General features: G+C 34.4%; 4 protein-coding genes and 2 non-coding genes across 9 annotated transcripts in view; 1 reads left to right on the top strand and 5 right to left on the bottom strand.

The window, feature by feature from the left end:
* Positions 1 to 1,378, bottom strand: part of LOC109805054 (putative CoA ligase CCL5) — a 4,552-nt gene extending 3,174 nt beyond the window's left edge. The window contains exons 1-2 of one of the 2 annotated variants that reach the window (XM_083059936.1): positions 1,259 to 1,378; positions 1,027 to 1,137 (exon numbers count right to left, since the gene is read on the bottom strand). The gene's annotated coding sequence lies outside the window, so the exon portion shown is untranslated. Of the gene's footprint in view, positions 1 to 1,026 lie in introns of both variants that reach the window. The other variant, XM_083059937.1, reaches the window with a different exon arrangement.
* A 12,868-nt stretch (positions 1,379 to 14,246) lies between these two features.
* On the top strand, positions 14,247 to 19,785 carry LOC109805341 (lactate/malate dehydrogenase family protein). Its single transcript, XM_020367384.3, has 14 exons — positions 14,247 to 14,636; positions 14,721 to 14,811; positions 15,902 to 15,988; positions 16,586 to 16,670; positions 17,090 to 17,271; positions 17,358 to 17,428; positions 17,505 to 17,595; positions 17,688 to 17,762; positions 17,849 to 17,950; positions 18,043 to 18,165; positions 18,300 to 18,368; positions 18,452 to 18,520; positions 19,355 to 19,408; positions 19,506 to 19,785. Exons 1-14 carry the CDS (start codon positions 14,479 to 14,481, stop codon positions 19,557 to 19,559), a joined length of 1,311 nt encoding a protein of 436 aa, XP_020222973.1. The 5' UTR covers positions 14,247 to 14,478; the 3' UTR covers positions 19,560 to 19,785.
* Positions 18,993 to 19,065, bottom strand: TRNAF-GAA (transfer RNA phenylalanine (anticodon GAA)). The gene has a single exon. It is a non-coding gene; the product is annotated as a tRNA-Phe (tRNA).
* TRNAG-GCC (transfer RNA glycine (anticodon GCC)) lies at positions 19,075 to 19,145 on the bottom strand. The gene has a single exon. It is a non-coding gene; the product is annotated as a tRNA-Gly (tRNA).
* Positions 19,786 to 23,305: 3,520 nt separating the features above from the next.
* LOC109805025 (NAC domain-containing protein 78) lies at positions 23,306 to 26,407 on the bottom strand. The gene is made up of 6 exons (XM_020366953.3): positions 26,114 to 26,407; positions 25,761 to 26,038; positions 25,397 to 25,639; positions 24,340 to 24,867; positions 24,141 to 24,252; positions 23,306 to 24,005 (listed from the first exon to the last, which is right to left on the bottom strand). Exons 1-6 carry the CDS (start codon positions 26,262 to 26,264, stop codon positions 23,614 to 23,616), a joined length of 1,704 nt encoding a protein of 567 aa, XP_020222542.2. The 5' UTR covers positions 26,265 to 26,407; the 3' UTR covers positions 23,306 to 23,613.
* Positions 26,408 to 45,326: 18,919 nt separating this feature from the next.
* Positions 45,327 to 55,456, bottom strand: LOC109805026 (NAC domain containing protein 50). 3 transcript variants are annotated; one of them, XR_014427923.1, is made up of 5 exons: positions 55,006 to 55,456; positions 54,513 to 54,802; positions 53,997 to 54,206; positions 48,293 to 48,413; positions 46,051 to 46,188 (listed from the first exon to the last, which is right to left on the bottom strand). XR_014427923.1 is itself a non-coding variant. In XM_020366954.3 (4 exons), the coding sequence occupies exons 1-4, from the start codon at positions 55,220 to 55,222 to the stop codon at positions 45,538 to 45,540; spliced, it is 1,368 nt and encodes a 455-aa protein (XP_020222543.2). In that variant the 5' UTR covers positions 55,223 to 55,437; the 3' UTR covers positions 45,327 to 45,537. The 3 variants fall into 3 exon arrangements, 2 of the variants coding, with proteins under 2 accessions (XP_020222543.2, XP_020222544.1); XM_020366954.3 differs by lacking the exon at positions 48,293 to 48,413 and having other exon boundaries at positions 45,327 to 46,188; positions 55,006 to 55,437; XM_020366955.3 differs by lacking the exons at positions 48,293 to 48,413; positions 53,997 to 54,206 and having other exon boundaries at positions 45,327 to 46,188; positions 55,006 to 55,441.
* Between the last annotated feature and the right edge of the window lie 16,633 nt (positions 55,457 to 72,089).

Below are 72,089 nucleotides of genomic sequence, written 5' to 3'. Positions count from 1 at the left end.
TTGACGAACGTTATTATTGAAGCCTTAAATTAGTTTATTGTGATTGTATTTATAACTTGATCACAAGAGTTATAGACATTTTTCTTCAACCCCTCCTTTACTATATACACGTTTTATAAAAGAAAAACATTTTTCTAAGACAGTGATTATGGTATTTTTCCTAACCTCTAGAGCCTGGCACCGTCCACGGACTTGGGCAAGTTTTACTTTTTAATACTTTAAAGAGAAAAAAATACTTATATGTTTTTCTCACAATTATTATGCTTGTGAAAATACCGGTTCAAAAATTTAAAAAATAAAATAAATCAAACCTAAACTGGTAAATTGGTATATTATATATTAAATTATTCCCAACACTATTCCCCATAGCTTAATAGGCCAACTGGGTCTCTATCTAATGACAAACCATTTAACTGGAACTTATAGATTTCAACTTTTTTAAGTGAAAGTAAAATAAATAATTTTAATAACGGTTATATTTATAATTTAGTGTTTTCATTAATAACTAAAATTACTTATTTTATTTTTAAAACGAGTTGTTTTAGAACAATGGAATTTGCCCACTACATAAGAACAATAAGTATATGAATATCTATACATATTTAAGAATTTAAAAGTTAATATCGTGTAATCTTAACATCATATAATATTAACGTCAAATAATATAACTTTATTATTAAATTAAAATATTTATAAAATTAAAATGGTTTTGCAAATAATCTATCAAATTATCAAGTTTATTATGTATTTTTTTTAGCATCATATGGGTTTGTATTATAATCTTTATTAATCGTAGTTTCACTTTCACACTGTTACGTGTGAGATGGATTGAACAAAGTAGCCAGTATGTACGATTGGTGCATGTGATTGGAATTGGTACAATTAACACGTACATTCAAACAAAGCAGAAGTACATATAAATATAACAATATAAGGAGAGGAAGAAAATATAAATACCTTGGTCCCAATTCCCAAACCCAAATGGTTGAAACTATACAAAACAATAATGGGTATAAATATAAATACCTTGCTACTTTGCGATCAAATTCTTTGGACCACACCACTCTTTCCTCTTCAAATTCTTCAAGTCCTCTTCAATCACAAAACTCCAATAATGGAGGGGAAATTTTTGAAGCTCTACAAGAATTATTGTGAGAAGGGAAAATGAAATATACAAGTCCTAGAACAAGATCTCTCCACTTACTCACAAATAAATGGAACCCTCGAAAGTGTGAGAATTAGGAGATGGGTTTCATACCTTGTACTCACCAATGGGCAGTGCCATTGCAATTAGGTACATGAACAGCACAACCCTGATTTCTCCATTATCCATACATTTACACTACTCTACATCATCTATATATCCATAAACAAAATAGATTACAATCACAAATATTAATCTAGTATTTAATGTTATTAATATAGCATTTATATAAACATAAATAAATAGTTTTATCCCTTATAAGTTATCAATTATTATATTTATTAAATATAGTATATAATTAAACATAATGATAATATATTTATTAAAAAGACAAAACTTAGGTATCATTAGTATTATTCTCTGATTAAAATTAAAGTTTTACATCGATTATATATATTTATATATAATATTAATCTTATTAATATATATTTATGTATCCATTTCTAATTGGAGAATAACATTAAAAATATCTATAATAAAGTACTTAAATTTTGTTTTTATCAAAATTAACAAGTTTCACACAAATATATACAAATTCTAACTTTATTGTTATTATTGTACATACCAAAATATTATATTTTATAATTTAATAAATGTAATGCATGTTTATTAAATATATGATTTTTCATATAAATGTAGGAGTAATTGAGTAAATCACATTTTTCTCCTAAAAAAATCATATAAAAAATATTACGTTGTTCTCTGTTACAATAAAAAAAAATCACATTCAAATATGTGATATTTTATCTCTTTAAATTTTTTATTAAGTTTTTTAGTTTTTTTTAAAAAATATTATTAAAACATCACTAATACTCCTCAAAGATACAAATAGTAAATAATTCTCATCCTTGTATTAAAATATCTCATAATCACATTCAAATATGTGATATTTTATTTCTTTAAATTTTTTATTAAGTTTCTTAGTTTTTGTTAAAAAAATATTATTAAAACATCACTAATACTCCTCAAAGATACAAATAGTACATAATTCTCATCCTTGTATTAAAATATGTCATATCTTTCCTGGATGTACAAAAACTTAAGTTTGAACTCTACTATTATCATTATTATTATAATTCTTATCGATAAAAAAAATAAAAATATTATGCACTTTACTTGTATGTTTATAAGTTTAGATATATTTTTAGTTTATTTCTTTAAAATTTTAAATCAATGTTTTTAGTCCTTTTATTTTGTGATTTTCATTATGTGTTTATCAAAAGGTTAAGTAATAATTTTGGAGAATCTACAACTGTCTATGATATATTATCTAAAAATAATTATCAGGCATCAACTGTTTTTAGATTTTATTGGATGAAAATTAATATATATATATATATATATATATATATATATATTATAAGTCATATATCTATTTTTATAAATTTAAAATATAATTTATATATTTAAATTTGATATTTATTTATATATAATTTATTATAAATTTAATTATATATAATAAGCATTTCTATACATAATACATTATAAATATCATAAAATACTAGTTAAGAGAAAGGAAGGATAACAAAGAGTTTGATTAGTTCACAAGAAAAATTAATTAAATAAATGAAATATAAAAAAATTATTTAGATAATTTACTTAATATAACTAATAAATTATAAATTACCTTCTCTTTCTAAAATATAAGAGAAAGATTTTTTTGAATCAAATCACTTGACTTAATAATTGTAAGACTTATATAATACTTTCAACTTTAATTTGTGGTAGTATTAAAATAATGATGAGTTAGCAAAAAATTACATTATGTAAATGCAAATTAGTTTATGGATAGAATGTAACGACTCGGCTGGTCACTACACTCCCAATCACAACGCACCAGAAACACTAGACAGAATAGAACGAGTATATAAATATAGGATTTAGAATATAAATATATACAAATGTTCCAATCCGGCTAGAGTTAGGGTGTACAATTCAAAAATACATCCAAAGCCACTGTATCAAGCGGCTGAAACAAACAAAAACATCAAAAGGAGTCAGCTCTGCCTGCCAGCTACAGACTCACCATTAGCCACCACCTATCCCTGCTCTGCTCCCATACATAGTATGATCATCGTAGTCCAACCACATGGAAGCAACAAAAGGGTAAGCTAGCATAAAAAGGAACAACATATAGGAAGATTTAAGTAATATGAACATCTACAACTATCAATACATCATCAACATACATTCCATCGATTTTACAGCATAATCATCAATAAGCATTGTTAAGTCTCAATTTTACCTCTTTTTGGATGAGACTTATTGAACAAATTCCACTCATCCTTTGAACCATTGCAATATAATTGTTCTCTTTTTGGTTCATTTTGTGTGCAGATATAACTAACCCAAATTCAGCTAACAATACCTTAATACACCTCATTTTTTGTGCAGGTATTGAGCTAGTGACTTGAGGATTGAAGACTCTTAGGATTGGAAACCTAAGAAGCTAAGGAGCAGAGAAGAGGTTCTGCGCCGGGCTCAATATAACCTGCGCTGGGCGTGACAAAAACAGAGTATTTCATCTCTGCCAGTTATATTGCGCCGGGCGCAAAAGGAATTAAGCCGGGCGCAAAAGGAATTGCGCCGGGCTTGTGTTGAGACAGAGAGTGCTTGACTTCTCTAGAAGAACTTGCGCCGGGCGCGAAGAATTGTGCGTCGGGCGCGGAACCCTAATCTGATCTCCCAGGCTCGTATTTGAAGCCATTTTCGGGGATCTTTCTCTCCATTCTCACATTGGGCGCCTCCAGGAGCTGCGGAAGGGATTCCCAGGGCTTGGGATCGTCCGTGTGCGGATCTTTCCTTCGGTTCTTCACTTCCTCTTCCATCTCTATTTTGTATTTGCCCTCTTTGTTGAGTGGTTTCACCCATTTTGTGGGGTTAGATGTAACCAACGTACTCTATTGTAATCTTTACGGTTTTAATGATATATATACATGTTGTTTTATTCGTTGTTGTGTTTGTTTCTATTCTTAATACTTGCTTTGGATTGATCACCCTTTGCATGATTTAAGGTTCCATGGGTATTGGAAAATAACCTTTGAAACTAGTTCTGAAACATATGCCTAGTGGTGATTGTATCTAGGGATAGAGCTTGACCCATTAGTAGTCTTAAACCCTAGCCCGTAATGCGGGTGTAGATATTGGGTACTCAAGGGATTGATATTCAATATCCGCATCTAGGCTCTTTCTCTAAGGGATTAGGTTTGAGTAAACTTATAGGTTGACTAAGCAATGAATTCAACAAGAGATTAAGGATACATTAGTGTTACGTTTGGTGAAATCTGACCCCCACAACCTCACAATACCACAATACCATTCCTTACCTTTTCCACTCACAAAACAATATTTATTTACAGCTTTCATTCCAATAGTCACAACTTTGCATTCACTGCACAAACTATGAAATTGGAATTATTCTTTAGTCACGAATAGTCAATAAATGCTTATATTACCTTCTAATCCCTGTGGATACGATATTTTTACTACTTGAACGGCCGGTATACTTGCCGTGTTTGAGACCGTTGATAGAATTAAACGAATTTACAAATATTAACAAAAGTGTTTCAACGGAATTCTCAACAAGCATATAATGCGTCGTCACGCATATCAAGTCGGAGATCTCCTACAACAACTCAGCCTTTCGGCCTACATCAACTCAGTCTTACGGCCTACAACAACTCAGCCTTGCGGCCTACATCAACTCAGCCTTGCGGCCTACATCAACTCAGCCTTACGGCCTACATCAACTCAGTCTTACGGCCTACAACAACTCAGCCTTGCGGCCTATATCAACTCAGCCTTGCGGCCTACATCATCAAGCAGCGTTAACCACCAGTCATCACATTATAATCAACAACTTCTACTTAAACTCAACATAAACAACCTCTAACATCCATTAGTGAAATCACATCTCCACGCCCGGCGTACTCGTGGTTGCGCCCAGCGTGGTACAACCAGAGAGCACCAGGGCTAACGCGCCCAACGCAAACATGCCCGCGCCCGGCGGGACTCAGCCAGAGAGCCCAAGGCTTACATGCGCCTGGCGCAATACCAATTGCGCCCAGCGCAGACCAGACAGAGACTCCAAAGAGTCCCATGCGCCCAACGTGCCCAAACCCGCACCCGGCGCGGGGTTGGCAGAGACCTCCCTTGGTCTCGTGCCCAGCGCAATTCAAATTGCGCCCAGCGCCCACAAGGCAGAGACTCCCAATGAGTCTCACGCCCAACGCGACAAGGATCGCGCTCAGCGCCATACCAGAAGTACAAAATCAAGTCACAACCGATATCGCGCCTGGCGCGGTTCGAGTCCCGCCTGACGTGGGCCATCCAGAAGCTAACATCCTCAAGCCTGCCCGGCGCATACATCTTTGCGCCTGGCGGCTTGCCTAAATGCTGCCCTCGGGTGGCCACGTGCCCGGCGCAAAGAACTGCGCTAAGCGCGAACTCAGCAGCAGACCTCCTTATTTTCAAAAATCTCATCAGAACCTGCAAAACAACCAGGAAATTCCACATGCAATCCATTCCAGATATCACATTTCCATCAAACATCTCAAAAATACCACCTTTTTCAACATGCAACAACAAATCAAGAAATCCCCAAATTTTTCCTCAAATCCCCGAATAACCCCGAAAACACTTTCTTCGAATTTCAGCCAAGAATCAGTTATTCACAGTCATCTAATGAGTACTAAGACTCAATTTTCAACGCAAAATGCACAAAAGTCTAGCTTCCCTTACCTCGGTTCAACAGCTCCGAGCTCCGGGAAGAGGAGGACGAAAGAGAGAACGAAAATGGCTTGAACGAATGAGAAAGGAGAAGGAAGAAATCCGCACACCCCAGCTAGCAATCCAACTACTCAGCACCTAAGCTCACCCAAGAAGGAAGAATCAACAAATGAGTAGGAAGAGTTTGAGGAAGAATGAGTGAATGAGAGAATGTGAATGAAAATGAGTATGGGGGAAGAGGGGAAAAATAAGAGCGGGTCTCACAACCTCCCCAACAATAAGAGTTTTCGTCCTCGAAAACAGACTTACTTGGGAAAAGGAATGGATATCGCTCCTTGCACTGCTGCTCCACTTCCTAAGTAGCCTCACCGGTAGTTGCATCCCACAGTACCTTCACCAGAGCAATGGACTTGCCCCTCAACTCCTTCAACTTATGATCCACTACAGCTACCGGCAACTTCTCAAACGTCAGATTTTCCTTCACCTGCACGTCATCCAGCTCCACCACATGACTCGGGTCATGAACGTACTTCCTCAGCTGGGAGACATGAAACACATCGTGTAGGTTTGAAAGAGACGGTGGCAAGGCCAACCGATAAGCAACCGGACCCACACATTGTATGATCTGATAGGGACCCACGAACCTCGGTGTCAACTTCCTTGCTTTCAATGCTCTACCCACACCAGAAGTCAGAGTCACCTTCAGAAACACATGCTCCCCTTCGACAAAACTCCAAAGGCTTCCGCCTCTTGTCAGCATACGACTTCTGCCTACTCTGAGCAGTCTTCATCCTTTCCTAAATCATCTTCACTTTCTCAGTGGTCTGTAAGATTAGCTCCGGACCTACCACCACTGACTCACCATCCTGATACCAGCACAGAGGAGTCCTACATCTTATGCCATACAACGCTTCAAATGGTGCCATCACAATGCTTGCATGAAAATTGTTGTTGTAGGTGAACTCAACCAACGGTAGAACCTCCTCCCAGCTACCCAAGTGGTCTAACACACAAGCCCTAAGCAGATCCTCCAAGGACTGGATTGTCCTTTCTGACTGACCATCCATCTGTGGATGATAAGCAGAGCTCAACTTCAACTTCGTGCCTAAGGCTTGGTGTAGACTCTGCCAAAATCTGGAAGTGAACCTTGGATCTCGGTCGGAAATAATACTGGAAGGCACTTCGTGCAGCCGTACTATCTCCCTCACATACAACTGTGTCAGCTTCTCCAAGGACCACTTGATGTTGATAGGCAAGAAATGCGCACACTTGGTCAACCGATCTACAATCACCCAGATAGCATCACTATTCCTAGCTGACCTAGGCAACCCAACAATGAAATCCATAGTAATGCTATCCCACTTCCATTCTGGAATCTCCATCTGCTGCATCAACCCACTCAGCTTCTGATGCTCAACCTTCGCCTTCTGACAGGTCAGATAGGCCGCCACATACTCAGCTATCTCCCTCTTCATACCAGACCACCAGAAAGTCTTCTTGAGGTCCTGATACATCTTGGTCATACCCGGATGTATGCTAAGTCTACTTTTGTGGCCTTCCTCCAACACAGCTCTCTTCAGCTCAGCATCCTGAGGTAAGCAAATTTTGCCCTTGAACCTCAAGATTCCATCTCCGCCCAACTCAAAACCCACGGCCTTCTCGATACCCAGCAAACCAAGAAGCTTAACCAACTCAACATCTTGCAACTGCTTGAGTCCAACCTGCCTCAAGAACTCATTAGTTATGGTAATTGCCCCACAACTAATGTGATCCTGAGCTAACTCCACACAGAGATTCAAATCCCTGAACTCCTCCACCAACTTCAATTCCTTCACCATCATACCAGACATGTGGATGGATTTCCTACTCAACGCATCCGCCACAACATTGGCCTTGCCAGGATGATACATCAACTGAAAATCATAGTCCTTCAGAAACTCCATCCACCTCCTCTACCTCATGTTCAGCTCCTTCTGATCAAACAGATACTTCAAACTCTTGTGATCACTGAAGACGCTGAACTGAGCACCATACAGATAATGTCGCCATATCTTCAAGGCAAAAACAACAGCTGCCAACTCCAAGTCATGAGTGAGATAATTCCTCTCATGATTCTTCAGTTGCCTTGAAGCATAGGCCACCACTTTCCCGTGTTGCATCAACACACAACCAAGACCCTGGTGAGAGGCATCACAGTACACATCAAAAGATTCACCAGAATCCGGCAACACCAACACAGGAGAAGTAGTCAACCTCCTCTTCAACTCCTCAAAACTCCGCTCACAGGCGTCTGTCCAAATGAACGGCTGCTCCTTCCTCGTCAACTAGGTTAGAAGCGCTACTATCTTGGAGAATCCCTCAATAAACCATCGATAGTAACCCGCCAAACCCACAAAGCTCCGAATGTCAGTGACAGTCCTCGGAAGCTCTCACTGTAACACCGACTCCACCTTAGCCGGATCAACTGCAATCCCCTCAGCTGAAATCACGTGGCCCAAGAACTTCACTTCATCCAACCAAAATTCACATTTTGAAAGCTTAGCATACAGCTGCTTTGCCTTCAAAATCTCTAGCACTAACCTCAAGTGTTCTTCATGCTCTTCCCGGGTCCTTGAATAAATCAAGATATCATCAATGAATACCACCACAAATTTATCCAAGAACAGCCAGAAGATCCTGTTCATGCAATCCATGAACACTGCAAGGGCGTTGGTCACACCAAACGGCATCACGACATACTCGTAGTGACCATACCTAGTCCTGAAAGCAGTCTTCGGTATGTCACTCTCCTTCACCCTAATTTGGTGATAGCCCGACCTCAAGTCAATCTTCGAGAAAACGGATGCTCCCCTAAGCTGATCCATTAAGTCATTTATCTGTGGCAGTGGACATTTGTTCTTAATAGTCAACTTATTCAACTGCAGGTAATCTACACAAAGTCGACTACCTCCATCCTTCTTCTTCACCAACAACACAGGAGCACCCCACGGCGAAACGCTCGGCCGCACCAACTACTTCTCCAATAGGTCCTCCAACTGACCCTTCAACTCAACTAACTCAGCAGGAGCCATCCTATAGGGAGCCACCGACACTGGCCCCGCACCTGGAACCAGATCAATGCTAAACTCCATCTCCCTAACAGGAGGCAACCCAGGCACTTCATTAGGAAACACTTCAGCAAAGTCTCTCACCACATCTATCTCAGAAATAACCCTCTCAGTCTCCACACTCATCATAGCAAGCAGAAGGCAGCACTCCGCTCCATCCCTCAGCATTGATTCAGCTTGTCCAGCTAAAACCAACAACTCATCCTCTTCCTGTGGAAAGATCAACCGCCTATTGGCACAATCTATAAGGATACGATTGGCAGATAACCAATACATCCCTAAGATTATGTCAATATCAACCAAAGGCAAACAAATCAAGTTTACCTTGTACTTCTTCCCACTCACAACAATAGGGCAGCCAACACACAGCTTAGAAGCAACTACTGAAGCAGAAGCGGGCGTCGACACTAGCAGTCTCAACCCTAAGTCACACAGGCACTCCCAACATAGCAACACAGACATAGGAAATAAAAGAATGGGAAGCCCCAGAATCAAACAAAAGCATCACATCCTTACCAGCAGCGTTGCCCTTCCCCTTCACTAGGTCAGAAGAAGTCGAAGCCTCAGCACCCGTCAAAGTGAACACCCTACCAGCTGTAGTGGGTCTGTCACCCCTCTGAGTCTCAGTCCTCTGCACACTACTCCTCTGAGTATCAGCTCTCTGCGCATCACTCCTCTGAGTACTCCTCTCCAGTCTACTCCTGGTGGGACAATTGAAAGACACATGGCCCATCTGCTGACATCTGAAACATCTGCTCTCAGTGTGTGGACAATCCCTGATCAAATGGGATCCACCACACCTGTAACACCTAAGGGCAAGACCTCCACTCTGTCCTCCTCCTCTGGTAGTCTCAGCAGGTTGCCTGATGACAGGACCCCCTTGCTGTGGCTGGGGCTTATCATACGGCTTCCTCTGACTTCCACCTCCCCTCTTGGACCCAGCTGGTCCCTCAGTAGCTCTGATCACACGGTTACCCCCTTCCAACCTCTCCACAATCTTCGCCTTCTCTACAAAGGCCGGAAACTCGGTGATGGCCATAGGCACCACCACCTTCTTCAACTCATACTTCATACTCTCAACAAACTTTCTGCACTTCCAGGCCTCAGAAATAGCCTGTGAATAAAAATGAGCCAAGTGCTCGAACCTCATCGCATACTCCGATACAGATAGCCCTCCCTGGTGTAACCGCATGAACTCCGCCTCCTTGGCGTGCCTCACGCTCTCCGGGAAATACTTTTCCATGAACACTATCCTAAAGCACTCCCAGTCAACTGTAACTCCTCTCGCCACAAGCACCTGATAAGTGCCCCTCCACCAATGTTCGGCCTCTCCCATAAGCATATACACAACATATGCCAACCTCTTCTCAGGAGAACATCCCAGTACGGCAAAAATCTTCTCCAACTCACATATCCAGCGGTCAGCTGCCTCTGGATATGCATCTCCCGCAAACTGTGGAGGATGACACTTCCGGAACTCAGCTAGGTCCCGGCTCTCCTGTGACCCCGTGGGCCTTGCTGCACCAGCTGCAGCTCTTTCAGCTTCCATCCGAGCAAAATAAGCATTTTGTTGCTGCATAGCCATAGCCATCATCTCTATGGCACGGGCTATTTGTTCGTTGGTTCTAGTCATCGTCTACAAAAATAACAACATCTTCAGTATACTACCACTCAACCAATCAATAATTAACAACACAACAATTCATCACATCAATCAACACAGCAAACAACACAACAAGACAGTACAACACAGAGTTAACACAACAAAAGCCTAAAGGAACCACCCCCAAAGAGTGTCCACTAGACTCGAACTGCTCTGATACCACTAAAGTGTAATGACCCGACTGGTCACTACACTCCCAACCACAACGTACCGGAAACACTAGACAGAATAGAACGAGTATATAAATATAGGATCTAGAATATAAATATATACAAATGTCCCAATCCGACTAGAGTTAGGGTGTACAATTCAAAAATACATCCAAAGCAACTGTATCAAGCGGCTGAAACAAACAAAAACATCAAAAGGAGTCAGCTCCGCCTGCCAGCTACAGACTCACCATTAGCCACCACCTATCCCTGCTCTACTCCCATACATAGTATGATCATCACAGTCCAACCACATGGAAGCAACAAAAGGGTAAGCTAGCATAAAAAGGAACAACATATAGGAAGATTTAAGTAATATGAACATCTACAACTATCAATACATCATCAACATACATTCCATCGATTTTACAGCATAATCATCAATAAGCATATAATGTGTCGTCACGCATATCAACTCGGAGATCTCCTACAACAACTCAGCCTTTCGGCCTACATCAACTCAGCCTTACGGCCTACAACAACTCAGCCTTGCGGCCTACATCAACTCAGCCTTGCGGCCTACATCATCAAATATCAACATACAGCACAACAAAACTTTACAGCTCAACATATCATCAAGCAGCGTTAACCACCAGTCATCACATTATAATCAAAAACTGCTACTTAAACTCAACATAAACAACCTCTAACATCCATTAGTGAAATCACATCTCCGCGCCCGGCGCACTCGTGGTTGCGCCCAGCGTGGTACAACCAGAGAGCACCAGGGCTAATGCGCCTAGCACAAACATGCCCGCGCCCGGTGGGACTCAGCCCGAGAGCCCAAGGCTTACATGCGCCTGGCGCAATACCAATTACGCCTAGCGCAGACCAGGCAGAGACTCCAAAGAGTCCCATGCGCCCAACGTGCCCAAACCCGCGCCCGACGCGGGGTAGGCAGAGACCTCCATTGGTCTCGCGCCCAGCGCAATTCAAATTGCGCCCAACGCCCACAAGGTAGAGACTCCCAAGGAGTCTCATGCCCAACGCGACAAGGATCGTGCTCAACGTCATACCAGAAGTACAAAATCAAGTCACAACCGATATCGCGCCTAGCGTGGTTCGAGTCCCGCCCGGCGTGGACCATCCAGAGGCTAACATCCTCAAGCCCGCCCGACGCATACATCTTTGCGCCCGACGGCTTGCCTAAATGCTGCCCTCGAGTGGCCACGCGCCCGGCGCGAAGAATTGCGCTAAGCGCGAACTTAGCAGCAGACCTCCCTATTTTCAAAAATCTCATCAGAACCTGCAAAACAACCAGGAAATTCCACATGCAATCCATTCCAGATATCACATTTCCATCAAACATCTCAAAAATACCACCTTTTTCAACATGCAACAACAAATCAAGAAATCCCCAAATTTTTCCTCAAATCCCCGAATAACCCCGAAAACACTTCCTTTGAATTTCAGCCAAGAAGCAGTTATTCACAGTCATCCATTGAGTACTAAGACTCAATTTTCAACTCAAAATGCACAAAAGTCTAGCTTCCCTTACCTCGGTTCAACAGCTCCGAGCTCCGGGAAGAGGAGGACGAAAGAGAGAACGAAAATGGCTTGAACGAATGAGAAAGGAGAAGGAAGAAATCCGCACACCCCAGCTAGCAATCCAACTACTCAGCACCTAAGCTCACCCAAGAAGGAAGAATCAGCAAATGAGTAGGAAGAGTTTGAGGAAGAATGAGTGAATGAGAGAATGGGAATGAAAATGAGTATGGGGGAAGAGGGAAAAAATAAGAGCGGGTCTCACATAGAACATGTTCATGAACTATTTTTTTAAAACAAACTCTCAAAATCCTTCTCACATATGCAAAATCAGAAAAATGAGGGATTTTAATATTTTTTGTTTTGTTTTTAATTTGTTCTTTATTTTCAAAATTTTACATTAAAAAGTGAAAACAAAAGCAAAAAAAAAGATATTTTACTGTTTCGTATATGAACTTCAAAAAAAAAAAGTATTTTCTTAAACCAACTTCTAATGTGACAAAATTAAAAACATCTCACCTTCCTCCTCCATTGAAGAGTTGGGTTTACAAATCTTAATTAACTACTTGATCATTCCTTAAAACGTTAACGTTATCCCAAAGGTCATATTTATCCAAATACAAAACATATAAATTTGTCATCCACTTTAAATTTGGTATCACTGTTGGCATTGATTCATCTACACACGATATTATCCTTTTAATAAGCTGCAATATTGCTATTCAACTGAATAATATGTAACATAAAATTAATAGGCTAAATTACTTTTTCTCTCTCTGTCTCTCTGTTTATTTTATTTTTTTTTATTACTAAAAAGTATAATTAATTTCTTAATTTTTAAAATTCAATCAATGTAATATTTTCGTCCAATTAACATTAACGTTATCAGTGGCTTTGAACACGTTTAACAAATTTTAACAGTTAATGGTGTTATTATTAATTGGATGAAAATAACAATATGGAATTTATTTTTAAAATTAAGGGATCAAATTAAATTTTTTAATAATATAAAAACTAAATTAAACAAATTAAATAAAGAGGGAAAAAAATCAAAACATGTTGAAAACACCCTAATCTCGATGAAAAGTACTAATATCAATTACAAAATAATAAGACCTTAAATCCTACAAAGCATAGACGCACAACACGAAAAGCAAGTTATTGGGCAACAAATAAACATCATTTAGAATAACATTAAGATACCCTACGTTTAACGGAGAAGAGTGATGTATCTTGTAAATTAATTTTTAAACCCTTCTAGTTTTTTCTAAAAAAATATATCGTTAGGACTTAGGATCTCATAAAAATTTTGCCATTTTTCTTCGTTGTTAGAAGTGGTCTTAATAACAAGTGCCTTGTATTTTTCCTAACTATGCTAAATATTTATTTATGATAAAAAAAATACATTTTTACGATATTTAAATATTTCATATTTTAAAGCAATAGTATAAGAATTGTTTATTGAATTAATATACTTATACATAATAATATTATAGCAGATAAAGTGTGAAGTGACATGGATCAACCTTGTCCTATCTCAGCGTGCTTAGCAATATCCGGTTTTTTACCGGTCCACCGGTTTATCCTTATCTAGATATAGTAATATTTTGATTATGAAAATAACATATCATAATCATAAATATCGAATTCCACAGTAGATCATAGTGCTGGTGCTCCAATGACTAATAATTGCAGAAAGGGCATATATCCTTCACGTGACATTATGCAAACGGGTACCACCAAATATATAATATTTAAATACGCAGCTAACATAAGAGGCTTATCTAATTAAACTTAGATCCTAAACTTTTCATTAATCCATGATTACATAAACTAATTTGTAGAAAACATGTATCCAATCGAAATTAAGGAGATGAATTGTCGATAGGCGAAGGTTGACATGTGTCGTGTCCATGGCCTTATACTGCGATTCAAATCATCCTTTTGTTCCTCTCCCCTCCATTTTTACCTTCCACTTTGCAACCTCTCAACCAAACGTTATCTTTCTACGCATACCCTTTACTTCTAAATTCTTGCTTTTTCTTTTCTTCCATAGGCAGTGATAGTGCCTTCTGTGCTGCCATGGCTGTCACACAGTTCAACCCCACTTCCCAAAAACCTCACTTTCGCTCATCTCAGCTCTCCTTTCTATCAAGGTCTCTCCCTAGACACCGCCACTGTGCTTTTCCAGGGGTTCACAGAACTCAACGTGCTAGGATTTCTTGCTCTGTTGCGCCAAAGTGAGTAACTTTATTGTTTTCGTTCAACATTTTCTGTTTTCAGCTACTTGGGTCTGATTCAATTTTCCTCTTTTCGATTACCAGTGAAGTGCAGGTGCCAGCTGTGAAAACCGAGGATCCCAAGAGTAAGCCTGATTGCTATGGTGTCTTCTGCCTTACGTATGATTTGAGGGCTGTGAGTATCCCTTCCCCTCTCTTCTGTATGTGTATCTGTTGTTTTAAGTTCAAATTGTGGGTTTTGTTCATGGTTCTGTGAGTGAGTGACTTCCCCACTACTGAAATATTATTCTTTGTCTTCCACAACAAAACTATGCCTTTCAGAGATGTCAAAATGCAGAGTTTAATCAATGTTTACCTTCACTGCTATTTGATCGTATTGTTTTTGACAGTTAGTCTTCAATCGTATGTAATTTTAGATCAGTAATGCTGGAGAAATCTATAAGGCAATATAAGAAATGTCTTATATTGGTTGTCGGAACCATTTAGGAACAGAAACCAGAAACAAATTGGAGTTGTGTCCATGAAACTGTCCTCCATGTTATAGGAATTCGTACAGCTACCTCGGTCCTTTTAATTTTGTCAAGATACAAGGTGCCACCACTCACCATCTAAGAATTAGAACATTTGTTTCATTTGGTGTTCTTTTTTATAAATTCAACATTGTTCTACCTAATGTAACGACAAAGTATGTACCGTCAGTTATTGTCTTTGATAGCATGATGTAACTGGAATTGAATAGCAATGCTTCTTTGCTGTAGTGATACTGCCATTTATGAAAATTGTTGGGGCTATTCTTGATATTTTTAACTTACTGTGAAGTATGCATTATCTTGTAAATCGGTCAATCTTTTTTTCTTTCCAATTTTCCATTTTTATATACAATTTCATTTCAATTAAATATATATATATATATATATATATATATATATATATATATATATATATATATATATATACACACACACACAAATAACATGAACAATTAATTAAATTTGAGGACATTAAAGTAATAATATATTGATGTTATTTCTAATGAAATATGTTGGGCACCAGCCTAATGGAGACATTTGTGTGTGTATAAACTCATGTTCTTCTTCTTATTCTAACAACATGGGACTTTGATTGTGTCCCAATAATATATTTAAAAGAGGGGAGAGGATAAACATGTGTGCATGCGAGTCTAATGGCTCTTTGATGTTATCACACAGTTAAAATTGTCATTCTACGCTATGTCTCGTTGAAATATTTGGCCAATGTTTTTGCAGGAAGAAGAGACAAGATCCTGGAAGAAATTAATTAACATTGCAGTCTCAGGTGCTGCGGGAATGATTGCAAATCATCTACTTTTCAAGGTGAATGTATTTTGGATTTAAAAAAGAATTGTGTCAGTGAAGCACATTAGAAGTTCAACTTATCTATTAACTTAATTTATTTTCAAGTGGCTTTTTTATTATATCAGTACCCTCAGATTAGGTTTATTATTGTCATTGAAACGGTAATAAGTGCATAACACAATTTCTTCTTATCTGGTTGATGTTGCTGAATATGTTGGTTGTGGAGCCTTCTAAAAACTGGAATTTTTCTTTTTGTAACTATTGATTGTGGAATTTATTGTAATAACTGATAACCACATATATGGATCAACACTGCTGTGCATTCTTGACCGTAATCATGCATCACTTTGAGTTAGAATTTACTTATGTTTCTCTATTTCAATTGAAACTCACTACTATCTACAAATTTTGAACATTTTTCGGAAGCACCACATTCTTCTATCTTTGTTGTTAAATATAATTGAATTTAGCATGAAAGATAAATTGAATATTTGGTGATTTTTCAAGAAGACAGTTATTTTGCATGTACTTTGAGATTTATTTTATGAGACCTACTACCTTTAATGATCAAGCTATTTCATTCCACTCTAGAACCTGAGTTGATTTATTTGTCAGATTGCATCTGGTGAAGTTTTTGGTCCAAATCAACCTGTTGCTCTGAAATTATTGGGATCAGAAAGGTCAATCCAAGCTCTTGAAGGTAAATTTGGCATCTGTTTTTGATTGCAAATGAGAATAATTAGTTGTACATCTTCCACCTGTTGTTAGAAAAGCTAACCCATCTATGAATAGTTTAAATTCCCAAAATTTCCTTTTGTTTTGCATTTCAAAATTATAACATACAAAACATGGAAAAAAATCGTACAATTATGATATTTGAGGGAATAAAATTGTTCAATTAAAATTTGAGAGATTAAAATCACACAACAATAATACTTGAGCAACTAATATTACTCAATTAAAATTTGGAGGGCTAAAATCACAAGATTACGATACTTAAGGGACAACAATGCATTTAAGCCTTTTTTTTATTATGCTTTTAACTGAAACAAGATACACCTAAATGTTGACTAATATAAGTACATATAACACATACTGATGTTCTAATTCAACATGCAGGTGTTGCAATGGAACTGGAGGACTCTTTGTTTCCTTTGTTGAGGGAAGTAAGTATTGGTATTGATCCTTATGAGGTGTTCCAAGATGCAGAATGGGCTTTGCTAATAGGTGCAAAGCCTCGAGGTCCTGGAATGGAGCGAGCAGACTTGTTAGACATAAATGGGCAGATTTATGCAGAGCAGGTAAAATGATATTCAAATTTAAGCATAGTTATTGCTTTCTGCTAAAGTCCAGTTAATTATGACGTCATAAACCTTTTGTACAACAGGGAAAAGCATTAAATGCTGTGGCATCCCGCAATGTCAAAGTTATAGTAGTGGGAAACCCTTGCAATACAAAGTAAGCTTGGCCTTTTATGTGTAAACTTGGAGTTGCATGTTGTGCCTGTTTATGCTTATTGTGTATTTAAATGCAGTGCATTAATATGCTTGAAGAACGCTCCTAACATTCCTGCAAAAAATTTCCATGCTTTAACTCGCTTAGATGAGAACAGGGCAAAATGTCAGGTAACAAAGTTTAAAAACTTCACCTTTTGAAATTGTTCTACAAAAGAAAAATAACAACTATTTTCTCTACATTGTCTCGATGAAATGCACAGTTAGCCCTCAAGGCAGGTGTCTTCTACGATAAAGTGTCAAATGTGACGATATGGGGCAACCACTCAACTACTCAGGTCATTGAAGGATCATTACCAGAATAATGTGCATGAACTAAATTTCTTTAACTATGTTTTATGATACGGTGTTATCTTGTTAATAGGTCCCTGACTTCCTAAATGCTAGAATTGATGGTTTGCCGGTCAAAGAAGTGGTTAGGGATCACAAGTGGTTGGAGGAAGAGTTCACTGAAAAGGTTCAAAAGGTAAAATTTGTAATTAGCATCCATAGCTAAATACATGGTATAAAAGATATGTAGTTTGTGCTATACGTGACAAGTACTTGTTTGATTGTCAGAGAGGTGGTGCGCTTATTCAAAAATGGGGAAGATCATCAGCTGCATCAACTTCTGTGTCAATTGTTGATGCCATACGATCTTTAATAACTCCTACTCCTGAGGGTGATTGGTTTTCTTCTGGTGTAAGTTGATATCAGTTGAATGATCTCATGTATTTACTTGTTAAAGAATTAGATGAGTTTTTATTTGATGCCTTTTTATTCTCTTATTTTTTGAGTTACTATTTCAATCACTAACTCTGCAATTGTAACACTAGGTATATACCGATGGAAATCCTTATGGAATAACTGAGGGTATTGTTTTCAGTATGCCATGTCGATCAAAGGTGAGTTTGCTCACTGTGTTCATTTTATTTAATTTCTAAAAAGTTCTTTTGTTCCTCCTATGACTAAAGTTTTTATCCATTAGGGTGATGGTGATTATGAACTTGTCAAAGATGTTATATTTGATGACTACCTCCGAAAGCGAATAGCTAAGGTAAATATGAAAGTTCATACATTTTATAGTTATACAACAACTTCAAATCTGGTAAAGACTGAAAAAGTTCTTTTTATCATTATATACAGTATAATTATTTTTCAAGCATATCAAATAAATGTTGTTATGATTATTAAATTTGCATTGTGTACCAGGACCAGGTGCCTGATTTATATAAAAAAAAAAAAACCTTATAAATGCAGTTTAACTTTTATCGACAGAGCCTAAGTTATTAAAATCTTGTGATACATGATATAAATCATATAATCTGATACAATTTAGCTACATATTGAATTGTATCGTTAGATGAATCTCAATTGACTTTGAATTTTACAATACATTAATCAATCGGTGCAATTTCGCATCGATGAATCACACAATTCCACTATTTTATTTGTGAGTCACTGAGAAATTATAATAAAGGCAGAGTGTGTGGGGAAGAAAAAAGAGGAAAATGGAAAAATGAAAAAAATGCGGTGAGCGTGGATCGAACACGCGACCTTCAGATCTTCAGTCTGACGCTCTCCCAACTGAGCTATCCCCGCATTTAACTATGCACCAGCCGGGAATCGAACCCGGGTCTGTACCGTGGCAGGGTACTATTCTACCACTAGACCACTGGTGCTTCTTGCTCCTTCATGTTTAAGAACCTATTTAATTATCTTGGCCGAATCAAATTTTAAAATTGGCCTATTGCTCATTGAACATTATATATCATCTATGTGATATATTTAAAACTATTTTTCATAGTCTGAATCGTAATATTCGATACAAATTATTATTCATGATTTGAATACCTTAGCCTGAGCCAATGTGAATCTTACTATTTTGCAGACAGAAGCTGAGTTATTGGCTGAGAAGAGATGTGTGGCTCACCTAACAGGCGAGGTAAACATCATATCATATCATGATCATGATCATGATCATGATCACCGTACCATATTTAGTTACTTATGCTGATATTCATTATGTTAACTTGTCATAGGGAATTGCTGTTTGTGATCTACCTGGTGATACCATGCTTCCAGGAGAAATGTAACAATCCAATCTCCTTAATGCCAAAGCAGATATAAGATATTGAAATGGGTCCTTTGTACCAGTGTTGAAAGGTACTAGTTAAAGAATCAATAAATAAAATGTTATTTTGTTGAAAATCATGGTAGGTGAATGTTATATTTTCTCATTTTTGATTCCTTAACAAGTGTCTTTACCATATCATGTAACATTCTCTTATTGATAATAAGATCACACTAATTGATGTAGAACTATGATGCACTGATACGATACGCGTATCGGATACGACATGTATCCGATACAACAATATGATTATTTTAAAATATATAGGATACGATACTTGTAAGATACGTGTCATCATATATATCAATGTTCATACAATATAATAATTGTGTATTTGTAATTTTGATCAAAATTCATAAACATTAAATATATAATTGCTATTTTGCAAATTCAAATTAAAAACATACTTATCATACATTACTAAAAATAAATAAATTATAAATCATTTCATCATAAATTACTTTTTATATTTACAAATAAAAATAATATTACTTATTTCATTCCTTTCTTAAAATTATCTATATAGAAGATAATTTTCATTTACAGTTTATCAAGGACTAATATTTCTATGTTTCTATATTAAATATGTTTATATATTTTATTTAGCTGTAATGAATATTTCATAATTTTTCAAAAATTTAAATATTTTATTAATACGTATCACTAATAAGTATCGGTGAAATATCTGAGAGTATTGAAATTGAATAAAAATTTTATAATATTTTTAAAGGTTAGGATACTTCATTGACACGTATCGAAGTATCAAAGAGTATCGTATCGGATATGTATCAGATAAGGATACGTAAAATAAATTGAAGTATCGGTGTCTTATAGATGGAGAATAATGGTGGATATGGGATATGATGCAGTAATAATAAAAGTTTGAAAACATTCATTTGATTTTGAAACTTCCAGGGCCGAAGCTCCTCAATTATGTAAAAGTAATTTCAACTTATGTCTTGAATTCAACGTGCTTAACAATACGTTGCAAACCAAATGCTCATCCCTTACATTGCATGCTGAATTTGTGTTTTATCCAAACATATCATATTTATTTTAAAAAAGGTGTTAAGAGTAATGTTGTAACTTTAACCAAATGTCTCAAGAATAGGTAAAGAATCCAGCACAAGCACAGTAAAACTTTTATTTTGTGCCATAAGCATAATTAAAGTAGTACGAAAAAACGTAGACGGTTGTCTTCACTCTTCTACGCTCCAACAGCTGCAAAGGACAAAAAAGAAAGAAAGAAAAGGATGAAAGTCAAACATGAAAGCATTGTGTGCATCAAATTCAAAAGAAAACGACTAGACAAAAACGATGGGTGGATGGATCCATGTCCAAGCATATGCACAGCACAAATTCATTAATAAATATGGAAGTATTATTTTTGTTTTTATTATTCTAATAGAATTTCTTGTAAATGTTTATAATCATCCATAAGAATAAAACAACATTGAATATTTTCTTAAATTATTGTATTGGTTTACTTTAACTTATTATATTTATCTAACAGGGTCCAAAATCTTAGAAATGGTTAAAGAGGTTGAAAATGAAAAGTGAGGATAAGTTAAATAATTAACTGAAAAAAATACGTTAAAACAAAATAAAATAATAAAATACAATGCCGACAAAGATAAAATTAGAGTAAAAAAAATCTGCAATACTTTATTTTTTGTCTTGACTGATAATTATTTTTTAACATAAATTCAGTATTTTTTCTTAAAATAACACAAAAATAATTAAATGTACCAAAAATAAAAATTAAGTTGTTAAAACCAAAACATATTTTTTGTTACGTTGTCTATTTCAAAAATTGAAGATAAATATTTTAGATTATTAAATTTATACCACAAAAAATTGTTTACATAATTCAACAATTAGGTTGTGTTTAACTAAGTTTTCTGAAATCTTGCTTAGGAATTTAGTAGATCAATTGTGTATTTACTATTTATGTTATTATATAATGATTAGCCAATGAATAGAAGAAGAAAAAAAAACAACTATTTTACTCAACAAAAGACCTAAAAAGTAAAACTTCATAAAACTAATTAAGAAACCTTTTAAAAAAATTGATTCTAAAACATTACTTTTATAGGAATTTATCCTTGCTGACACTAACCTGCACTAATATGTAATATTTATAGGAAAATAAAATAAGCAAAGATAAAATAATGAATTTTTAAAATAAATTGAAAATAACTTATACTCGATTATTTTAAAAGTTCTCCCACGTAAGCCAAGCCAGATATAAATGTAAAAAAGAAAAATTATTTAAAATAAAATTAAAAAAAATCTTTTTAATAAACAAAAAATCTAAAAGGGAGAACTTTTCAAAAAGCTAATTAAGAAACTGTTACTTGAAAGAAAGAAAAACAGTCAAAACAATACTTTTACAAAGGACTTACTTATCATCATGTCATGAATCTGCATTAATATATAATATTCCTCCGAGTACAAGACTAAATTAATTTAACAATTTATTAAAAATAATTATAAGAAAATAAAATAGAGAATATATAATAGTTAATTTTTAATAAAGTAAAATATATCAATTATTTTAAAAATTCTCATAACATGTTGATAGATAATTACAACTTCAGAAATAGAATTTCGATAGGAAGTACTACTTTATTTCTATAAAACTAGGTGAACTACTTTATTTTTATAAAAATGGATCCAATAAAAAAAAAATTATACTTGATCAAACCAAAAAATAAAAACTATAAACCTTTGCAAATTAAAGATTAAACACCATTTCAATTAGAAACTACACATAAACTAAAAGTGGATACCTCAAATCTTAATCCTAAACGTTAGACTTTTGATATATTATATTATAATCAAAATGAGATTCCATCTTTCCGGTAACTTTTTACACATTTAATTTCTTAAATTTTTTTCAATCATAACATCAATCCTTTTACCAATTTTCATCTACCAAGTATTGTCAAATTACTGTTTTATATTAAAAATGCCCATAAATTAAAATGGTTAAATTATTATCTATTTAAAATCCACTGAAAAAAAAAGTTAAATTTTCTTCCTTTTAGAACCAAACCTCACTTTACAAATTCCTTCATTTTTTATTTTCTCAAAATTTATACTTACAAATCTTGCAAATAATTTCTAATACCCATCTTTTAAATTCTCTCTTATAACTAGCCCATTAAATTCCCATTCACTTTGTTAACATGAATTTAAAAATTTTATATAAACACCATGATTAATATTAATAATTAAAAGATGAAAAACTATATTTTAATACAAAATTATTTAAACAAATTAAAATCAAACATTAATCATACTCACAATAGAGATTAAGAATACAATAAATCCTAAAAATTAAATTGAATTAAGCTTCAATTATCATGGATGACGAATAGAGATTAAGAATACTCCTAATAAATTATTTGTCAAATTAGACCTCAAGCCAGAGTCCGAAACAGACCAGAGTTTTCACAACCTCGTCGTCTTAAAATTTATCATGAAAAAACTCACTCCTGTTCTCGTAAATTGAAAACCAAATATAATTTTCTCATATGTTACATTTTAACAAAACAAAATGACGTTCAATTTTTACACCTATCTCATCATAAACATGAAATAAATCCCCACCCATTTAATAACAGAAAACTATTTTAACACAAAATTGAACATAAACTGTTGAAAGAGAGAATCCACTCTAATGACAGACAGGACAAGACCAAGTGAACCAAAATACATGATCAATTTAATAAACAACGGTCAGCCTCTATCAGTCAGAACTCTGCATCTATTACTATTGAAAGTATGTAACAATAATCTATATCACGAATCGTATCCAAGACAGTATTACTCTATCTGCTGGCACTCTTAAAAAGATGCATACGAAGAATGTATAAATCAGTATGACTAAGGTACCATAAAAACAAATCTACAAAGTCACGGGATCCTAGTCATTCAATGAGTGCCATCAAACACTAAACAATACTTAACTGACTCCAGCTTATTCTCTAGTAGCCAAACCATATTTGTAGTCATTTACCAGTATACATGATGCTTCCAATCTTGCAACTTAGTGAAAGAATAAGAACTGAGAAGCCCGTCAAGAAAATCCAGCCATGCGACAACACAAATGCGGTCTTGCTAGAGACCAAGCCAGAATCCACATCCGGTTGAGAAAACCCAGTAGATACTACGGTGTTAAACCCTCCATTTTTGCCCATTGTCCAATCCATCGCATTGCCTCTAAAAGTAACGTTGGTTATGCTGATCATACCTGTAGTTATATGAGCAGGACTGGAAGACTGAGCTGCAGGATGAAGCCCAAGAGCAATCTCCTTAGCAGGAAACTCCAAAGCATGTGCAGGAGCAGCAGGTATGTTGGCCAACCATCCATAGGCCTGCTCAACAAATGAATTTGTACTTCCTGCCAAACAATAATTGAGAACAAAATAAAAGTCAGAATGGATAGCCTACTAGTTTACAGGCTATATTGCACACAGGAGAACACATCAAAAGAACACCTTGAGAAACTAGGATGCAAAGTGAACAGGAATCTTACCTGGTACTAATTTCTCCTGTTTATTCTGCACTGAAGACGCTTCATTGCTAGTTTTTGCTTCAGAATAAAGTTTACTTACAACATCATTATCAGTGTTTTCTCCCTCCACATTCTGTCAATTACACAAAACTGTTCAATATACAGCAATAATACAAATAAACAACGCAAATATGACTGTAAAAATAGAGTCCACTATAACCTGCTGAGTGAAGAGTGGTCCTTGATTGGGAATAGAGTTTTCACTCTCAGAAATCTGAGAATCAAAAGATATATACTTGCAAATATCATCATCAGGTAATGCAAGATATTCATCTAGCATAGCATCCCCAGAAGGATCGTCCTTGATAGGATCACCCTCATTCACAACTGCAAGATCATTGGTTTCCAAGAATGAACCCTCATCAAGCAACGGAAGCTTCTCCATGGCATCCATGTATAATAGATCCAGATCCATATCATTCCCTGGATCATTGAAATTCAGAAGATTCTCAAAATTGCTTGGCTCACCACTGTGTTCATCTTTCACTGAATCTGTGACCACAACATGTTGCTCAGTCATATCAAGAGGCTGGCCATTTTCAGGCACAGAAATTCCAAAAGTGCTTGCCAATGGCTCCTGATCCTTGGTGGATACTTGGGAATGTTCAACTTGGGTACTACACTCCCCGTAATGATAGTTCCACGACGGAAAAGTAACAGTCCCAATTATATCACTAAAATCAAGCTCCTGCATATGGAAGACATTTTTAATTAGAGAACTGAATATGCCAGGCCATTCAGCGAAAACCAGCTTAGAGCCACCCATACATGTTTGAAGAAGAAATCACATAAAGAAAAAAGCAGACATCTATGATCTATGATTGATGAGAAAACAGCCATAACAAGGACAAAACCAGAGGCAGGACTACATATTCATGAACGATGATCGTGATGACAAATCAATAAATCTGCATGCACAAAATGCTCACTCAACAGTCAACGATCAAAAAAGGAAAAACATACCAATTTTAAAAAGTAGCGATTCCCAAACACAATTACGTAAAGGACAACATGAACGGCATTAGAGTTAACAGCAACCTAAATAATGGCCCCACAATATCAAGATAGTAAGGCACCTGCGCAGAATACGAGAAGAAAATAACTACAAAGGACACCACACCACAACAGCACACAAGACAAGGTGAAAACATATCCAACTCCAATATATCAAACCCCATCATTTGGAATGGAATACAATGAAATGAATACACACATACCCTGTCAAGGTCGTCGGTTTCAACATAAGCCCCAGCATCGAAAACCCCATCATCGGCAACCGGCAAGGGAGCCACAGGCACGACATTCTCAGCAACATTCTCAGCACTCTGCAAAGGAACCACCTTCTTCTCCTCCTCGACTTCCTCATCCCACTCCTTCTCGTCCAAGGGAGCACCATACTTGGCCCCGTTCTTGGGCCCCGCACCACTCTTCTCGAAAATCCTACACAGCACAAACATATCCTTCTCCCCGAAACAAACAAAACCTCACCCCGACTTAGTACAACATTCAACAGAACACAACACCAAACGAAACCCTAAACACAACACAAACAGAAATGGAAGGAGAGAAATAGAAAACTACCTGCACAGTCCCAGCACGTGCCAATTCTTCCTCGAGAAGCTTATACTCGTGCATGACCCAATTGGTCCGACGGCCATGCGGGGCCCGGCCGATGTGGTAAACAAGGGTTTTCTTCATTCCGACGGTTCGGTCGCCCTGGTTGACGGCGCGGTCTTTCCCGGTGGTCTTCCAGTAGCCCTTCTCGGTGGCGCGGTTGGTCCGGGAACCGTTACCGTACTTGCGGTCGAGGATGCTGAAGAAGTACCATTCCAAGTCCTTGGTCTTGAGCTTCGACATGGCTGAAACACAGACGCACTTTCAGTTTTGAAACCCTAACGCTAAGGGAAAGAACAGAAAGGGGGGGATATGCTAACAGGGAAGGTCCCAGGGCTCGAGCTTGTAGACGTCGACGACGGCGATGTGGTCGTAGCGGGAGAGGTTTCCGGTGATCTTGCGCTTGAGGTAGAAGACGACGAGCTCTTCGTCGGTGGGGTGGAATCGAAAGCCGGGACCGAGGCGCGCCATGGATTGAATTGGAGAGAAAGAGAGAAATGGGGGTTAGGGTTTGGGTTTGGGTGGAATTGAGAAATGGTATGGTGATGAGTAACAGTGGAAGAAGATTCTAGATTTCTAGTAGGGAGGTTGAAAGTTGAATGAATGAGCCAAGAAAAGTGAACTGGCTGGGCTTTTATATTTTATAGGCCACACGTGGCGCGTCTGTGGCTTCGGATTGGCTTCCTCATGTCAATCGACAGCAATTAGAAATGTGCAAGACACAGTAAAAGAAGCCAATATAACTGAATCATTCGTCAAGGATATATTTTTATATGGTTTAAATGTTTTTTTTATATAGTAATTTCACTTATTCTATCTTTTAATTTTTATAATTTAAAATATATTTTTTTAATTTTTTAATTCTATATTTTTTTTATATAATTTAAAATAAATTTTTTATTCCTATATTTACATTTTTTAATTTTTTAATTTTAATTATTAATTTTTTAACGTTATCTCTTTTGTATTAATATGATTATAATACTATGTTTTATTTTTTTTAAGTATTGTAATTTTTTTAATAATTATGTATTATAATATTTTGGAGTTTATTGTTGAGAAACTCTAGGAGTTAAGGAATTCTTGAAGAGTTTTAGGTGTTTAGAGAAATTTTATAGACAAATATTTAATTTAATCTTAAGAAATCTTAGAGAGATAAATTAGAGAAAGGAGTATTGAGATTCTGAAATCCTCCTTTCTTTTTTCTATACTTCTCAAGCATGTGAGGATTGTTATCAGATAGTAATTCGAAGCTCATAGATAAGAATTCAAGTATGCCTTGATTTGCAAGCCTTGATGAATATGTTGTTAGTGAATTGAGAATGGGCATTTTTGTTGTTTATAAGTTTGATGAGGAGAATTTTGATTGTCTTGATCAATGATGATTGCATGTCGAATTTTTTGTTAGAAAACTGAACATGTCAAGGTTTTTTTTTTTTATTAGAATGGGAGTTTTCTATTAGTAGGCATGAGGAGAGAAAATTGTTTCTAGCTAAGCCAGGTTGGGAGTGGTTTGAAAGGCATCAAACGTGAGATAAAAAGAATTGTCTTTGCCTGAATTGATGTTGGACATTAATGAAGTAGCATTGGACGTAAGGAAAGAGACTCACCTATGCCTAAAATGGGGTCGAGTGTAGACTTTGTCGCACTAAACATAAGGGCTCGGGGGGGCCCTAACTCGTCCACACCGGACACAATGAATGATGTTGGGCATGGGTAAGACAGAGAGTTCTTTGTCTCAATGGCACCAGACAAATGGTGGATAGCGTTAGGCGTGGTTTGCTTTGAAAACATGGTTGTTTGATTGATGATATGGTGAATATGGATAAGCTAGGTGAATTTATTGCATGTTATATGTTGATAGTTGTTATTGGTTTTATGTATATTGATATAGGATAATTTACATAGATGATTATATTTGTTGAATTGTTGAGGTGTTGGTGTTGAGAATATTTTAGGCATTTAGGCGTGATATTTGGAATAATTGTTAAAATGTTTAGGTATTGATGTTGTGAATGTTTTAGGCATTTAGGCATAATATGTAGAATAATTGTTAACCTGTTAAAGTGTTAATATTGAGAATGTTTTAGATATTTAGGCATATTTGGTGATTAACTTAGAATTAGAGGATATGGTATTTTTGAAAGTTGGATATTTCATTGTGAGAATATTGATGTGATGCTCTATGAGTCCAATTGTTGAAAAACCCTTATTGAATAGGTGTTGTCTCTTAGATGGATTGTTGAACCTCCTCTAAACCCTTAATTAATGTTTGAGTAAGGTTTGAAGTCAAATGCTAAAAACCCTTAATTGATTACTAGAAAGGTGTGTGATATCACAAGGATAGTTAGCGAGTTGAATCCACAGGTGACTTAGTTAATGTATGTCAATGTCATGACAGATTCATACCCAAGCTACATTATACCTGACGGTGGTACTGGACTTTTATAGTTTAAGTGAGGACATCTAATAAACCATGTTGTAAGGATTGGTATCTTAATTGATTGTTGATCTAGCATGTGTAAAAAGATTGGTTGGTTCAATACGGTCAAGTAACTTAGACTACTCACTCTCATTGTAGGAGATCTCCGAAGGTGAATGCATGATAACACATTAGTTGAGATGATTTATGTGTGATGTGGTGTGGTTCATGTGCTTGCTTATTATATTGTTGAATAATGACATTGATGTGGTGAACTATGAATTATCATATGTTGTTAAGTTGCCTAACTTGTAAGGTGTGGATTGCCATGTTACAATGGATATGTTATAATATTGTGATGTTGGCCATGACATACATGTTGTTTGGTTTGCATTTTGATGTTTGTAGTAAAGTTGTTTATTTTATTACTGGTATATGATTATTCCTTTGAATACTAGTTCACCATTGCACTTTTTCTTGTGATTAGACTGTGATAGTTATGTCTATATGGGAGCAAGGCATGGTTAGATGAAGACAAAATGTGGTTTTATGAGGCCATGTCGGGGATGGTTTGTTGCAGTATTGTTCGGTTACTCTGATGTAATCCAATTGGTATAGTTGTTGTTTGACCAACGACTATGACTATTATGTATTCAGTTATTCAGGATTCTGTAATTTTATTTATGTATGTACATCTTCTATGTTATGGTTTCATTGAGGAATTTTACATTTTTTATTTGTCTAAATTCCTATATATAGGTATATGTTATTGCATGTATATCCAATATATGCTTGCATTATAGTTTTAGTTAGTTATATTTTCCGATGCTTGTAATTGAATCGTCAAGTGCAGGAATCATAGCGGATTATTATAGTGATAGATGTATTAATTCAACTTTGTGTATTTGATATTAAAATTATTTTGCTAAAGTTACTCTAAAATAGGTATTTTGAAACTTTGTGTCTCTTTTATACTCTTACTTACAACATCCATTGTCGAGATCATGGATTATAAGAAGTTAATCCTCATTAGGAGGATTGGGAATTCGATTACGAAGTTTAAGATTGCAATGTTGGACTTGGATTAAAGAGAAAAACGTGATCACAAGGACGAGGGTGAAGGTGAGGTTGAAAGTTTGGTTGTGGTGAAGTGAATTTTAATTTTTTCTAAAATCAATTTACCTATGTGACAATGGTGAAGTAGAATATAACAAATATAATATTGTAGGATTTTTTAACGGTATTTAATGATAAATATCATTTTTTAAATATTATAAAAGGTTAGAGATGAAACAACAACAATAAAATTTTACCGAAACCAAAAGTGATAAATTACAAGGACAAAAAATATATTTAAACCTAAATTATATTATAATTACAAATTATAATAAATAAATAATTTTAATATATTACTAATATTTTAAATTTACAATTAATAAATTCAATTATAATATAATATTATTTATAATCATTAATAATTTATTTTAAAAAATATTTTTTGAAAAAAAAAATCATCTATAAAATTACAATGACGATAATATGATTTGAATCTACAATGTGACACATACTATTTCAATGTCATCACTAGGCTAATTGTTAAAATCTAATTTAGTTATTGTATTGTAACTAAATCTAATTTAGTTATTGTATCGTAACTATAACTTTGTTATTTTGTTTGGGTTATTTTATATATAACTTCACAATAATAAAATATTGTCTGTTTTTAATTTAAGTTCTTGTGGTTTTGCTTTTAGTTATCACTCCAAAAGTCTTTATACCAATAAAGTATATATGTTTTATAAACGGTTATTTATTCTATTATTTTATCGATATGAGACCTTATTTATATCCCAACATATTTTTGAGTTACTTGTCTCCACTAAGAAGTCTAAGGCGATAATCGAGATTATTTACTTGTAAGATAATCTAATTGAACGTTTGTGATTTGCAAAATGATTATGATAACAATCATAATTGTTAAGATTTATGGGTCATTAATAGCATTAAAGATATAACGTAATGCGCGAGATTTAGACAAGATATAATATATCCTTATCTGGAAATGAAACTAATATATGTAGATTCAAAAGACTTTAAAAAGTCAAGTTATACTCACCAAATATTATGAGTCGAAATAGTAACTAGATTTCTTTAGAGTTAATGCTACATGTTATAGTAATTATAAAGATTTAAAAATGTATGTAACTAAAAAAAATAAAATACATATAAATACATATATTAAATATATATTCTCATTTACTCTTGTCAAACATTCACAATAAGGAGGTCAGGGGTTCGAATCCTGCCTTGTGTATGCAACCGCGTTAAATCTTGGGGCCAGCTATCCCATCCTTTGAGATGCCTCCAACGTAGCGAGGAGATTAGTCACTACTATCAGCGGTGGATATTCCAGGGACGAACAAAAAAAACAAAAACATTCACAATAAGGAAAAATTACTTGTATTTAAGGATGTTTCGTTTTTATAAACACGATGAGTATTAGTAAAATCAAAATCTGCTTTTACTTATAAACATTCAATGTAAATAAAACTCAATTAATTATACTTATAATTGTTTATTGTAGGTAAAATATAAAAAAAAATGTTATTATAAAAACTAACATACTTGACAAATAAATTATTGTCGTAACCGGGATCACGACGGGATGACGCTAACATTTTTATATTCAATGGAGCCGCCACCAATATTTTAATTTAAGGGAAAAACATTGGAAAACCCTTTAAAGGATAATCTTTAAAATTAAAGTTGGGTTCGGGAGTCGATTACGTGTAGGGAAGGTATTAGCACCCTACAACGCCCGTAAAAACAGTACCTTTAATTAATTGCGCAAAATTATATAAATTTATAAATATTTATTTTATTCCTCGAAAGTGTGTATACATACATATATCTTTTTTTTAATATGAGAGATGTTTCTTTTGTATTTTTTTTTATTAAAAAAATCATGAGGATTTAGGTTAGCAATGACTAATCAATAAACCCTCCCAATAACATGAAAGATAGAATTGCTATTCAATCAATGTTATTGATTTTTATTTGTTGATAATAAAATAGGCTTGAAGGTTAGAACAACAAATAATTATTCTATTAACTTTTATGATTTACATGATATTAAGGGGTAGAAATGCTACGCAATTAATATCATTAAAGCAACATTATATTTATATTTTTATATTTTTATCTAAAGAAATAGATTTTGCATAAGGATTCAAGTTAATAAATGACTAAACAATAAATCCCTCCAATAACGTTAAAAATAGAAGTGCTACTTAATTAACGTTATTGGTTGCAACATATCTTTATTTAAAAAAAAAACAAATTTGTTAAGGAGAGTTTAAGCTAGCAAATGACTAGTCATTAAACTCTCAGGACCTAATAATGTTAAAGATAAAAATGTTATTCAATTAACATTATTATTGGTCTCATATTAAATATTTTTATAAATAACAATATTAAAGGCAACAAATCATATTTACTATGTACAAACAATAAATAAAAATAAATAAATAAACAAAAAATAAATAAACAAATAAATAAAATAAACAAATAAATAAAAGAAAAAAAAGAAGTTAAGAAAAGAACGATACCAAATGAATTGAATCTTCGAATATGATGATCAAGAAGGTGCTTTTTGGCTACCTTTCACACTACAGAGGTATCTCACAGATCTTAAGAAATACAAAAAAGAGGGGGAAGAGAGAGAGAAAAAATTTCGAGCTCTGAAGAGTACTGGACGAAATTTTTCCCCCCCGCTCAGAAATGAGCCCCAGCTGTCTATTTATAGACTTCGGGAAGGGGTCCAGAACGGCCCGTTCCAAAATCGGAACGGCCGTTCTGGACATGGCCGTTGTGTGAGAAATTCAATACTGGAACGGCCCGTTCTGAAATCAGAACGGCCCGTTCCAGTATTGAGAATAACACCCAATTTTTTAGACCGGAACAGCCTTGGAACGGCCCGTTTCAGATGTAGGAACGGCCCGTTCCGGTTAGGAACGGCCGTTCCAATTTCGGAACAGCCCGTTCCAAATTAAGGTTTTTGGCCTTTTTGGACCCTTGGAACGGCCCGTTCTGGACCTTGGAACGGCCCGTTCCAATTCTGGAACGCCCAAAAAAAAAAATACTTAATTTGTGCTTTTGGGCCCTCTAAAGTCTTGTCTTCTTGTCGGCATGTTTCGGGAGCTCCTTCCCTTCATAGTAGATGTCTATTTCATCACTTTTGTGAGTCCGGATAAAATTGATTATTCACAATTGCCCCTCTTTATTTATTTCTTATTAAATAATCTAAATAAGGTAATTTAGATCATTTATGATAAGAAAGAAATAAAGATGTGAATTAATTTTATCCAGCTATTGTTGATGAAGTAAGTTCTTGAAAGATTCAATGCTTTTGCTTGAAGCTAGTCAAATGCTAGAATGTTGTGTTGGAATCATCAAGTGCTAGTGCTGGATCATCCGAATGTTAATGTTGAATGCTTGTGCTTGATCAATCGAATGTCAATGTTTGATGGAGTGGTCGAATGCTTGTGCTGGATCGACTGAATGCTTATGCTGAAGTAGTTGAATGCTTGTGCTTGATGAAGTGGTCAACTGCTTGTGCTGCATCGACCGAATGTTGGTGCCAATTCAATCAAATGCTGGTGCTGGATTGATTGAATGTTGATAGACTGAATGCTACTGCTGGAGTGGTCGAATGCTTGTGCTGTATCGACCGATTGTTGGTGCCAATTCAATCAAATGCTGGTGCTGGATTGATTGAATGTTGATAGACTGAATGCTACTGCTGGAGTGGTCGAATGCTTGTGTTGTATCGACCGATTGTTGGTGCCAATTCAATCAAATGCTGGTGCTGGGTTGATCGAATGTTGATAGACTGAATGCTACTGCTGGAGTGGTCGAATGCTTGTGCTGTATCGACCGATTGTTGGTGCCAATTCAATCAAATGCTGGTGCTGGGTTGATCGAATGTTGATATTGGATCGACCAAATGCTTGTGCTGGATTAGTCGATGGGTCGCGCCAGGTAAATACTGGGCTTATAAAAAGAAATTGTAACTTGTGCCAGGTAAGTACTGGACTTTATACAAAAGAAAAATGTAACTCGTGCCAGGTAGATATTGGGCTTTAAAAGAAAAATATAACTGGTGCCAGGCAGATACTATGCTTAAACAAAAAGATATAACTGGTGCCAGACAGATACTGGGCTTTAAAAAGAAAGATATAACTGGTGCCAGGCAGATACTGGGCTTTAAAAGAAAAATATAACTAGCGCCAGGTAGATACTGGGCTTAAACAAAAGAAATTGTAACTTGTGCCAGGTAAGTACTGGACTTAAATAGAAAGTCAAATTTGAAGTAAGTGTTTAGCCTAAAAACTCTACGTCATAAGTTCTAGGAAGCAAGATATGCAAATGAAATGTGATGCAACGGTGATATGATGCAAAATGTTATGAGACACAACTTTCAAGACTTAAACTTTTGTTTCTTTTCCTTTCCCTTTTTGCTTTTGCTTTTTGCTTCTTTTTTTCCAGAAATTCCTCATCGTGACACATAGCCAAGGATCATGGATGAGTGAGTCCTTTGGATACTTTTGTCTTGAATGATAGTTGGCTATTTCCTGTGGGTTACCCTCAAGCTGTTGTAAGTACTTATGAGTTGAAACAACGTTATCCTGTTGGTTGCGCTTTGTAACATTTATCAAGAAATTATCAAGCATACTGTGGTTTTTAAAACCCATAAAAATAATTTGTAATGCCTTGAATTTTCCTTTTTTAGATGTAACATGCATTTCCTTTCAGTATATTATCATAAAATGCAAAAAGAATTGGCAACAAAGAGGTAGGATAATCTTATTTAAGAGAGTAAGAATGTGTTTACAAAGGAAGTCATTGTATGACAAGAATGACAAATATGTACAAGGGTAGCAATAGGAGGTAATTGTTATGTGAATGATACTTTCTAGATGAACAATGCTAGTACTACACTTCAATAACTTTGATTGCTCGCCAATAAACTTGAGAGGATAATTCAATGTAATTGCCCCAATTTGTTTTTCTCTGCCGTGTCTGGCCCCAATTGATACCTAGCATGTCGCTCTGAATTTGCTTAGATCGCCTTTTCAGGTTTTCAATCTAACCAATTTTTTTTTTTTTGTTGACCCTAATTTTTGCCTAGATTGCTCTTTCGAGTTTTCAACCTAGTGGATCGCTCTAACTTTTGCCTAGATCGCCTTTTCGGGTTTTCAATCTAGCGAGCGTTTTTCTTGTGTTTTTTTAGCCTAATTTTTGCCTAGATTGCTCTTTTGAGTTTTCAATCTAGTGAGTTGCTCTAACTTTTGCCTAGATCGCCCTTTTGGGTTTTCAATCTAGAGAGCCTCCTTTTTTTGTTGTTGACCCTAATTTTTGCCTAGATTGCTCTTTCAAGTTTTCAATCTAGCGGGTCGCTCTAACTTTTGCCTAGATTGCCCTTTCGAGTTTTTAATCTAGCGAGCCTTCTTTTTTTTTTTGTATAAATGAAAATTTGCATTTAACCTTTTCTCCTCAATGAGATTTAATTTGATCCAAACGGGTTTGGACCCATTCTGCTTCTTCTAATTTGGTTTCCGTCAATACTCTTAAAGATGGAATTTCAACCTCGATTGGAAGGACTGCTTCTATTCCATAAACTAAGGAAAATGGGGTTGCCCCAATTAATGATCCTCTTGATATTCTTGTTTGCTGCTCATGTAAAGCAAATGGAAGCATCTCATCCCAATCTTTGTATGTCACCACCATTTTCTGGATGATCCTCTTGATGTTCTTGTTTGCTATTTCAACTGCGCCGTTCATCTTTGGGCGATATGGGGAATAGTTATGATGCTGAATTTTGAAGTCAACACATAAATCTGTCATCATCTTGTTGTTCAAGTTGGTTCCATTGTCAGTAATGATTCTGTTTGGCACACCATAACGACAAATTAATTTCTTTTTGATAAGTTTGCAACCACATTTTGTGTCACATGGGCATATGAAGCGGCTTCAACCAACCCATTTGGTGAAATTATCAATAGAAACCAAAATGAAGCGATGTCCATTTGACGCTTTCAGCTCAATGGGCCAATACATTCATTCCCCACATTGAAAATGGACAAGGTGGTGGGAAAAGTTGGCAAAGCATTGATGTTATCAGCATACATCTAGTATTTAAAGCAATCATTTTCCATTTCCTCACAAGTCTGATTAACTGCACAATCAAAATTATTTGATGCAACACTAGCATTATCACTTTCAAGCGCATTTCTTTGCATTCTTTAAAGTTAGAATAAGATTGAATAAAAAGATTAAAGAGAAAGGAAGAGGTAAAAGGTGAAAGATGAGTGAATGTTTTTTTGAGATTAAGGAGAAAGGAAAGGGTAAGATATGAAAGAAGAATGAATGCATTTTATTTAATATTTAAAAGGAAATACATGAGCCATTATTCAAATAAATAAATCTTAAAGCCTTGGGCAGAGCAATAAGACTGACATTACAAGAAAATTACTTCAAATTTGAATTAAAAACCAACAGGCAGCTTGACAATCTCCTAATTGTTAAGTTCCACGTTCAGTGGACAAGCGTGAACCAGACTAGCATGTTCATTCTCGCAAGAGTCTTGCTCAACAATAGCTATTGAGTTTGGAAACTCAAACCCATCACACCAAAAGCTTTCTCACAGATCACTGAGAAGGACCCCATCTACTCTCCTCAATAGAATTAACTGTCGGCCCTCCATGACCTGGTAGAGGGTTATTCCCAATGTTAGGATTGTCCTCTTTAAAGTTTAACCACCCAGCCTTAGTCAAACTTTGTACCTTGGTTTTTAGTGCCCTGCAATTTTCAATGGAGTGACCAATAGCTCCCGCATGATAATCACATTTGGCATTAACGTCGTATCCCCTAGGATATGGTGGTTCTATGGGCTTCATCGGGCAACATACTACTAGTGAATTTTGTAGTAGGAGAGGGAACAACTCAGTATAGGACATAGGGATAGGGTCAAACTCAATTGGTTTCCGATCTTGGGTATTTTGTGACCGCACATGGTTAGAATTTTGGTTCCATGGCTGGGTAGATTGAGGTGGTCGTGCGGTAGGTATTGTGGGTGAAGCTTGCAGAGCTTGATGGATAGGTTGTTGAGGATGTGATGAGATGGCAGTGATATTTGGGTAGACCATGTGAGGGGTATAAAAATAAGGAGGTTGGTCGTTAGGTGACCTAGGGGAGTTGAGTGTCACTGCATTTGTATCTCCTTCTTTTTTTTCCTGCACCATTTGAAAATTTTCTTAAACCAGCTATTTCAATAGAGTTAACCGCAATCTTCCCACTCCTCATGTCATTCTCAATCCTTTCCCCAATGATGACTATATCAGAGAAATTTGATAAAATATTCCCAATCATTTTATCATAGAACGGTGCTTGTAAAGTATCAATGAACAGGGCTACTGCTTCTCTATCAGACAAAGGAGGTTCCACTTGTGCTGCCACTTCTCTCCATCTATGAGCATATTCCTTAAACGTTTCACCATCTTTTTTAGACATGTTACGTAGTTCAAACCTATCTGGAACCATGTCAAGATTATACTTATATTGTTTAAGGAAAGCATCAGCTAAATCCTTCCAGGAGCGGATATAGGCCCGTTCAAGATGCATATACCAATTTAAAGCTGCCCCAGTTAAAGAATCCTGAAAACAATGAATAAGCAACTTATCATTGCGAGCATACGCTGCCATCTTTCTGCAGTACATGGTCATGTGATTCTTTGGACAACTTGTTCCTTTATATTTATCAAATTCAGGAACTTTGAACTTTGGGGGGAACTCTATGTCTGGAACCAAACAAAGATCGACAGCTTCACCAATATCATAGCTACCTCCTTCCACAACCTTTAGCCTCTCTTCTAGCATTTGTAACTTTTCGCTAGACTGAACATGCTCAATTCCTGAGGTTGGTTGATATCCCCCAGAAGTTTGGTGAGGATTCCCTTGGTTGGTGAAATTAGAATTTTGGGCTTGGTAGGGAACTTGATGTTTGTAAGAGGTGGCATTCATGAGTGGAACCTCATGTTGGGTTGGTGGCATTTGTTTAGGCGGCTGGTTCACCAATGGTTGGTGCTTATCCGGAGGATCCATGATTGTTGGAGGTGTGTAGTTGGGCGGAAGGCCATATTGTGGCCATTGAACCTCTGGAGGGTCAACATGTTGGTTGGGATTGTTAAGATGTAGAGTTAATGGTTGTGCTGGGGCTGGGGTAAAGCCAGGTGGATACGCAGGAGAGGTTGATGATTCTCCTCTAGCTACTGGAGGGGTCCCTTCCATGTTTTTCACTTGTATAGATTGCAACATCTCTATAATTTGGGTCATTTGTTCCTTCAGTTGATTGATATCATTTCTCATTTCTTCGTTGCGTTCCTCCATCTCATCCATGATCTTGGCCTGAGAGCGTGTTCTATAACGATGCCGAGGAAACACTTTGTTTTTTTTGCTTTATTGCTTTCAAAATACAAAGTAAATTTTTATGAGTATAAAAGAAAAAAGAAGACACAAATTATTATTATTATTATTATTATTATTATTATTATTTATTATTATTATTATTATTTATTTATTTTTTGAAAATATTGGTTTTGTATTCAAATTAAAGAGTGATTCCCCATATCTTAACGCTAGAGGCAAAATCTCTTAGGTTATACAACGGTTGACACTTATTTCAAGGGAGCATTCACTCCTCAATGGATAAGGTCATCTTACTAGCAATGCAGCAGTACGAACCACATTTTCAAACAAGGATCAATCATTTCAAGATCAAAATGTGCTTAACAATCACTCAAGGGAGAATTCTCTCCTCAATAAATGATGTCTAAAACAAGTTATCAAGTCAAATGTGCTATTATTTTAGCAGATCTTACCTACCCTTTGGAGATCATTTTTTTAGCACATTTATCCTAATACTCTTGTTTAACACTGATGCATTGCTCGTATGATTTTGAATTCCCTCCATATTGAATACTATCAATTATTTTAAGGTTTAAAAGAAAAGAAAAAAAATGAGATGAAGACTTAATTAAAATGTGACTTACTATGCCCCTAATATGCATGTATGCATGACTTTTTATCATCTATCCTTTATTTATTAAAAAATTTATTTTAGGCAAGAAAAGCAACCTAAAAAATTGATATTGGATATAAATTTATGATGCATGAATGTATAACATATTTTTTTTGTTAGTATGAACATATATCAAAAGAGGGATAGAGAGTACTGCGATGTGACCTATTACGGTAAACCTAGGGAAGGAAAATTTCTAAGGTTAACACCCTACTTTGGAAGGTCATTAAGTCCACCTATTAGTGCATGGTTTTGTGGGTGGATCTAAAAACTTCTCAAGAATTATTGGTCCCCAGGTTGCCCTTATCATATAAATAAGGACCTAGCGCATGAACCAATCACAAGTAGGGAACATACCCTCTCAATATGATTAACCCATGCTACTAGTAACAACCTGAGTAGTGACTCAACAACGGTCAAGTGAGCATCAAGCCCCTCAATAACAGTCATCAAGTCACTTTCTCTTCTATGCTCGCACAGGCTCGGGTATAGAGCCCAAAGTGTGTGAGGTACAAGTGTTAGTGGGTGTAGAGATGCAAATAAAATAAATAAAACTATAATTTAAACTTAAATTCAAACAACACATGCGTAGCAAACAAAAATAACAAAACAAATAAATAAATAAAAAATAAAATAAAAGGAAAGGGAAAAAAATTAATATTTATAAATTCATAATTTTGCGCAATTAATTTAATAAGGCCTGACTCTCAAACATCCCCAGTGGAGTCGCCATCTGTCGTAACCGGGATCACGACGGGATGACGCTAACATTTTTATATTCAATGGAGCCGCCACCAATATTTTAATTTAAGGGAAAAACATTGGAAAACCCTTTAAAGGATAATCTTTAAAATTAAAGTTGGGTTCGGGAGTCGATTACGTGTAGGGAAGGTATTAGCACCCTACAACGCCCGTAAAAACAGTACCTTTAATTAATTGCGCAAAATTATATAAATTTATAAATATTTATTTTATTCCTCGAAAGTGTGTATACATACATATATCTTTTTTTTAATATGAGAGATGTTTCTTTTGTATTTTTTTTTATTAAAAAAATCATGAGGATTTAGGTTAGCAATGGCTAATCAATAAACCCTCCCAATAACATGAAAGATAGAATTGCTATTCAATCAATGTTATTGATTTTTATTTGTTGATAATAAAATAGGCTTGAAGGTTAGAACAACAAATAATTATTCTATTAACTTTTATGATTTACATGATATTAAGGGGTAGAAATGCTACGCAATTAATATCATTAAAGCAACATTATATTTATATTTTTATATTTTTATCTAAAGAAATAGATTTTGCATAAGGATTCAAGTTAATAAATGACTAAACAATAAATCCCTCCAATAACGTTAAAAATAGAAGTGCTACTTAATTAACGTTATTGGTTGCAACATATCTTTATTTAAAAAAAAACAAATTTGTTAAGGAGAGTTTAAGCTAGCAAATGACTAGTCATTAAACTCTCAGGACCTAATAATGTTAAAGATAAAAATGTTATTCAATTAACATTATTATTGGTCGCATATTAAATATTTTTATAAATAACAATATTAAAGGCAACAAATCATATTTACTATGTACAAACAATAAATAAAAATAAATAAATAAACAAAAAATAAATAAACAAATAAAATAAACAAATAAATAAAAGAAAAAAAAGAAGTTAAGAAAAGAACGATACCAAATGAATTGAATCTTCGAATATGATGATCAAGAAGGTGCTTTTTGGCTACCTTTCACACTACAGAGGTATCTCACAGATCTTAAGAAATACAAAAGAGAGGGGGAAGAGAGAGAGAAAAAATTTCGAGCTCTGAAGAGTACTGGACGAAATTTTTCCCCCCGCTCAGAAATGAGCCCCAGCTGTCTATTTATAGACTTCGGGAAGGGGTCCAGAACGGCCCGTTCCAAAATCGGAACGGCCGTTCTGGACATGGCCGTTGTGTGAGAAATTCAATACTGGAACGGCCCGTTCTGAAATCAGAACGGCCCGTTCCAGTATTGAGAATAACACCCAATTTTTTAGACCGGAACAGCCTTGGAACGGCCCGTTTCAGATGTAGGAACGGCCCGTTCCGGTTAGGAACGACCGTTCCAATTTCGGAACAGCCCGTTCCAAATTAAGGTTTTTGGCCTTTTTGGACCCTTGGAACGTCCCGTTCTGGACCTTGGAACGGCCCGTTCCGATTTTGGAACGGCCCGTTCCATATCTGGAACGCCAAAAAAAAAGTACTTAATTTGTGCTTTTGGGCCCTCTAAAGTCTTGTCTTCTTGTCGGCATGTTTCGGGAGCTCCTTCCCTTCATAGTAGATGTCTATTTCATCACTTTTGTGAGTCCGGATAAAATTGATTATTCACAATTATTTATGAGTAATTGAAAATAGACATCTACTTTTAATTTTTTAATTTTTAGTGATAATTTTTGTCTATCACTATAAATTAATTTAAAAAAAGAAAAAGTTTCATTCATTCAAAAGACATTGTAACGTTGAAAGATCTAAATGGATTTATATTTTAAAAATTTAAATAAATAATCACATTTTCAACCTATCAAGCACATATTTTTGAAGAAGAAAAATGGATTTTATTTATTTTTAATATTAAATAATTAAATTATAAGAAATTCTAAAATAAGATCTAAAGGAGGGCGAAGAAAGTTTCTACACATTTTCAACATTTCAAGCTCATACTCTGCAAGAAGACAAATGATTTATTTTTTTTTTAAAAAAAATTATTAAAATCAGAAATTCTAAAAAAAGATATTGAGATCCAGACAAGAACAAGAGAAGTTTCTATATATACACCAACATTGTCCATTAAAATTACATTCTCATTTACTCTTTTGTCCAACATTTAATCCATTAGTGGGACCTTGTAATGTTGAGGGGTTAAAATCATTAACAATCACATTTTCTGCGGTCAAACACGTTTCCCTCAAGAGGATAAATAGTTAAATACATATTTTTATTTTTGAATTTTAAATCATCACAAATTCTATAATAAAATATTAACATCTAAACCAGAGAGGAGGAAGTTTCTATGTATACCAAAATGGTCCATTAAAAAATACATTCACATCCACTCTTCAATCAAACAATTAATTCATTCAAAGGACATCTTAATATTCAAAGATTAAAATAATGAACAGTCAAACGCTTTAAGGAGATAAATGGACTTATTTATTTTTAAATTTTAAATTATTAAATTATCAAATTCTGCACATAATAATTTATTCTCAATATGTTAAAACAATCATAGCAATTCAAGTAAAAAAAAATGAAATTATCTATATATATATATATAGTCTGTTTTTTTCCCCTTAAAACCTGAAATTAATAAAAATGAAGAACTTGTTATTCTATTGGTATTTGTTAGTGCATGTTTATTTTAATATCAGCACACTTTTCAAAGTCCGTTCAACTTAATCCATGAATTTTATAATTTTGAATTCAACTTACGTTTGAAGCATGTCAACTATAAAATAAACATGCTCTTAAACATTCATCAAAAACAAATAAAGTAGTCTGGAATTTGATCTTTAAATTTTTGTACTTAAAAAATGTATATTAACCAAGAAAGACCAACTTTTTAAATAATAATTCTCTTTTATTTTAGGGATTATGCTCAATTTCTCGATGATAAGCTCACCAAAACAATAACATAACTAATAAAGTTATTTTTTAATTTATTTTTAACTAATATTTTTGTGAGTGTAATGCACATGCATGTTTATTATAAATAATATAACTAAAATTTATAATAAATTATATAAAAATATTATATTTAAATATGTAAATTATATTTAAAATAAATATACATAAATATTTTTAAATATATAAATTACATTTTAGATTTATGACAAAATATTTTGCATTATAAAAAATATTTTCTTATTTATTGATAATTTATTTTAAAATATTAATATTTAATTAATAAATAATTATGATAAATAAAAATTAAATTAGATAAAAAATTTAAAAAAATCCTTATAAACCTCTAACTAAATAAGATTCTCTTAACACTCTCAGATAAAAATTCTTATTTAATATATAGGAGTTAATTTTTTTAAGTTATTATAATAAATTATAGAGCAACCAGTATAGTTCAAATTTGAAATTTTAGTCAATAACATAAAATCAGACCCAAATTTGAGTTTTTTTTCTGAGGACCAAAAGTGAGCTACTTTTAAATTAGAATGAAGAAAATAATCACTTATAAATTTAGTGAATCAAAATAAAATTATGTCCAAATTTCATGAACTAAAAAAAATTAAATCTTTAAATTTTAAGCAATAGAACTTCTTAAAAAAATGATAATTTTTATTATTATCACAACATTCATCACTAAGTAAAATTTAATGTTTTTTTTATGCATAAAAAAGGAGCCTGAAGTCCCAATCTCAAAAACCTCAATAGAAGGTTAGAGTAGACTAATTAAGTAACAAAATAAAGGATTAAAAAATGTGGAGGAGCATCATAAATACCTTTCACCACTATCTTAGATAATGAATCCACTTCTCATAACAATCTTAAATAATGAATTCAGCTTTCACCACCAACAAAGGAAGCCACGTGGTTTCTCATAAGACCACCTCAAGAACCTCTCCATCCACCTTAGTCAGTTGTTAAACAAGTTATACGAATTTATTTATTAGATTATTATGCATTTTATATTAAACTCGAGTATACGTAATCACTTCTAGTTAGGTGAAGAGGGTTGAAATAATAAAAAATATGAGAATTTAAATTCAATTTTTATTATAATCATCTTTGTAATCTTTTTTATTTTAAAAAAAATGCAAGTATAGATATTAAGAGGCACCAAAATATTCTTCTTTGACCAACAATATTAAGTCCAGTATTGGGTGTGCAATTACTATAAATAAATAAAACGTGCTGTTCTTTCTATTCTTTATTATAAGATTTTTCTTAAAATCTAAGTAATTTTTATCTAAATTTATCTTATTTAATGATATTCTACTTGAGATACTTTTTTTAATATATGATTTTTCAGTTGTAAAGTATGTTTTTATAAATATTTTTTAAAAGTTTAAGTAAAGTGGCCCAGTAAATTACGATAAGGACGAGAAACAGGAGAATAAAATTAAGAAGAATTGATTGGATGGTTGAATTTTGAATATCATAAGATGGATTGAGGGAAGGAAAAAAGATGAATTTCAGAAGCAAATACATTTGGAAATAGAAAAGTTGTTGGTCCCGTGAGAGTGAGGAAAAGAGAAGATGAATTATTGACATTAAAATTTGGTTACCATTTGAGAGTGACTTTTTGACGAGAGAAAGAGGAATGATTTTTGGATATTCCAATTTTTTAAATGTCCTATCAACACCTCAATTTTTATATTTCTTTTTCTTTTTATATTTGTTTTTCTCTGTTATCTCTCTCGTTAGGACTTAGGTGTCAAATAACATTATGACTGTCCAAATATAGTACAAACTTTAGTTGCAGTTTGATAGGATAAAGTTAAGAGACAGTAAATTTAAACGAGAATAAATGGAAGAAGAGCGGGGAAAGTGAAAAAATAAAAAATGATATAGAAAGAAACTATCATTTACTGATATATAAAAAAGGGATAATTAGTTTTTTTTTTAGTATACGGAGAATATTTTTAAAATTAACTTAAATATATTTTTAATCTCTTAAATTTATCGTAAATTTATTTTTTTTCTTATAATTTTAAAAATTCCTACTTTAATCTATGTATTCAAATTCTGCTAGATAATTTGTTAAATATTGTCACATAAAATCTACTTATTGATGTCTTAAAAACATCACATTAAATTTTGCTAATGTTGTATAACTATTTTAATTTATTATTTTCATATATATTATTAGTGATTCGAGCGGTTAAAACAATATTTTTAAAAATTATAGAAGTAAAAATAATAATTTTAAATTTGAGAAAATAAAAATAAATTTATCTTAAATTTGAGAGACTAAAATCATATTTAAATTTTTAAAATTTATATGACATTAGATATTTTCATATTAGATAATGGAATAAAAATAAATTATTTGAATATAAAATGATATTGTGAATATTCAATTATATATTTGTTATTTATTTGTTTTATGCTGAAAAAATAGGAAAAAAAAAAACCTTTAATCAAATTTAGTTGAATGTGTATCAAAGAAAATAGCAATTATTTATTGTTGTGCTAATTGTTATGTGATTCCAGCCTCAATGAAGATTATAAATGTGAAATCAAACATACATTAAACCCTTATTTTTATTTGAGAAAATCTGAAAATCCTGAAAGAGTCAAAGGTGAAATAATGAAAAAACACGAAATAAAAAACAATAATAAAAAAAAAGAGGAAAAGAAGAATGTTGCAGGAAGCAGGATGGTAGATGGTATTTTGGGTATAAGGGAAACAATCTTTCAGGTGTCTGTTTCCCATCATTTCCTTTTGTTGCCCAACAAATGAACAACAAAGTGCAGCATGTCTGCTCCTCCATTTTCTTTCACTCATACAACCAAGCAACACACATACACTATTCTTTTTCTGGAAAACAAACTCTATATAATATATTCTTTTAAACATGCATATTCAATAATCTTGTATCATAATTTGAAATCATAAAAAAGATGTATTGTTATTTATGACTCCTCCTCTTTTTCAAGTAAACAAGGCAGCAACCTCACCTCTTGTGTTTCCTTCCTCACATCTCGTCACTGGAAGAGCCAACCGCGCCACCACCTTCAGTTTGTTCTATCTTACTTAACCTTTTTCTATTACCTCATGCTTTGCATTTCCTTAATATTATCTGCATGCCTCATTGTGTCAACTTGCTTTATTTTCTCCCTTGTCCACTCTAGTGGACCAAATAACATAAATTACTTTCTCTCTTCTCAACTTTGATTCATTCAACCAAAGAAAGGGTAAGGGTGTGTAATGAAGATCCAGCTATCAAATTGAGATGCTACTAATCTATTGATTGAGATAGGCAAGAACTAACATGGTCATTTTCACAACAACGGGAAATTGAAAGTCATATGCTACACAATGAAAAGTTTGAAATGATAACATTGACAAGTTTAGCCAACGAAACAAACTACAATTCATACTCCGAAAACTAATAAAATATCCGATGCACCGAGGTCCATTACTCGGTGGTGACTAACTTAAACTGATACAAGGGGCATTTCCTAAGGATTTTGGACCAACCTCTTCAACTCCTCATTTTCTTTGCTCAGAATGTCCACACGAGACTGGAGGATGTTAATCGTCGCCTGTGCGCTCATCATCTCAAACCTCATCGTCTCTTTTTCAACCGAAAGCTTCTGCATCTCACTCTGCAACTGTTTGATGAACTTTGCACAATTTGGAGGCATGGATGATTCTAAATTTTGGGTGTCAAAATCTGGTGTCTTAATTGAAGCTAGGCTTTCCTTTGATTCAAGGGATTCTAGCAGGGAATACTCCACCAATGCAGACAGAAAATGTTTTTTTGGCACAGTATTCGTAGTTGTGGCAGCTGCAGTGGTGGTCGAGAGTGTCGATGCATTGGTGCTTATTGTGGATGAGCACAGATCCTGGCTGCCTTGGATTGCATCCCCAGAAACATTAGAGTGGTTGGAGTTCAAGTTATGCCGCCTTCGTTTGTATATTTGAGAGAAAGGCTTTGGGTTATCTGTTTGAGGTGATGGATCCTCATCCACATGCTTACAATTATTATCATCCTGTTCAGGCGATGGATACTCAGCCATGCTTTCCCTCTTGCACACAGCTAGAAGATTTTGAGTTTCTATAGGAAGCTTGTTCACATCAAATGGAGCTTTATTCATAGATTGAGTGTCCTGAAACAATTAAAATACAACCAAATGTCATGCCAATGAATGATACATAAAACTGAGTGTGTCAGTAACTCTAGATTGAGTGTCTTCTATCAAGACTTCATAAAACATAAGTTGAATTGCAATGGTCACAACTTAGAAATCTTTCTTTATAAAACACACCATATATCTGCCATAATAGATATGTTACAAATAAGCTTAAGAATCCAGCATCCACAATTGAGTCATTCATCTTTTAATATATTGTTAAAACTGGAAATCATGAGAAAAAAGATAGACTACTAAAACAATTGGAAAATACAGATTTGATGAGTCAAGGTCCTAATCAGAGATTAAATGTCGGCAGATGGGAACACATGTAGAAGCTAATTCTTCTACTAATTAAATCAACAACAGCACCAACAGTTAACTAAACCAGCAATTATAAATGGAAAATGTTGTATCCTCCGAAAACAGAGGCCGAAAAATTGTCCGAATAATTAAAAAATTATTATTTTTTAATAAATTTATTATAAAATAATTATTTTATAATAAATTTATTAAAAAATAATAATTTTTTAATCATTCAGAGCGTTTTCGGCTTCCGTTTTCGGAGACTGTAGCAATGCTCATTATAAATTACCCAACAGAAATAATGTCACCAAATTACGGTGAATTCCAATTTAATGAGGAGAAACAAATGAAATTGAATACTACAGTGTGCATCATATCCCAGGTGAGGCATGAAACACATGGTAAGGTCAAAAGGATTACCCTATCACTGTAGGTTTTCCACCAAGGGCCAATTAGAGAATTTATCTTTTATACAACTTAGTTTTGGACGTACTTGTAGAGCATCTTAGGGAGTCAATGTTTCAATGAATGTTTTTCGCAAATAATATAGTCCTAATGCTAGAGTCAAAAGAAGGAATAAATTTCAACTGGAGTTGTGGAAAAAAGCTTTGTAATCATAAGATTTCCAATTAAGGAGTAAAACAGAGATTATGCAATCATGAATGTAAATTCAACAAGATGCTCACTAGTGGAGAACATAAAAAATTGGACAATACCATACCACAAGTTATTTTTTATAGAATTCAAGATGAGTGAATATAACAAAACAAATTATTCAAGTGTTATTTGTGATAGAAAGGTGCTTTTTAAGCTCGGGGAAAATTTTACCAAACAACCATAAGACTAGAGATATGCCACTACGCTAAATGTTGGGTGCTTTTGAAATTATGGGAATTTAGGTAGAGAAGGAATACAAGAGAGAATAGTAATATAATATTGATATATGGGGTGTAATGATGTCATACAAGAAGGCTTTGCATACAGCCCAAATAATTCTTTTTTTGGTAATTACAGCCCAATTAATTAGTACTAGACTCCTAATGCGAATAAAACCAAATAAGGAAATATAATGAAATCAAGAAACCACTCTTGAAAGATAACCTGAGATCTTCTGAAGTATTCTAAGTAGCTAAGATGCAATAAAGATATTATGAGATATTTTCTAGATATTGTGACATTCTCCCTCCAAGATCAAGATCCCTAAACTATAAACTATATTGGCCGAGAGTTGTCATAGACAATAGGAGGTGAAATGCAGCTGATGAAAATTAAGGTCAGGTGAAATAATTACAAAATCACCACCTTTGTTCCTGTGTTCTGTTTTCAAATATCTATATAGAAAATAGTGAAAACAACATAAACTTGTCACCTAACCTCCATTTTTTTTTTCTGTTTGATTGTTTATGGATTTTGGCATTTGACATGCACAAAACTCTTGAACAGTTGAACCAACTTCTGGTGCAATAAAACAAGTTTTGCACAAACCTAGAGATAATTGATCTCAAATGCTGTGAAACTAACAATGTTTGGTTAAGTCAGCAAGATTTCTAGTCCTGTGGAATCCTTAGGTCCTAGGAAAATATAATTCCAAAGACATGATTCCCACAGATTCATAGCTTGTCTTATTTCACACAGTAGAGTCCTTCCTAAAATTCCCCCAAAAGGATTATAGTCAGCTCAAGATCCACACCAATGGCCTTTTCATCTCAAACACTTCAGATTTTGTCTCATCTCAAAATTTTCTTTGTCACTGAATTTCCACCAATAAGCATACCAAAGCCTTTGTAGTCATTACATAGTGTTGTGATGTTGAGTGATAGTTGACTTTTCTAATGAGCTTCACAGTGGTTCTCACAATGGTGATCACAAACTTGGGGAGAATCCAATAGTAACACCTGCAAGGACTTCGATAGTAAAGTCAGTATTAGCTTTAGGTATTGGTCAAAATGAGGAATAGTTACGTACCATTGTAAGGAGTCCTCTTATATAGAGGATGTTTGGCAGAAAAGTTAGTTACATTTGTTACACTTTGTTACGCCACATGAAATGTTTAGCGAGGAAGAAATGTGTCAAGTGCCAAGTATCTTAGTTTTGTCAAGTCTTTTTAATATCTTATTTAGCTCAGTCCATTTAGAACTTGCCTTAACAAATGTTAGACTATGTTTAACTTATAAGTAGATTGGCTTGACGTTGTAAGGGTGGTTGTAACAGAAGATCGTTCTATCCGAGCTTTGGTCCAAGTGACCTTTGAAATAGTTGCCCCCAAGTTTGTATTACTTAGTAGAAGTAATATAGGCTTAAAAAAAAAAAAAAGTCGCAATAACCCTTAAGAACAAATAGCATGACCTTTAGGGTTTGTTTGGTTTAAAGGAGGGGAGAGGAGAGGATGAATTTCAATGGAGGAAAGGGGAGGTAGATCCTTTCTTATTTGGTTCACAAGGGGAGGGGAGGGACTTTAAAAACCAATTTATCTTTGTACCTTTATAATTTTGAATTTAAAAACACAAGTGAGGATATTTTTGACATTATACTGAAAATGTTTTAAAACCCCTCCCTCCTTTCCAAATCCTCCCAATACTGGAGGGGAGCTAAAATTAGATGAGAAGTTTTGCTTCCCTCCATTTCCCTCCAACCAAACACTATGTTAACCTCCTAGCACAAAGACATGGAAGCCCCCAACTTGAAAATAGAGAGAAGAGCAAAGACTAAATTATCTTGATTATAACAAGGAATATTGATACATACATAAAAATCCTAATGAGGCTACCCTAATCAAGGAAATAAGGAAATAAATCAAATTAAAATTGTAGTGTACACAATCACCCCCCCCCCCCCCAAATTACAATAACTACAATATGCCAATTGAAGCCCCAAGGTGATGCACATATTAGACTACTCTCTAACTTTTCTTTGATGAAGTGTTAATCTATTACTGTATGTTTGGTTTTCTAATGTTGTAGTGGATTATGTTCAATTTTGATGGCTGAATTATCACCTAAATAAGCCTTGTAGGTTTCTCATACTCTATCCTGAGGTCATCAAATATGATCTTCTTCCACAAGACCTCACAAATTTTGTGAGCCATAGCTTGAAACTCTAACTCTACACTCAATTCTACAACCACATTTTTCTTTTTCACTCCTCTAAGTCACCAGGTTTCCACCCAAGATCATGCAATTCCTAAGGTGGATATACTATCTACAATGACCCTACATAGTCTACAATTATGTATACTTCCATTGATAACTTTTCTCCCTAGACTTGCTTGCAAGTATTTAAGAATCTTATTTGTTGCTCATGGATGTTTTCACGTGGATCATGCATGAATCAAGTGACTACACTTGCCACATAAGCAATATATGGTTTAGTGTGGGCCAAATAAACAATTTTCCCTACTAGTCTTTGATATCAATCCTTCTTTGTATTTGGGTTCTCCCTTTCACTTTCTATCCTATGAATATGCTCGATAGGCACTCCAAATGTTTCACAATGTAGCGTGCCTATTACTCTAAGATGATCAAGGACATACTTTCTATGATAGATGAAGATGTCATTTGTGGAGTAGACAACTTCTATTTTGAGGAAATACTTCAACTTTCCCATATTCTTCAATTCAAATTGAGTTGCTAGCCTTTCCCTTGGATTTTTCTTCAACTTCATCATTGCCTACAACAATGACATTATCTACATTGACCAAATGGATTGTAAGTGTCCCTTCCTAAGAATTCTATATTTATAGTGTGAGTGATCACCTTGACTTTGCTTATACCCCAAAGATAGCATACATTGCTTGGATGAACCTCCCAAACCAAGCATATGGAGACTATTTAAGCCCATATAATGTCTTCTTTGACCTACACACCTTATTTCCTCCATTAGTGGAATCATACGTTGTCAGTATATACATATGCAATTATACCCCCCTCCAAGACTCCTTGCAAAAAAGCATTTTTACAACATATTGTTGTAGCTCCCAGCCAAAGTGAGCTACCAATGAGAGAATAATCCTTCGTCATCTTTGCTATTGGAGTGAATGTCTTCTTATAGTTTATATTGTACGTTCGAGTATATACCCTTTTGCAACTAGTCTTGCCATGTATCAATACAATGTACAATCAAATCGATGTCACAATGTATATCCATTTGTGTTCCACTATCCTTTCACTTGGTTTTCAACAATCTCCCAAATCTTATTCTCTCCAATTCCTTCATCTCTTCATTCATGGCTCAAACCTAGTTTTAATCCTCTAAGGCTTCTTGGACGATTTTTTGAATGATGATGGAATCAATAGTTGAACCAAAGCGCTAATGTTGTGTAGAAAGATGCTTACTACATACAAATTGAGACATAGGGTACGTGGCACAAGAGCACTTTCCTTTCCTCAAGGTGATTGTAAAATCATTAGTATCGAGTTTAGGATTCAAAGAACTTGCCTTTGATTCAAACAACTTAGGTTGTTGTTAGACCAAAGTGGCTTTTTCCCTTCTTTGATCTTGGTGTTGATAGTACTGATCTACATTTACTACTTCATTCGATACTTGTACCCATCTCGTGCTTTTTGAGAGTAGCTACTTCTTCAAGAGTTGCAACTAGTTCTTTAATAGCAACTTCTTCCTCAAGAGCTGCAACTAGTTCTTCAAGGGCAAGGTTGGTTTAAGTTGAATGTTGCCACATCCAATAATAGAGGCATGGGGTCCATTAGCAACTGTAATGTATTGCTTTTCCAACAATTTGGAGGTTAGAGTAGGATGAGAAATAATGAGAACAAGGTGTCATATGATCAATGATACCTAAGTACATATTCTTATATCCTCATCAAACTACCAAAAACATTAAGAGAAACTATTAAAGTCATGGTAAAGGAGCAAGAGTCAGATGCCTAGCCAAAAGGCTATAGATTTCTCTTTAGACATCATGGAAATTGTAACCCACTCAAAAAGGGAGAAAACCAAGGGCTTCCAAACATCAACAAAACGAATGGGAGTTAGAGCAAGACAACCCCTACAATGGAACGACCTAGAATGTGGCAGCACAATCATGAATAGAAGACAAGATGGTGGCATGTGACCTACACACACCAAGATCTCTACTTACAACTGCCAATGTGTCAAAACTCCAATGACAAGCAAATTTTGGGGATAAGTCCATCTAGACCAAGAGCTTTGGTAACAACTTGAACATAGAGAAAATAAAAAAGACTAAATTGTTTCACTTCATTATAACAGAGAAAATTGATATATTGTATATAAATTCTGATAAGGCTACCCTAAGAGAGGAAATAGGGATACAAGTCACAAATTAAAGTTGTACACAATTAAACCCCTAACTACGGTAATTACAATCACAATCCTACTTAATTATAGATCATATTTAATTTTAGCATATATGGCCATGCCACCACCCTAGACACCCATGATTGTTAAAGTCATCCAGGTAACTTGGTTCCATGATATTTGGGATGAGATACCAAAGGCTCCTTTAATTTGCCACCAATAAAAACATTATCTATCTATGTAAGTTGCAAACTCATAACCAATGGAAATGACACCCTTAATGTGTTTACTATGGATGGCATCAAAACATTTATGGTGTTTCTCCCTTCTAACAAGGAACAATTCCCCCGAAGTTCACTTTTCCTAATCCAACCTAACTCCTATGTAGGTACGCTCTCACAAAGAAACCACAAAATTTTCCAAGAATTGAAAAGAAAAAAAAAAAGAAAAAAAAGGAAGGTCCTCTTGGTCACAAACTTGCAATTAAGATTCTCAATGTTGGGTTTGTTGGTAGAGCTACAAAAGTTGTTCTTTAAATTTTTGCCACCATTAAAAATCTTTGGACATTGACTCCAATGAGGCAAAATGGATCTCTACATTCATCCTCTATAGCCAATTTGTGGATTAATGTTGTTGAACAATGATCATTTGTTGTTAGACCTTTTGTAACATCTTCATCATTGTGTTGATGGAAACACCATGTCCAACTAAGTCAATGGCATTGAGCAAATGCTACAGCCACGTCTAGTTTTGCATATGGAAGGGTTCACACCTTCACAATGAAGAGGAAGGTTAATGAAACAGATTGGTTTCTAGAAATGTACCCACAAATTCAAAATCTTTCATTTTCACCTTTTTTCAACCTAAAATGGTACTTCACTTTAAAATGAAAGCTTGCTCATATCTCTCCCATTGTCTTGGAATCTAATTGGTAGTTTAAAGAATCCCATGATCATACACATAGACTCTTAAATGGAACAAGTTTCCACAATTCTACAACATGCATCAAGAATTTCAACAGTAAAATCCGAAGTCAATGCAATTACTTCCCAAGATAATAATCTGTTCCCAAACATGCACTAAGGTCCATTGGTTCTTTCATTAGGGGCCTTATTAGAACACATTATATACCAATGTGTATAAGCTTGGGCTGTCTTAACATGGCTCATTTGATGACTCAGTAAAATCGATGTCACAACTTTAACTGCATCAAATGCAATCATGTAGAACCCTGCTCCTACTCAGATCAAGTAAGATTTCCTCTAGTGGAAGATACTCGTGATCTCTACCCGGAAAAAAAAATTTAAGCAATTATTGCCCCCAAAATAAGATAAACCAAATATGCACTTAATCAGACAGCTGAACCCCACCTCATTGTTCTAGATTATATATCTACAAAATGCAATCTTTCTTGTTGCAAGTTTCCTCTGAAGTAAGAAGTACATACGGTAAAATTTTTTTAAAAAAATCACCTATTTAAGAAAGCTAAAAGAACATTTGAGATAAAAATTGTGCTCCTCAAGCAACCACCCATTTAAAAAAGTTAAATGAACAGAAAAAGATGAAAAATTGCACTTGAAAGTGATTTTGACAAGACAAACAAAAGTATCTACAAAATAAATTATTAGTTAGTGCAAGGATAAATTTTCAATGCTTAAAACAAACATTGAAAATGAATAGCAAAATCCATTGAATCAATTGATATATAAGAGACTAAGACAAACATACCCCAAAAAAACTAATAACTTATGGAACATAAATTTTTAGTTTTGGAAAAAATGGAGAGAGAAAATTAAGACGATAATAAACACAGTAGATGAATAAGAAGGATAAAGAACCCGTCATGGTGAGAAAAAAGGTATGGAGAAAATATTAATGTCGCACGAGGAACATTATTATAGCACATCTACACCTGTTGTATGATCACATATTAAATTGAAACTGACCAAAAGTGAGTGATTCATGTGTTACACCTGCCATACTATTGTTTTTATCCGGCTAGATGAAGTCAGTTATTAAAAGTGAGTGATTCATGTGTTACATCAGCCGTCCTCCTTTACCCGGTTTAGGGACTGGCTATGAGACCATATGGGTGTGCAAAAATTAATGTAAAGCATCAATGAATTTATTCCAAGATGAATACAAAAAATTAATTATTAATAACAAACATTGAATATAAACCGGAAAAAATGGAGGCAACTAACCTGTACAACATTATTTCTCCCTTCAGTGCATAAAACACCATTTCCTTCAACACGCGGTTGGTGGGCAACATAGCCATTATCCACAGGCTCTACCCCTGGAACCATTCCCGCTGCATCATCCCATTCTTCTTCAATGAAGGGAGCATATCGTTGCCCATTCGGAGGTCCTATGTTATTTTTGTGAAATACTCTACACAAAACATACGCATCCTTCTCCATCCAGCAGAAAAATGCACAAAAATTATTAACTATTTGTAACACAATAACAATGCCCACATTACACAGCACATAGCAAACTATTCTTTCGACTTTTACTAAAGAACAAAGTTCAAACTCCTGCATCCAAGAGTCATATACACAATTTCGGTTTGGGAACCACATATAATAACCAAGCTCCTTATTTTATCAACAAGAAAACGAGGAAACCCCTCAGTTGCTGCACAGAAACAGCACAAAATTCATACAGTTTAGGCCCATCTCAGGCTTCAATTTCTAAAACGAAATCTAGAATCTCACCTGGGGCTGAGAGGATCCAGTCCCAATCCTCTCCATCTCCTTTTCAGTAAGCCTGTACTCATGCATGACCCAATTAGTCCTCTTGCCATCCGGAGCCCGTCCACTATGAAACACCAAAGTTTTCTTCAACCCCACAACCCTTTCTTCATGCTTCACTTGTCGATCATTCCCAGTGGCTTTCCAATACCCTTTGCCCGTAGCCCTGTTCATCCTCCCCCCATTCCCATATTTCTTGTCCAATGCACTGAAAAAATACCACTCCTGGTCCCTGGTCTTCAGCCTTGACTTATCTAAACAAACATACAGCCCACCACCATTTCCAGGAGTTAAGAACAAAAAATCAGAAAACCAACAAAAACCCAAACCAAAGAAAGAAAAATCCATCCAAGTGAAGCAGCTGAGAAAGCAAACACACACACCCAGAAGAATAAAACAGCAAAAAATTCAATTTTTAGCATAAAAAAGGTGAAAAGATTGGGGAAAAGGGAGTGACCTGCCAGGTCCCCGGGCTCGCTCCTGTATATGTCAACCTCAGATATAGCATCGAATCTAAAAGGTTTTCCTGAAACCTTGCGTTTGAGGTAGTAAATAACAAGTTCCTCATCAGTTGGGTGGAACCTGAAGCCAGGAGCAAGGGAGGTAGGTGGTGCTGCCACTGGGTTCACTGTGGTGGAGGCAGTGGTTGGAAGGAACACACTTTCGCGACCCATGTTGGAATAGAAGAAGAAACAAAAGGGGTGGTGGATATGGTGATTAGGGCTTCAGTGCTGAAGTTCCCTACGCAAAACGGAAAAGATGGGTCTTTGATTGAGGGTCAAGCAACAAAAGAGAAGGGTACCTTCAATGTCAAGAAATTCTAACACTTGGGGGCTTCCAGGGATTGTGATTTTCCCATTTTCTTTTTCTTTTTCTTTTATACTTTATTTCTTCCAAAATGAAAATAATCAAGTTTGTCTTCTGCTGTGTTGTGTTGTGTTGCTGTTTCTTTTGAAACTCAACAACCCAAAAATAATCCCATCTTTTTCTCTTGTTGGATATTTTTTATTTTTTATTTTAAGTTAGATTGCATTGCTGTATTTGAATAAAAAGATGTAATTTGATTTGGATTGAAGGGGGGCTTTTTTGGAAAGCACACGATTGGGTTTTCTCTTTTACCGTTTTACTGCTCTCCAATTGGGAAGTGAGTAAATGGGAGGATTTTCTTCCTTTTATTGATGTGAGCAAATAATTTGGGACCATCTTCAGGCACATGTGGCCCATCCTTCTTAGTCTTTTGTTATCATCTTGTTTCAGGACCAAATAACTATTCTGCCCCTCCTCAGGCCAATAATTTTAACCCAAATTATATTCATACTTTCTCAAATTTAATATTCTTCTCTCTTTTTTTTTACAGGTTTAATGATTATTGTAATTTTTTTACACAATTGATTATTATTAATATAAATTTTTAAAAATAATTATTATAAAGATTAATAAATTTATTATATGTAATAATTTGTAATTAAATGAAAACATAAAAATATAGTCTCCATCCTTATTTTCTAGTTTTTTTAGTTTTATATATTTATAAAAAAAATTACTTAGTTATGATGTTCCTTGACACGATATTTTTAAGATAAATTATATTCATATTTAGTACAATTTTATTTTTGTACAAATATAAAATAGTTTATATAATATATGAATATTTACATTATCATTCGATCATAAATATCTATTATATATGTCACTTTTAAAAAAATTATTTTAAAATTACATCTATTCTTATTTGTTATTAGTTGGTAATGTATAATATTTTTTTTATACTGCTACTAAAATATAGCAACCAAATATTTAAACGGTCGATAATGTGTCTACAACTTTGAGAGCATAATGGTTGTTTTTATGTTATTTATCATTAACATGGTTATATCATATGTAATTTACAATAATTTATGATATCACTCTCATTTGTTCGCCTATACTAAAATATGAAACATACACAATAATTACATTATGAGAAATTGATCATTTTCACTAAATAGTATCCTCGATAGTTAATATCATATATATTTCATGTTAACTTTATATGAAATAAATGTGTATATCAGGTTGAAGTTAAATTAATCATAAAAAAAATGATGTTGTTTGATAAACTCTAGGGAAGAATCCTTGTGTCTATGTCTCTATGACAATCTTTCAAGTTGATATTTGTTGATTGATTCAAGTTTATAAGTTGTTGTGCTTTGAATTCTAATCTTGAAGACAAAAAGGGAGGTCACATGTAAGGATTTAGACCCTGAGTTTTTATCAAACTAAACAAGATGGATATGGAATTAAACATACTTAGGTAGCAAAATGTTATTGGATTTTATAGCTTATGATTGATAAGATGAGAAGGAAATGTTATTTTATTGTGATGAGGTCTTTGTCTTCTAGAAGGTATAGTCAAAATTGTATTTTAATTATTTCAAAGTGATAGAAGACTATCACTAATGTTGTTGGGAATCATTTCAAGATTTATGTACAATTAGGATTAAAGCAAATGAAGTTGAACCATTATTAATAGAAAGTTACCATTAATACTATTAGGGGTCATTTCAAGCTTTATACACAGTTGAGATCAAAACAAAATAAGTTGGACTTGGGATGGGTTAAGTCCCAAGTCCAAAAAAATATTAATAATAACAAAAATTGTTAAGTCAATAGCTTTAATGTTGAAAAGTACTAGCTTATTGATGTATGTCTAAAAATGGGCATATGAGTTAGCTTGGCTTGTTTAAGATTCGACTTGCAAAACTCACATTTTAATAGGTTAGATAAGTTAAACCCATAAAATAAATAATTTTTTTCTCTTGACCCATATTTGTCCTACAAAGCCCATGGTTAAATGGACAAGCTTGCGAGCTCAAAAGAAAATAAAAATTAGAAGAATTTTTTCCCCTTTTTATGCTAAGAAAATGAGGCAAAAATACATTAAAAAAATATTATATAAAAAATAATAAAAAATTATGAAAGTCTTAACATATAATATTGACACATTTAAGTTAAAACATTAAAGTATTAACATATCAAACTTGCATATTTAATTTAAAATATATTAAGGTTAAAAAGTACAATATATTTTAAATTATAAAATATACCAAATTTAATACTTATCACTTGTATTTATTTACTAAAATAAAGTTAAACTCAATTATTTTAAAAGTCCTGCATAATAATTATTGGAAAAAATATATTTTTTAAACCAGTCGACTCGCAAGATTCACAAGTTAAGCCCACGAAATTCATAGACTTTGCAAGCTAAACTCAATTTTTGTTATGCAAATTTTTTTAAAATGTGTCCATTAACTATACAGGCTTGAATCTAAGTTCATATACTCACCCTGTGTCCGAAGTATTGGTTTGAATTAGTAAGTCTAAAATAGATATTAAATATGGTTTCTTTACACCATATAAGAAACGTGGATGTAATTTTTTTTACACCTTTAAATAGATTTTAAATTATTAAAATAAGTAAATGTCATTTTTTTTTATTACCAAGGAGTGTTTTTCATGGAACACAAAAACAATCTTCCTTGAGAGTTTGACAAACGTCAAATAAGTGGATATCCCTTCTCAACTTGAGTTTTTGCATTCACAAAAGTCATAATTCAAACCTTAGTCACTTGGTTAAGCAGCATGAGTCTTTACCTACTTGCGCCAACTCAAGTTAGTTGTAAGTAAATGACATTTAAATCAATGATTCAAGTCATATCGACTATGGCTTCTTTGGTAAAGTTTGTAAAGTCCTCAACGTTAAGAATTTAATTTATATTTTGTGATTTTTATCTTTTTTCATTTAAAAAAAACTGATCATTTGCATCTTAACCCAATTCAAAAAAATTGGTATCAATTAATTTAGTTCAACTTTTATTAATTACATTTTTATAACTTTACTATAGTAAAATTGTTTATAAACAATGCTTATTAGCTTAAATATGTTTTTAGTCCCTCAAATTTAAGATAAATTTGTTTTTGGTCTCTCAAATTTAAAACTGTTATTTTTAGTTATTGTAATTTTCAAAAATATTGTTTTAGTTCCTTAGGTCACTAATAACATATCTGAAAATGATAAATTAAGACAGTTATACAATATTAACTGAATTTAATGTGATGTTTTCACTATCAGAGACACTAGTAGATAGATTTTATGCAATAATATTTGATAAATTTATTAATAAAATTTGAATATAAAGACTAAAATGAGATTTTTCTGAAATTATAAGGATTAAAAACAACAATTTTAACAATTTTAAATTTGAGAGACCAAAAATAAATTTATCCTAAATTTGAGGGAGTAAAAACATATTTAAGCCATTTTGAAAATATAAATTTATGATACATTTAATATTATTAATTAGATTATTCAACTTTTTATTTATATTGAATTAGGTAAGTAAGTTTATATAAAATTATCGATGAAATATTAAATAATTTAATTTATAAAAATTTTAATCACGCCAATAAAATTTTAACTTAAATTTCTGCATATATTACTCCAAACTTTTCACAATTAACCTGACCCGAGTGGTAGGATGAAATAACATACAAAAACTCTTTAATATATTAATGCATATATTATATGGTTAGAAATTTTAGCACTATTGTGCATATATTATCTATTATATAAGTAAAATATATTTTTAATTTAAGTAAAATATAAATATATTATTTTTAAAATTATAAGAAAATTAAGGGGGGTGTATTGGATTAGGATTTTAAAGGACTTTTTTAGTTAAAAAAAATCCTGCGGATTTTAAAAGACTTTGCAGGATTTTCATTACTTTTAAGATTTTGCAAGATTCTACAAGACTTAAAATCAGGATTTTAATGGATTCTGCAAGACTTTTAAATTAGGATTTTAATGGATTCTGTGGGATTTTGTGGAGTTTTGACATTTGATAAGATTTAAAAAAAATTATACATTCAAATTTAAAAAGAGTCAAAGATAAAAATAATAAATAAAAAAAATAATGTCTAGATAAATAATAATAATAATTCTCTATAATATTCTATCCTCTTTTTATAGCATCCACTATCAATTGTAACAATTCATCGGAATCATCCTTAATCCAAGCTTCATAGTTTTCTTTCTCTTTTCATTTTTCTTTATTATTTCCTTGTGAATCTCCCATTTGAATTACTAAAACAATATATGTTAAAAAATAGTTATATAAATAATTACGGATAATAGACAAAATCAATAAAATTATATTATTATTTTTAGAAGCACACCATCATACAAGATCGAATATATTTTTGCTATCCAAATGGATCAAATACCTCAGTTATTATAAAAAAAATGTAAAAACGAAAATATAGAAACATAAGATAATTTTTTATATAAAAAAATTAGTATATTCGATACTGAAAAAATATTTAGATATATAATTTTTTTATATAAACAGAAGTATTTAGATATAGAGAATATATATATATATATATATATATATGATAATTTTTAACGATATTTATAAATATAAATTATTCTAACAAATATTTTAACAATATTTTCTTTTTTAAAAAATAAGTTAATGAAGGCATAAATCCTAAACCCTAAAAAATTAGATATTGCAATGTCTTATGTTAATTTTCTTTTTTTAAAATATAAAAAATCTTAATTTCATAATATAAAAATAAAAAAGAAAAATTCATAGTAAAAAAAATAAAATAATTGTTGAGTCATAAAAGGAGGAGGGATAAGAGTAACAAATTCAAGGGAAAGAGAGAATTCGCAATTTTTATGCTAAGAGGGTTCTTCCCCCTAAGATCCATTTTTATCTCATTCTACTCACAAAAACTCTAACAAATTCATCTTTTATTTATTTATATATATATATATATATATATATATTGTTGAGATTATGATATCAATTTCATCTTTCACCTTTTTCTTTTCTTAACGTGTGTCATAAAAAAAATTACCACTTAAAAGTTAAAATTTCAAGTATTTTTTTGTGTTATATAAAGGAACAAATTCAACTACATAGAATAAAATAAAGTAAGTCAATTAAAGAGAACGAACAGAAAAATAAAACAAGTCAATGACACTATCATTTACATATTAGAGTTTCACAAAATAGGAGAATGGTATGAGAATAGTATTATATATGAGCAATGAACAATAGTGTAGTATTATTAGTAGAGAAAAAATGGAGAAGACAGGAGCATAGAAAAAAAAGATGAAAAACTCACTTGAAAATTCTTAAAACACTTGAAAAATCATTTCAAACAATCCTTCAAAATCCGATGGGTTTGGATGGGATTGTTTTATGAATCTGGTATTTATAGATAACACTAGAAAGTCTTTCAAAATCCCTCTCACACAACAATCCTTTAAAATCCTTAAATTTTTGAATACTAATGGATTGTTTTTAAGTTGTAAAAAATCTCAAATGAATACCAGTGGATTTTAATGAACTCTTTAAAAAATCCTAAAAATCCAGATTGAATACCACTGGATTGTTTTTAAGTGACATAAAATCCTGATTGAATACCAATGGACTTTTTTACTCAAAAAAAGTCTTTTAAAATCCTACGAAATCCTAAACCAATACACCCCCCTAAGTTTGACTAATTCAAATAAACATAAGTAACTTAAATTTAAAAGGAAAATAATAAATTAAAAAACAAACAACTGGTATTTGACATGTAAAAAATATTAAAAACTCATTAATTTTAGAAAACTACTATCATTTAAGGACAGAATCAATATACAGGGAATTTTTAAAAGAAATCAACAATTTTATCTTTTAAAATATAAATAAATATTAACTAGTAACAATAAAGTCAAATGTTATAAAATTAGATCTATAGTTGAAAATACTTATTTACATTCATATCATAAATAAATGATGAAAAAATCATTAAAAAAATAAAAAATAAATAAATATGATAGATAGATAGAATTAAATTAATGTTTTGACTAAAAGTTGTGAAAGATGAGGACCAATCTTGACTAATCGCTTATTAAATTATATTTTAAATTAAATTAATGTTTTGACTAATGTTTGACCATTGAAGTGTAGAACATTGTTTATTTTTATTTATATATTTTAAAAATGTTAGAGTATAAAAAGCATGAATGATCTTGGTTGAGGATTGGGCATTGATTGAAGTAAAGTGAAAGAGAAAAGCATTGGTTGGTATTCGTACATTCTTGCAGGATCTTATCACTGTAATCCATTATCTACCCACTTACCACTCTGCCCTTTTTATTTCATTTCTTTTTTATACTTATCAAATAACCATTATTTTAAAAAAAATATTTTTAATCCTTAAACTTTAGTTAAACTCATTCGATCTCAAAATGAAGGTAATTTAAAATTTTTAATGCAAAGATTAAGAATAAAAATAAAAATATTATTTTTTAATATAATTTTATTAAAATAATATTAATTTCTTAATAAATACATTATTTTGATTGTGACGATTGAAAAATTTATGAAAAAAAAATTAGAAAAATAAATTAACATTATATTCGAAAAGCCAAACATAAGTCATTTTGATATTTTTTAAAAATATTAAAATTACAATCATTTTGAAATAAAGAGATGTCATTTTTTTAAAATAAGTAATCATTTTTTGTTTTAAGTTTTTTTTTTTTATAAGCAAAAGAAATTTAAATTAAAGGGAGTACAAGGAGTACTCCAACCCGTTACAAGAGACACATAGACATAATTAGAATCAAAGCTAGAAAGAAACTATGAGAAATGCAAACTCGGGTTATAATACCAACTTGTGTAACTAAAAGAACACCAGGGACAGAACTATTAATCCATTTCCATGAACGCAATTTAATATTATCCAACACTTCCTTGCAATTTGTAGTACCTTGCTGAAAGATAATGACATTTCGATGAAGCCATAGTGACCAGATAACAGAAACCCAAACTACCCGCAAAAAGTGAGAATGTTTTTTATATATACCAAGATTCGTCCAATATAAATAAAGAGAAATTAAAGAATTGGAAAAGACCACCGCAACCTCCAACCAATTAGCAACAGCTAACCAAGTATTAAATGTCATCGGGCACATTAGAAAGAGATGAAGAGGGTCTTCAACAAACAGAGAGCAAAAAGAACAAAAATTGTTATCCAACTCCACATCACGTACTTGTAACAATGATTTGCACGGGAACGCATTCAATAACACCTGCCAACAAAACACCAAACACTTGATCGGAGCCTTACATTTCCAAAGACTTTTTATAACTAGTTGAAAATTCGAAGAGTATCTGAGTTCTCCACCTACCGAGCGTTGTAGCCAAAGGTACGCACTTTTCACCGAGAATACACCGTCCTTATCATAAATCCATCTCCAATAGTCTTGCCTTGAAGAGATAACCTGCAAGCCCTGAAGCATATCCAACAAGGTATTCACACTCCTACCTTCATGAACAAAAGGTTCTCTTCTCCAATTAACATGCCACACCCACGTAGATTCCTCCCAAGTTCCATTATTTGCCACCACTGACAACGGGTCCAAGGCAAAGGAGTACAAATGAGGAAAGACATCCAACAAGCGCACACCACCTATCCACTTATCCTCCCAAAATCGGGTCATAGTGCCATCACCAATACAACGTTCAGTCTTTTCGTCCAACCAAAAATTCCCTTGTTGTAGCACCCCACTATATCCTTCCACCACCAAGAGGCCCTCTTATCCACATTTGAGCAATTTGAAAAGGACTCAATACGACCATACCTATCATGAAGAACTTTAGCCCACAACATACCCGGAGAGAGCATGCACCTTCACACCCATTTCCCTAGTAGTGCCCAATTGAACAATTTGACATCTTTGATTCCTAGTCCACCCTCAACCTTTGACTTACACACCGTTTCCCATTTTACCCAAGGAATTTGCGAGCCATCCTTGACACCTCTCCACAATAAATCACGTTGGATGGCCACAATTTCCTTAATCACCGAGTTTGGAGCTTTAAAAAATGAAAGGAAATGGATGGACATAACATTCAAAACCGAATTAATTAAGGTCACTCTCCCCCTAATGGATAAATACTTATGCTTCCAAGAGGATAGACGCTTTCGTAAGCCATCAAGCATTGGTTTCCAAGTAGACAACTTCCTAGGATTAGCACCAAGAGGTAAGCCCAAATGCTTAAACGGTAGTTGACCCACATTGCAATGTAAAAAAGCAGCCGCCAAGTTAGTGAAATCTGTCCCAGAATGAATACCGACCACGCAACTCTTGTGGAAATTAATTTTCATGCCTGAAATTAACTCGAAACAGCGCAAGATGGCCTTTTAAGCACCACAGATTCTGCATAGTAGCTTCTCCAATAATCAGAGTATCAACCGCGAACTGTAAAAGAGAAATCGGTGGACCTTCACCGCCTAAGTGTAATCCCTTAAACAGATTCATCTCTAAAGCCCTACTCATCAACAGTCTAAGGCCTTCCGCAGCAATTAAGAACATAGATGGTGCCAACGGATCACCCTGCTTTAATCCCCTACCCATAGATACTTCTGCCGTAGGACTCCCATTCACAAGGGTTGATAGGCTTCCCCCACATACACAAGCTTCCTTTAAGTTATTAACTATTTCAATACATAAAAATTGACAGTACAAAATTATAAAATTTAATTATTGTATATGTAAAAAAGTCATATTGCATGAAAAAGTGAGTTTCATAAGTAATTAGAAGAAAAAAAATGATATTAGATGTTTCTGTTTATTTGTCTTGTCAGTTATTTAAAATTCATTTCACATAAGTTTCATAATGTTTGTGACATTTTTCTATTGAAATACTAATTAAATTTCACAATTTATAATATAATTAAGTTTTAATTTTTAAATCAATCAACAAATATTTAAAATCTCATCGTAACATTGAAAATTATTATTATTCTTATCGTTTCTACTTGATTGTAATAGGTTTAATATATTTATAAAATGTCTCAAAACGATTAAAGTTTTTTTTAATATAGTATTACCTCTGGTATTAATTATAAACAATAATTGCTTTTTGTCCTAATTATAAATATTAAATAACAATCATTATTTTTTAAATTATTCAAAGTTAAATTCTTTATACTCTTAAGTTATTGTTAACATTATTTTTTATGTAACATTTAATACAATAACCACTTAAAATAAATAATATATTTAGAATAAAATTTGAATTTATAGTATAATATATTAAAAAATTATATTAATTACTTTTCTTGATCTAAATTATTTGTTTTATGTTATTTATAATTAGGATCAAAAGTAATATTAATTATTTTTTTTAATTTATCCATTCATAAATTATCTAACCACGATAATTAAAAGTAATGCATTAATTAAAAGAACAAAACAATTTTAATAAAATATATATATATATATATATATATATATATTTATTTATTTATTTTGTTGTTTTTAATCCATGTGAGAACTAAAAATTATACTCATTTTGGGATAAAAAGAAATATTTAAAAGGATAATATTAATTTAAGTTTGAAAATAAGATCCAAAATACATTTTTTAAAAAACCATTATGATTCTTTATTTATATAATAACTGTAGTTTAAGATTTTTACAGATATATAAAGAAAAATAATAAATGTATTAATTTCTAGTACAATTTTACTAAAATAGTTAATTCTCTTAATAAATATATTTTTTTGAATTGTGGTGGTTGAATAATTTATAAATAAATAAAATTATAAAAAATTTAATTAACATTGCTTTGAAACATGAAAACATTTTTCATTTTGAAATATTTTTAAATATTAAAATTGCAGTCAATGTAACACGAATGAAGAATGATATAATTGACAATAAAATATAACTAAATTCTTATAGAAAAATTAAATTTAACAAATATAAATATATAAGAAGCAGGTTAATTAAATATATTTGATATAAATATTAAGAATTTAATTTGCATATTTTAATCACTAATATATATGTTCTTACCGGAAATCTGTTGTAGAGCTGATCTGCTGGGTAAGATCGGCGAGCCTCCTTCACTGGTACGCTGGTGCTCCAAGATGGGGGTGGTACCTGCAAAAGAGACTCCGATACTAAAGTTAGTGTTTGTGGGAGTATGAGTCTCGTATAAATAATGCACATACCTTTGTGTAAATTAGGGTTGTCTTGGGCCTTGGGCATGAGATAAGACATGATATGATAAGATATCATATGATATGATATGATATGATATGATGAGATATGATATGATATAATTGGAGGGCGGTTCTGATCTGGGACGAGATCCCCGGGTTCGGGAATGATCTGCCCAAATACCGGGCCCCAAATACCGGGCTGATGTCGCTCAGCGTGTGCCCGGGGTGGCTTTGTATCGCTAATCCGGGCTCGGAGCCCGGGTGCGAAGTACGGTCAGTACACTAGCCCCCCGAGCTCTGAAGGCCGTAGGTCTAGGAGTTAAGACCGAGCTCGTCAAGGAGGACGACATGGAGGATAGCTCCTGCGAGAATGCCTCTACGTAGGCCAATTTTGTTATAACCTAGTTTAATTTTCCCTTTGCTTTGATTTTCTGTTTTGAATTCAGGCGTTGAACTCTGGGAACTTTGTTTGTATATGCATATTTTTCTTCTGCCTTTATGTGTTTGCGTTTGGTTTTTGCTTTGCACACATTTTGAGACACACGTTCGATGTCTGTTGTACACTCTCATTTTTTGTGAAAGCTCACGCTGAGATCCGAATTCGGCCTTAATTTTAAGTAGTTTCTCGTGAAGGTTCAAACTTGATCTTAAGTAGTAGTGCCGAGGTTCAGATTTGACCTCGATCATTCCGAGGTTCGGGCTAGTATTCGACCTTGAGATAGGGTTAGGTAATCCTTCACAAGGTTCGTTCTCGACCTCGGATGAGAATGTTTAGGGTTCGTATTCGAACCTCAAATAAACGCGTTAAGGTTTGAACTCGATCCTCAAGTGAGCCTGTTGAGGTTCATACTTGACCTCAGAATTTTAACGAGGTTCGTACTCGACCTCAAATTTTGAGTAAAATGATTTAATATTAGGGTTTTTACTGTCTACCGGCACATTGGAATTGTTAGGGTTTTACCTTGTGATTGCGGTGCGGTGACAAAATTGTATTTTTATTCGTTTGATGACGTGGCATCTTTGGGCCGATGTGGTATTTCGATATCCATGTTTCATGGCCGAGCTGAGGAACTCGACAATAATGAGTTTGCTGCTTGGTCAGGCTAGTAAACCTTTGACCGGGTCAATAGATTGGTGAGGGACAAGTTGACAACTCTGCTGGCCAGTACACTTGCCCCCCAGCACCGAGTGATGTAAGAGCAAAGGGGCTTCTAAGGAGCTCCCAAATTTGATGTTTGAATGTTCTAATTCGATCTTGTTAAGTAGATGTGATTTTTAAGGGTCGAGTTCGACCTTGGCATATCAAGGTTCGAACTCGACCTTGGTTGATAAAATGTGATCTCGAGGTTCGGACTCGACCTCGGCATAACAAGGTTCGAACTCGACCTTGGGTGAGAGTATCGAGGTTCGTATTCGACCTCAAATTGAAGTTGGACGAACTTTTAACGAGGTTCGGATTCGACCTCAGATGAGAGTATTGAGGTTCGTATCCGACCTCAACTTCGAGTGAAATGATTGAACTAAGGTTCGAATTCGACCTTAGGTGAGAGTATCGAGGTTCGTATTCGACCTCAACTTTGAGTGGAACGATTGAACTAAGGTTTGAATTCGACCTTGGGTGAGAGTTTCGAGGATCGTATTCGACCTCAAACTGAAGTTGGATGAACTTTTAACGAGGTTCAGATTCGACCTCGGATGAGAGTATTGAGGTTCATATCCGACCTCAACTTCGAGTGAAACGATTGAACTAAAGTTCGAATTCGACCTTAGGTGAGAGTATCGAGGTTCGTATTCGACCTCAACTTTGAGTGGAACGATTGAACTAAGGTTCGAATTCGACCTTGGGTGAGAGTTTCGAGGATCGTATTCGACCTCAAACTGAAGTTGGATGAACTTTTAACGAGGTTTGGATTCGACCTCGGGTGAGATACTGAGGTGGAGCCCCAAGTTGCTGAGCAGGTCGCTCCAGCTACTGATGTGAGTGGTGTGGCCTGTGGCTTTTTCTATTTGATGTCTGGTTTCTCTGTTTGGTCTTTGTCTGAACTTTAACGAGGTTCGGATTCGACCTCGGATTAGAGTATTGAGGTTCGTATTCGACCTCAAACTAATGTTAGATGAATTTTAACGAGGTTCGGATTCGACCTCGGATGAGAGTATTGAGGTTCATATTTGACCTCAAACTAAAGATGGCTGAACTTTAAACAAGGTTCGGATTCGACCTCGGATGAGAGTATTGAGGTTCGTATCCGACCTCAACTTCGAGTGAAACGATTGAACTAAGGTTCGAATTCGACCTTAGGTGAGAGTATCGAGGTTCGTATTCGACCTCAACTTTGAGTGAAACGATTGAACTAAGGTTCGAATTCGACCTTGGGTGAGAGTATCGAGGTTCGTATTCAACCTCAAACCGAGTGAAACGATTGAACTAAGGTTCGAATTCGACCTTAGGTGAAAGTATCGAGGTTCGTATCCGACCTCAAATTCGAATGGAACGTTTGAACTAAGGTTCGAACTTGAACCTTGGTTAAGAAAATATAGTCTCAAAGTTCTGACTTGACCTTGACATATCAAGGTTCGAACTCGACCTTGATTAAGAAAGTATAGTCTCAAGGTTCGGACTCGACCTTGGCGTAACACGGTTCGTGTTTGACCTTGGTTAAGAAAATATAGTCTCAAGGTTCGGACTCGACCTTGGCGTAATAAGGTTCGAACTCGACCTCAAAATTTTAACGAGGTTCATTCCCGACCTCGGGTAAGAATATTTAAGGTTCGTGATCGACCTTATAATTTCAACGAGGTTCGGACTCGACCTCGGATAAGAGTATTTAAGGTTCGTGCTCGACCTTACAATTTCAACGAGGTTCGGACTTGACCTCGGATTATGGGTTAGACGGTTTGGCGAAGTGATGAGCGAAGCGTTTGATAAAGGTTCGAAGTCGATCTTGTGGGGATGTCGAAGTTCGCATTCGACCTCGAATTTGTGATAAACTGGCTAATGAAGGTTCGAATTCGACCTTTAAGTGAGAATGTTGAGGTTCGTACCCGACCTCAAATTGAGATGGACGAAGGTTCAGACTTGACCTTAGGTGAAAATATTGAGGTTCGTACTCGACCTCGGATTTATGTGTTTGAGGTTCGGATTCGACCTTTAAGTGAAAATATTGAGGTTATGAAGGTTCGAATTCGACCTTTGAGTAAGAGTATCGGGGTTCGTGCTCGACCTCGGGTTTACGTGAATGATTTGATTAAGATTCGTATTCGACCTTTAAGGACAGTACCGGGGTTCGTGCTCGACCTCGGGTTTACGTGAATGATTTGATTAAGATTCGTATTCGACCTTTAACGAGAGTACCGGGGTTCGTACCCGACCTCGGGGTTTATGTGAATGATTTGATTAAGATTCGTATTCGACCTTTAAGGACAGTACCGGGGTTCGTGCTCGACCTCGGGTTTACGTGTTTAAGGTTCGTACTCGACCTCAGAATTTTAACAAGGTTCATTTTCGACCTCGGGTAGGAATGTTTAAGGTTCGTACTCGACCTCAGAATTTTAACGAGGTTCGTTTTCGACCTCGGGTAGGAATGTTTAAGGTTCGTACTCGACCTCAAGATTTTAACGAGGTTCGTTCTCGACCTCGCGTAAGAATGTTTAAGGTACGTACTCGACCTTAGAATTTTAACGAGGTTCGTTCTCGACCTCGGGTAAGAGTGTTTAAGGTTCGTACTCAACCTCAGAATTTTAAGGAGGTTCGTTCTCGACCTCGGGTAAGAATGTTTAAGGTTCATACTCGACCTCAGAATTTTAAAGAGGTTCGTTCTCGACCTCGGGTAAGAGTGTTTAAGGTTCGTACTCGACCTCATAATTTTACAGAGGTTCGTTCTCGACCTCGGGTAAGAATGTTTAAGGTTCGTACTCGACCTCAAAATTTTAACGAGGTTCGTTGTAAGAATGTTTAAGGTTCGTACTCGACCTCAGAATTTTAACGAGGTTCGTTCTCGACCTCGGGTAAGAGTGTTTAAGGTTCGTACTTGACCTCAGAATTTTAAGGAGGTTCGTTCTCGACCTCGGGTAAGAATGTTTAAGGTTCGTACTCGACCTTAGAATTTTAACGAGGTTCGTTCTCGACCTCGGGTAAGAGTGTTTAAGGTTCGTACTCGACCTCATAATTTTAAGGAGGTTCGTTCTCGACCTCGGGTAAGAATGTTTAAGGTTCGTACTCGACCTCAGAATTTTAACGAGGTTCGTTCTCGACCTCGGGTAAGAATGTTTAAGGTTCGTACTCGACCTCAGAATTTTAACGAGGTTCGTTCTCGACCTCGGGTAAGAATGTTTAAGGTTCGTACTCGACCTCAGAATTTTAACGAGGTTCATTCTTGACCTCGGGTAAGAATGTTTAAGGTTCGTACTCGATCTCAGAATTTTAACGAGGTTCGTTCTCGACCTCGGATAGGAATGTTTAAGGTTCGTACTCGACCTCAGAATTTTAACAAGGTTCGTTCTCGACCTCGGATAGGAATGTTTAAGGTTCGTTCTCGACCTCAGAATTTTAAATGTTTAAATGTTTGTGGCCTGACCTTGGTCTTGCTTTCCTTGTGGTTTTCCGCGATCCTGGTCACGAAAGGCGGAGTGTTCTCCCATCTGGATGTATCCAGCAGCACGGGCGCGTAGCTCGTCCATGTCGCGAGGAGCTTCGCGACATAGGCTGTCGACAAACGGTCCGGGCTTGAGTGCCATGAGCATGGCGTGTAGGGCGACCTCGGGATTCAAATTTTGAATTTTCACCGAGATGCTGACAAAGCGTTGCATGAACGTCCGTAGTGGTTCGTCATCGCTCTGTCTGAGGCTGGCCAGAGCAGCTGACGTTATGTGATGAGGCTGACTTGTCGCATACTGCGTTGTGAACCGTCTGACCAGGGTGCCGAAGCTGTCAATTGACTCGGCGGGTAGCTGGGTATACCAGTTGAGTGTAGCCCCCTTGAGCGAGGTTGGGAAAACCCTGCACAGTATAGCATCCTCATTAGTATTGAGGTTTACCTGGGTGGTGTATAGATTGATATGCTCGTCCGAGTCGGTTGTGCCGTCGTAGCGGTCGAGGTGGAAAGGCTTCCGCCCAAAGGGGAGAGGTCTCTCTATGATACCGTCCATGAAAGGATGGCAGCGGAAGGTCGTCTGATTCCCCGTGCCGTGGGCAGGGGTGTTGCTGACGTCGTGCGTCGACCTGTTCGTCGGCGCGTGAGTCCGATGTGTGGGAGGCTTGGGAGTCGGTGTCCTAGTCGGTGTTGGCGGTTGTGAAACCGAGTGCCCTTCGTCCTTATTCAGGTTACTCTGCGGAGGGGGTTGATCTGAGGGACGCCGAGGGAGTTGGGTGTGAATGCGCTCGTTCTCGGCGCGTAGTGCCGCTAGGTCGGCTTCATTAGCGGTGCGCGTTGCTGCTAGATCAGTTTCGTGCTTGGCACGCATGCTTTGTAGGTCGACGGCGTGTTGTTTTCGCATCTGTTCGACCTGGTCGATCAGCCTCCTCAATGTTGCTGCATCACTATCCATGGTAGTTGAGCGATCTAGGTCGTCTGTTGCGCGTCTGTTATGCCTTCTAGTGAAAACCATAAGAATGGCCGATAAGAGCTGGTCTTGATCGGCCCCACGGTGGGCGCCAAATGTTCTTACTGGAAATCTGCTGTAGAGCTGATCCGCCGGGTAAGATCGGCGAGCCTCCTTCACTGGTACGCTGGTGCTCCAAGATGGGGGTGGTACCTGCAAAAGAGACTCCGATGCTAAAGTTAGTGTTTGTGGGAGTATGAGTCTCGTATAAATAATGCACATACCTTTGTGTGAATTAGGGTTGTCTTGGGTCTTGGACATGAGATAAGACATGATATGATATAATTGGAGGGCAGTTCTGATCTAGGACGAGATCCCCGGGTTCGGGAATGATCTGCCCAAATACCGGGCCCCAAATACCGGGCTGACGTCGCTCAGCGTGTGCCCGGGGTAGCTTTGTATCGCTAATCCGGGCTCGGAGCCCGGGTGCGAAGTACGGTCAGTACAATATATATATTTATATGATATATTTTTAATTATCTTTCTTCTATTATATTTATATCTTATCTTATATATCTATATTTTCATTAAAGTATATTAATACACTAATTTATATTTATTAAATTAATAATTCAGTTAAAAAATATAAATTAATTAACTAAAACATATTAATAATATTATTAATATTAATTTATAAATACTAATCATATATAATTTTTGTTTATTTAGTGATAATATATATATATATATATATATATAAATAATATGAATAAAAAATATTATTTATACTCTATACTAATATATTAAATAAAATATCCTTATTTTCATCTCTATATTTGATAAATCACAATATTCTTTTATTATTAATAAAACTTTTTTTAAAAAATATATATTTTTATAAAATTTAAAATTTGAATTCGAGATTTTAAGACTTGAAAA

Source organism: Cajanus cajan, chromosome 7 (assembly GCF_000230855.2).
Source record: "Cajanus cajan strain Asha chromosome 7, NIPB_CcT2T_4, whole genome shotgun sequence".
Taxonomy (NCBI): Eukaryota; Viridiplantae; Streptophyta; class Magnoliopsida; order Fabales; family Fabaceae; genus Cajanus; species Cajanus cajan.
The sequence above is the reverse complement of the archived record's forward strand: the minus strand, read 5'-3'. Positions and strand labels throughout refer to the sequence as shown.

Excerpts from the sequence above, each read along its gene's own strand:
- LOC109805341 (XM_020367384.3), top strand. The coding sequence starts at position 14,479 with ATGGCTGTCACACAGTTCAACCCCACTTCCCAAAAACCTCACTTTCGC. Across the intron at positions 17,272-17,357 it reads GGCAGATTTATGCAGAGCAG|GGAAAAGCATTAAATGCTGT; the intron begins GTAAAATGATAT and ends TTTGTACAACAG. Across the intron at positions 17,763-17,848 it reads GCAACCACTCAACTACTCAG|GTCCCTGACTTCCTAAATGC; the intron begins GTCATTGAAGGA and ends TCTTGTTAATAG.
- LOC109805026 (XM_020366954.3), bottom strand. The coding sequence starts at position 55,222 with ATGGGTCGCGAAAGTGTGTTCCTTCCAACCACTGCCTCCACCACAGTG. Across the intron at positions 54,803-55,005 it reads CGAGCCCGGGGACCTGGCAG|ATAAGTCAAGGCTGAAGACC; the intron begins GTCACTCCCTTT and ends ATGTTTGTTTAG. Across the intron at positions 46,189-53,996 it reads GGAGAAATAATGTTGTACAG|GACACTCAATCTATGAATAA; the intron begins GTTAGTTGCCTC and ends TAATTGTTTCAG.
- LOC109805025 (XM_020366953.3), bottom strand. The coding sequence starts at position 26,264 with ATGGCGCGCCTCGGTCCCGGCTTTCGATTCCACCCCACCGACGAAGAG. Across the intron at positions 25,640-25,760 it reads CACGTGCTGGGACTGTGCAG|GATATGTTTGTGCTGTGTAG; the intron begins GTAGTTTTCTAT and ends TTCGGGGAGAAG. Across the intron at positions 24,253-24,339 it reads GACCACTCTTCACTCAGCAG|AATGTGGAGGGAGAAAACAC; the intron begins GTTATAGTGGAC and ends TGTAATTGACAG.